The sequence below is a fragment of the Lacerta agilis genome, chromosome Z, assembly GCF_009819535.1.
Source record: "Lacerta agilis isolate rLacAgi1 chromosome Z, rLacAgi1.pri, whole genome shotgun sequence".
NCBI lineage: Eukaryota > Metazoa > Chordata > Lepidosauria > Squamata > Lacertidae > Lacerta > Lacerta agilis.
In genome coordinates, this window is record NC_046331.1 from 30535677 (window position 1) to 30607114 (window position 71438).

General features: G+C 45.2%; 2 protein-coding genes across 2 annotated transcripts; both read left to right on the forward strand.

Moving 5' to 3' along the window:
* The first annotated feature begins 21056 nt into the window (after positions 1-21056).
* XKRX (XK related X-linked) lies at positions 21057-42220 on the forward strand. Its single transcript, XM_033137800.1, has 3 exons — positions 21057-22098; positions 30490-30749; positions 40638-42220. Exons 1-3 carry the CDS (start codon positions 21737-21739, stop codon positions 41381-41383), a joined length of 1368 nt encoding a protein of 455 aa, XP_032993691.1. The 5' UTR covers positions 21057-21736; the 3' UTR covers positions 41384-42220.
* Positions 42221-56349: 14129 nt separating this feature from the next.
* On the forward strand, positions 56350-71140 carry NOX1 (NADPH oxidase 1). Its single transcript, XM_033138146.1, has 12 exons — positions 56350-56440; positions 57729-57839; positions 58512-58596; positions 60448-60590; positions 61378-61559; positions 62071-62209; positions 62327-62419; positions 66734-66969; positions 67542-67704; positions 68451-68597; positions 70360-70484; positions 70733-71140. Exons 2-12 carry the CDS (start codon positions 57780-57782, stop codon positions 70857-70859), a joined length of 1500 nt encoding a protein of 499 aa, XP_032994037.1. The 5' UTR covers positions 56350-56440; positions 57729-57779; the 3' UTR covers positions 70860-71140.
* Positions 71141-71438: the final 298 nt, after the last annotated feature.

Sequence of the window (71438 nt, forward strand, 5' to 3'; positions counted from 1 at the left end):
GTAGTCTGTGGCTCTTATGCCAAAAGCTCTTTGAAAGGAATCATGTCAGACTTTTGCAAAAACAATCTTTCTTTCTCCCAGCAGAACGTTGGGCAAGGAGGGACTGAGAGAGGAAGAGAAAGGGTTGTCAGAAAGAGACAGGTGTCAGGAAGAGTGAGAAAAGACAGGTGCCCCCCCTCCTGGATCTCGCCCTGCCCAGTACTGTCTTCGGCCCCACAGAATGCCAGCATGCAGCTGATATATCACCCCACAAGGTAACGCGGGCTCTGAAAGATTAAAAGGTTGTCCACCCCTTGTTTACAGCATTTGGCTATAAATATTCCAAGGAAAGTAGTTTGAAAAGCAAAATGGAGTCCCTACACAGGTGGGTGACCTTGGTGGGGTAGTCACTTTCTCTCTCATACAGAACTGGTGTATATTTAAACAGTGTGTGTGTGTGTGTATGCGCCAAGTTGAACACAGTGCACTTTATGGGAAACAATTTAGATACATTAAAATCTGCTGGGAAATGAGTTCTGCATTAGACAGGAAGAAGACTCACACTTTGGCTAAACTCCAAACTAAAATCAGAAGCCAATAATGGTGTCACATTAAACCATGGTTTATTTTAAACTGGGCTTGAAATGTGAATGAGCAGCATGCTGGTAAACACAGCTCAAAAGGCAATGCTTTGGTCCTCCCCGGCTTCTGTATTTAATGAGACAGACTTTACATGCAAACCAGCTCTTGAAGTTAATTTGGGGAAAAGAGCTACAGCTATAGCTGCAAGTTATAACATAGATACTTGGTGGGGAGGGGGTCCCCCCCACACTTTTCCTTTCCCCTCTCCCAATTAACCTCTGTCTCCAGTGACCACCTCCATGACATCACTGGGGCCTGCCTCTGTGACATCGCCAGTAGGTACCCCTAGGCCTCAGATTTGGAACATGAAATCTCAGTGTCTGGGATCCTCCTTACCTAACACCCCTAACAATAACTGGTTGTGAGAGTTAGCATGCAAATGAACATCCAATATCTTGTTTTATTGTTACAGTATTAATATGCTTGCTTAACTGTTTATGTTCTTATTAACTGTTATTTTTAATGTTTGTATTGCTAAATACTTGTGAAAGAAAGAAAAGCAAGAGGCATCTAAAGAAACCAGTGCGGCTGCATAAGGAGCTTACAAACGAGCTGAAATTTAAGAAGGATGTATATAATAAATGGAAGAAAGGGGAAATCAGAAAGGAGAAGTATACACAAGTAGCCAGCAGTTGCAGGGAGAAGGTCAGGCAGGCAAAAATTCAGAATGAGCTCAGGCTTGCAAGAGAGGTTAATAATAATAATACAGTAATAAAAGGTGTTTGAAGCAAGAGGAAGAACAAGCAAGTAGGTCGTCTGTGTCTAGAAGATGTTTAAATGCTATTGGGTGGAACTACTCAACACCTACTTTGCCTCTGTCTTCACCCAAAAGGAAAGCAGTGCCAAATGTGGTGATAACAAAATAAATGACGGACCAGATGACCCTTGGGATCCTTTCCAACTCTGCAATTCTACAGCTCTGTGATTCTGTGTGGGTGCAAGCGTGTAGAAAGATCTGGTTTTTGCATGGCTGGAATTTAGCCTACTGTACAAAGGAAAGAGTCACATCCATTAGACTCTGTATTTCTGCTTCTGGCTATGTCCATCATTGGTATCTGGCTCCGAGATGGCTGCCCACAAGGGCAGCTGTCCCTTGGGCTGGAAAAGGTTCCCTACCCCAGTGTTTTTCAACCTTTTTTGGGCAAAGGCACACTTGTTTCATGAAAAAAATCACGAGGCACACCACCATTAGAAAATGTTAAAAAAATTAACTCTGTGCCTATATTGACTATATATAAAGTAATTTTTCAATTTTTCCCACGGCACACCAGGCAACATCTCGCGGCACACTAGTGTGCCGCGGAACAGTGGTTGAAAAACACTGCCCTACCCTACATGCCCTACATGTTACCTACCTTACTTCATTTGGCAGGGGCCACTTGCAACAGCACTTCTGAAGAGCATCCTTAGGTTTGGGCAAGGTGTTTGCATCCGCCTGTCTCAAGAGGCAATGGAAGAGTGGGCCATCTGAGGTAAAGTCAAACGGTTGGAAAATGACAGCACCTGCTGTGGCTGTAGAGACCAGTATGGGAGAGACACATTTTATTGCAGCTGGGACAGATGAAAACATCCAGTTTTGCTGCTACAGATGCACCATGGTGTTTCTTCTCTCTGTGCTCCACCTAGCGGTCATTTCTCCTCTGATCACTACTGTGGATACAGGAACTGACTGTCTGTCTCCTGGCACAGCAGTCCTCTGCAAGTGACTCCTACACAGTGGTGAGGGGGGGATGTTTAATGTTACCAGGCTTCATGTCACATTGCATACAACTTTATAATGTAGAGTTGGTCTGCCAATGGGCCTGGTGTCTGATATCAGCTCTCCATAAAGCACGCCCTTGGGGATTCTGCCACCTTCCATTCTGTGTACATGATCAAGCCAGCATAGACCTTGCTGAGACAGAAGTGGGAACATGCTGGGAATGTGGACTTGGAAGAGCGCATATTTGTTTGAGACTCTGTCCTGCCATGTGATAAGAACCTGCCACACTTTTATCCTAGCATGGAGACATCCCAGGTTGAACAGAACAGACCCAAGTCGCTCCTTGAATGGAAATTCACACTGTCTTCAGTTGAGGTGAAGCCACAGGAGACCAACAGGGACAAGAATATGCCAAAGAGAATTGGGACGAGAACACAGCCCTGTTTCACACTGCTCTTTATAGGGAAGGCATCTGAGGATGAACCATCATACTGGTTGGTGCCATGCATCCAAACTGTCCCTATTTTCCAGGGACATTTCCTGATTCAGAGAAGCTGTCCCGGTTTCTGATTTGATCCTGGAATGTCCCGCTTTTCCTTAGGATGTCCCTATTTTCACTGGGAAAATGTTGGAGGGTATGGAGTTATCTGACCCCTAAGCTGTCTGAAGGCAATCCTGTATAGGCAAGGGTTTGTTTGTTTGTTTTAATGTTTTATTGTGTTTTATGTATGTTGGAAGCTGCCTAGAGTGGCTGGGGCAAGCCAGTAAGATGTATGGGTTATAAATAGTAAAATTATCATTATGGAATGGGATCCGCCTATTTTCATCCAAGAAAAGTTGACGGCTGACCTCTGAGCTCTAAAACCACATTGTGACTCGGGATAGGCTCTGCCAGTGAGAAGGTGTTCTTTTAGGTACCCTGGTTCCAAGCCATCACTTTAAATTTGGCCTAGGATCAGACTGGGAGTCTGGCAGCTGGCAAAGTACAGATGTAATGTGGTAAAAATGCTCAGTCCTCCCAGTTTAAAGTCTGGAACAACCACAGTTTCTGAGTCATTTACAATACATACATACATGTTCCAGGTGGTGTTCATGGCACTTTCAATGTGTTTGTTAAAAAACTAAAACAAGCAACGATTCCAGACCTCATGAGCACAGTGACAATACTTTTAAAGAAGTTTTGTCGCTAGCAATTTTTGAAGACTGCTTCATGCTGTAGCTTGGAAATTTTGATTTTGAGTTCTCTCCATTCCTTGATTCCCCCCACCCCAGTTCAGTTCTTCACATTTCCGCATAAAAAAGTTTGCAAGTTTTCAACAATGAGTCCTCTCCAAAAATTCGTCCTCATCTTAATGCTAATTCATCCTAATTAAAACATTTTTGGGTATTTTCAGTAATGCATGAAGTTTTAATGCACACTTCCCCTAATGCAAGCATTTTTGTACACATTTTTGTGGTGTCACAAAATTGAAATTTGTAATGGTTTAGTTGCTGGGGTCTTTTAAAAAATAATAATAATGGCACGCTACCAGACGTATGTCATCATTATTCAGCTTCTGTTCCAGAATAATGTACTAAAAAAAACCACCCCTGCTTTATTTTCTACTGACCTTTGTTGGAATAGATCCTCATTATTTTTCATTTGTGTGACATGTATACAAACATTGTCCTGCTTTTTGTGTGTAGGGGCTGAGGACTGGTGGGTGTGTTTTGGGAGCATCTGTTTCTTGCAAGCTCCCTCTCACTCACATGGGCTGTCATTTTGCAAGCTCATTCCAGAGGAGAGACATAGCAGACAGAGATGATGGTATTAGGTCAAAGTACTGCTCATAATAGCGATGGTTAGCTGCAGGAAAAAATTACATTACAAATAACCAGGTTTGCCATAGGTCAGTCAGGCACATACAGTATTTTCCCTTCTGATATCCTAAACTCCCGCAAGATTAGAATTCTTTGAACAGCAGGCATTAAATGAAAAAAGAAAAAGGGAAAAAAAGCTCTGAAAATGCTAACCCAAATGTGTGTATTCATAACACAAACCTTTGCTGGCTGGAGAAACAAGAAAGGTACCTAAGGGATGTGACAACAGCCGCACAACTTTTTTCAATTCAGGAACAATCCACCATTAGTGTGGGAAAGAAACACAAACACACACACCCCCACCCCATCTCCAATATCAGCAACATATGCCCAAAGGTGCATATAAACAGCTAAAAATTCTTTTTGAAAAACATTACACCATATAGCTGTTTACTTACTGCATGCAGAAAAGCCCAGAAATGTGATTTTGGAAGGATAGTGTATTTTTTGGTTTAAATGTTGATTGGCATCCAACCTTCGGGGCTGAAGTCGAACTGTTTGAGAGTGGCTGTAGAGACCGAAATGGGAGAGACATGCTTTGTTGCAGCAGGGGCAGTGAAGGTGTCTGGTTGTGCTGATACAGGTGTACCCTGGATTTGGATGTGGCTCACATTAAATTGTAAGCCAAACTAATTTCTTCCCCAACCCTAGCTGTAGTGCACTAAAGTAGTATGCCACATTATGTTTATTAGTATCTTAGATGCAACTTGACTCTTGGTTGGTTTGCCTGCAACCAAGACTGCTCAATATATGATTAGAACAGGAGAAGCGGTGTTGGTTTCTCTGGTGACCTTTATCTGGCTGGCTGGCTGAGCAGGCATCAAGTTACACAGCCGGACCTCTTAGCTGGGAGCAACGAGATAAGCATCTCAAGTTCAACAGTGTCTCGTTTACACAAGTGTACAGCTATAATAATCCACTCTCAGGCTGATCCAGAGGAGCCTCATGAAAGCAAGCACAGTTTTTGTCGATATACACTTGAGTAGTCAGCAGCAGATCCCAACCACAGCTTCCTCGTGAGACGTATTGTCTGGACATTTGAACTGGCTTGGTGATGTGAGACCAGTTCCAGGTTTCCATGGGAACAGTTGCCCAGGGATACGTTCCGTGGTTGAATTTACACCATTAAGTTAAGTGATAACAGAAACAAGAGAGCAGTTTGTGTGTTATACTGGGCATTCATTCCTCAGAGGCCACCTGCTGTGGACTGGATTCAGAGATGAGACAGTCGCATGTGAGTGCTTCTGGGGTATAGCTGGCTGTCTTCATGCAGGCATCCTTTTAAGACGTTGCATACATTGTAAAGCATTTCCCCAGCACCCTCAAACATCTCTTGGTGTTTCTTGAAGATCACCAAGAAAGAAGACAGAGGACTGCTGATGACAGGCAAGGCCTGCCCTTTTGTTCTTGTGCCAGGTGAGACATCAAAAATGAATGGGAAGAGCTCAGGTTTGTCAAAATTAACATGACAAAAAGGGAACAGGCTATGTCTGGAGTTGCCAGTGTTTTCACAGGCCCTGCAGCTGGTGCCTCTAAGACTAGCCCAAGATGAAGCAATTAAACCTGTGGGCCATTTTCCATCACATCATCTCAATGGCAGGGAAATGGCTCGCCTGTTACATTTCTGCATCTCAGGCTGTCATTAAAGGGCAGGGCCCTTACAAAAGAACGAAAAAGGAAGGAAGTTAGCCATCTTTCTTAGCAGCATTTTATTTACCAGGAAGTAAACTCCCTCTGAATGGTAGGACTTACTTCTGAGGAAGCATATTAACACAGAGCCTAGAGCTTGCTGATCAGAAGGTCGGCGGTTCGAATCCCCGTGACGGGGTGAGCTGGTGAGCTCCCGTTGCTCGGTCCCAGCTCCTGCCCACCTAGCAGTTTGAAAGCACGTCAGAGTGCAAGTAGATAAATAGGTACCGCTCCGGCGGGAAGGTAAACGGTGTTTCCATGCGCTGCTCTGGTTCGCCAGAAGCGGCTTAGTCATGCTGGCCACATGACCCGGAAGCTGTACGCTGGCTCCCTCGGCCAGTAAAGCGAGATGAGCGCCGCAACCCCGAGTCGGACACGACTGGACCTAATGGTCAGGGGCGCCTTTACTCCCTCTGAATGGTAGGACTTACTTCTGAGGAAGCATATTAACACAGATCTTGAAACTTTTGTGAACATCATTAATGCAGTATAAAAAGTGAAAGAGAAACAGTTGCTTTATACTCAGAACACACATTTTCACCAGTGTACATTTTTCATTCAATTTACAAATGCAGGACAGAGGTGACGGTGTGTGTGTGATTTAAGTCACATTTCGGAATGAATGTCTCTACATCTTCACCCATGTGATATTTATACTGTATTTATAAGTATGTATCAGTGGTGTGTGGTGACATTTTTCATAGGAGAACAGTTAGGGCCAGAGGCACCAGCTTGCAAAGGAGGTTTTTTGGGGGGGCGGGGATGACGTTGTGCCCTTGAGCATCGCATTGCGCCTCCTTCCCTAAGCCAGGCAGAAGCTTTGGGAAGGAGGCACCAGGGAAACATTTAGTCCCCATTGCCCAATGACTGCACACCACTGTTTAGTAGGGCTTCCCTTTAGCCTATGCCACCATATCATAGAATTGTAGAGTTGGAAGGGACCACTGGGGTCCTCTAGTTCAACCCCTGTGCAATGCAGGAATCTTTTGTCCATTGTGGCACTAGAACCCACAGCTCTGAGATTAAGAGCCTCTTGGTCTTACTGACGGAGCTATTTTGGCCAAGCCACGCCCACTTGCCCCATCCTTGCCATCAAGCATGACTTGCTTCTGATGATCTGCTCTTGTTATAAACTCATGCTAGTTAGGGTACTAGCATGGACTGCAAGAAGATCAAACCTATCCATTCTCAAAGAAATCAGCCCTGAGTGCTCACTAGAAGGACAGATCCTGAAGTTGAGGCTCCAGTACTTTGGCCACCTCATGAGAAGACTCCCTAGAAAAGACCCTGATGTTGGGAAAGATGGAGGGCACAAGGAGAAGGGGACGACAGAGGATGAGATGGTTGGACAGTGTTCTCGAAGCTACTAACATGAGTTTGGCCAAACTGCAAGAAGCAGTGAAAGATAGGTGTGCCTGGCGTGCTCTGGTCCATGGGGTCACGAAGAGTCAGACACGACTGAACGACTGAACAACAACAAAAGTTAGGGTACAGAATCAAGAAGTTTCAAAGCTACCAGCAGGAATTAAGGAGAATATACAGCTTTTGAAGAATAACATTTAACAACTTCCTGAAAACCCTTTTATTTAATTAAAATGCACTCAAGCTAGGATTGCACTTAGAAACTCAACCCGTCACCGTTACATAAAATAGCACCTGTTAGGATTTCAGGTTGTTGTATACTGTAGTTGCAAAAGCTGAAAGTGCAAGGCACAATCTCTTTAACACTTGTGCCTTCTCCTCAGGGTTTCCTCCCTGCCCCCTTGGAAACTCTGGTTGGTCACGATAATAAAGCCAGAGGAATTAATTGCATACAAACAAGAACAGACTGGTATCCAAAGGTAACTGTGGCCTGGCTAGTCACTGGAGAAGGAAATGAGAAGGAAGCTTTTGATAAGGGCTTGGGTGCTGAAAACAGCTAGTCCGCTGAAGGCAGGAGAGAGAGAGAACAAGGGGCTTGGTTAAAGTTTAGCTCAGCCTTTTAGATGTGTTACAAGTAAGCATCAGATCTTGGTTTCTGTTGGCACAGGACCATTTGGCACTAAGCAACACTACAAACTAGAGTTCACACTGTCCCCCTTTATAAGTTTGAGTGCTGTAGCTCAGTGGTACAGCACCTGCTTTGCATGCAGGTGGTCCCAGGTTCAATCCTTGACGTCTCCAGCTAGGACTGATTGAGACTCCTGCCTGAAACCATACAGAGCCACTGTCAGTCAGTGTTGAGAATTCTGGGCTAGATGAAGCAATGGGCTGATTGGCAGCCTCCTATAGAGATTCATTTAATGCAGGGATATGGAATGTGTGACCCTTCTGTTGTGGGGGGCTGGTAGGAGTTGGTTCACACTTGGAGGGCAAAGAATGACCCACCCCTGGTTGAAATCGTATCTTGAGCCAGAGAGGAAAGTTTTCATTTTCTTGTGTCACTTATTTTAATATTACATTTCTACCTCACTTTTCCTCCAAGGAGCTTAAGGTTGGCATACATGGTTCTCTTCCTCCCCATTTTATCTTCACAACAACCCTACGATTAGGCTGAGAGACTGTGACTGGTGTAAGATCATTCAGTGAGCTTCGTGGCTGAGTGGGAATTCAAACCCTGGTCTCCCAGAACAAGCCCAGCACTCTGTTGTTCTTATTTTTTCTAATTGAAGTTGCTCACTTTTTTATTTTACAAAAAGTAAACTGAACACATCTTGCAAATACTGGCTTCTCACTGTGTACCCATCTGTTGTGGGGCTGCCAGCTGGCCAGAAAATAAAGTCTGGCCTGTTCTTGTCTCTTGCTGTTGAAAACCAACCTTAGCTTGCAAGGAAGAACAGATGTTTGATCTGCAGAAATCATCCGCAGTGGGATTCAACATGACTACCTGCAGCTCAAAGGCTTCAGGAGTGGCCCAAGCCATTTTGCTGCCTGAGGTAGTGGGCAAGATGGTGCATTTCCCATGCCATGCACAAAATCTGATTAGACTGGTAGTTGAATCTTGCTCCACAATTGGTGATTGAACAAAGTCCTCCACCACACCCTTGGGCAGCAAGCAAGCTTAGGGGCTGCAGAGCAGAACACAGGACACACATTTCTAACCATTTCCCACCCCTTGAAATTTGCCACCTGAGGCAGCTGCAGCTTGTTGCCTCATGGAAGGGCCAGCCCGGTAAATAAAGGGACACCAGCAGAAGCCAATGCAAAGGTTGTAAGTCCTATGCAAGCAGGCTGCTAGATGACCCTTCTTCTAACAGGCAGAAAGTAGTTAGGTATTCTGTACCTATAAAACAATATTAAGAGACAGCATGTAAAGGGGGAAATGCTTACCTATCAAGATATTACCTTCCTAAGAAAAACAATTGCTGAATATTTTCCTGTTGCACAGCTGTAAGATGCCTGTGAGCGCTTACCTGGGGCAGGGAGGAAACCCCAACTTTCCTCACAAGTGGGCCGCAGTGGTGGGTGGTGCCCATTGGGACTAATGAGTGGAAGGCAGGAAGCCCAAACAGTAAGTAGAGCCACAGCCAATGAGAAGCAGAGTCCACCAGTTCCAGTTTTCTCCCCATCTTCTATTCTGAATTCCACCAGGGCAATGCTGAGACTAAGGAAGAGGAAGCTGATAGGTTGTGTCAGCCCTTGGACTGCTTGTTAAGTAAGAAGGCAGACAGACAGGGTCTGGCTGAGGATAGACGGAGGTTGGTAGGGCAGTGCCACATTTGTCCTAGGGGGCCAGCCTCCACTGGTATAGATCCTAAATCTATACATACACATTAAGTTTACTGGAAGAAGCAAAGATCACCAGTGTTGAAGCAATGATTCTTCAACATCAACTTCATTGGACTGGTCATGTTGTTCAGATGTCTGATTATCATCTTCCAAAGCAACTACTGGTACTCTATTCCAAACTTTAAAATGGAAAAAATAATGCTGGTGGTCAACAAAGGAGGTTTAAAGACTTTCTCAAGTCAAATCTAAAATAATGTAGTATAAACACTGACAACTGGGAAACACTGGCCTGTGAGCGCTCCAATTGGAGAACAGCCTTTACCAAAGGTGTAATGGACTTTGAAGATGTCCTCGAACTCAGGATGAAAGGGATAAATGAGCTAAGAGGAAGGCATGTTTGGCAAATCCTCACCATGATCAACTCCCACCTGGAAACCTATCCCCATTGTGGAAGGACGTGTGGATCCAGAACTGGCTTCTACAGTCACTTACGGACTCACTGTTAAGACCATGTTCATGGAAGACAATCTTACTTGGCTATGAGTGATCACCAAAGAAGAAGAAGACTGAACACAAAGAGAAGGCTGGCCTAGGCTCTTGTAGTGCTTCCAGCAAGCACCCCTGTGCTAGCATTCCTTACAAACCGAGGAGGCTACAGAGGCTGCTGGAATGCCTTCTGATCACAGTCATCCTTTGATCACAAAGGGTGCTGGTCAGGCCAGAAGCAAAAGTACACAGTGTGCATTAGCATGAATCGAAGACTCAAAACAATTAGCCAAATATGGTTGCCAGTGCTGCTTTCTCCCTACACGGCAGGTAAGCCAGCTCTGGCAGTGATGCTTCAAGATACATTCTCTTGGCTGGAAATCATAAGTACACCAGGCCTGACTCACTGTACCCATTTGCTGGCAGGTCTTGGTTTCCATTTCAGAATGGGGGTGGAGAGAAGGAGAGTAGGTGGGAGAGTTGCCAGTTCTTTTACTGCCCTCTGCATCATCTTTGTTTGCAAGGGATAAACAGGAAGTGATCATGCTTTTCTCCATGGGGGTGGGAAACCTTCACTGGTTAATTCCTGAATACCTATGTTTAAGGCACAAGCTCACTTTTTCTTTGACCTAAGTATGTGGCTGGCCTCAGGGTATTTTCTGGAACTTTATTGAAGAGTAGCATGCCTACGTTGTAAAATGTTTTCTTTTGTTTTCTTTTTTTAATTTTAAGGCAGATGTTGCAGCAATTGCTGCTACAGAATAATTTGGGACTCTCTGCAGTTGGGGATTCCCATTCCTGCCCCTTGTAATCTGACCCAAATAGTGTCTCTGGTTAACACTCCTGCTTTCTGATGTCAGCACAAGACAAGCCTACTGAAATTGCACCAAAGATTTGTGCAAAGTTCAGTTGGCAGGAAAGTCCTCACTGCCTCATCCTATCCAGGTTTACTCAGAACAGGAGGAGGTCCTGTTGAATTCAGTGGGGCTTACTCCTTATAGTAAGTGTACATAGGATTGCAGCCTTAGGCAATACCTAAAAAGATATGAACTGGAGGGTAGGCGAGAGATTTGCACATATGTATTTGATAAGGAGAGCCTGTAGATTCAGGCAAATGCCCCCACTCTTCATTGTGTGTTGTGAACCCAGTGTCATTCCTTTTTTCAGAAGCAGATCTGTGAGCTGGGGGTGGGGTGGGGAACAGCTGCTTCTAATGAGTTATGTTTCATGTCTGATGCACAGTAACTGCAAATGTCACTGTATACTGAGGCAAGTGTTTGCTTCACTCTATCTGTAAGTGTACATCTCACCACCAATGCACAGTGCCTGTCTTTAGTGTAATCCACTGACCCTTCTGAGTAATACCCCTCCCCACCCTCTCACTATATATAAGGGTCTGGTGATTTCTGCTTCAGTGTATCTGACGAGGTGTGCATGCACACGAAAGCTCATACCAATAACAAACTTAGTTAGTCTCTAAGGTGCTACTGGAAGGAATTTTGTTGTTGTTGTTCCATTTAAAATTGGCATTGTCAACCCTTGATAGATAAACGAGGCTACCTCTTCCTGTTCTGTCATGAAGAGGAGAGTTAAAGGTACAGGTAAAGGGCCATTAGGACCATTAGGTGCAGTTGCAGACGACCCTGGGGTTGTGGCGCTCACCTCGCTTTACTGGCCGAGGGAGCCGGCGTACAGCTTCCGGGTCATGTAGCCAGCATGACTAAGCTACTTCTGGCGAACCAGAGCAGCGCATGGAAACTCCGTTTACCTTCCTGCCAGAGAGGTACCTATTTATCTACTTGCACTTTGACGTGCTTTCAAACTGCTAGGTTGGCAGGAGCAGGGACTGAGCACCGGGAGCCCACCTTGTCGTGGGGATTTGAACCGCCGACCTTCTGATTAGGGAGCCCTAGGCTCTGTGGTTTAACCTACATTGCCACCCGTGTTATGCCATGAAGAGGAGAGTTAAATTGCCACAATTGTTTAAATTGCCTTGGGCTGCAAACCTGGGAGTAAGTACAATTGAACCCAGTGACATTTGAGAAGAAATATACTGGATTGCACTGCTAATTTCGTAGTGCCAGGTTTTATTCTTCTTTCTTTGCAACTGTTCTGGGATTTGCAAAAGAATGGCCTTGCTCTGGAATCAATTACTCCAAAGGCCACCTTGTTTAGCATATCTTTTTCTAAAGGTTGCTAGCCGGATGCCCCAATGTCCGGCCTTTAGAGGTTGACTGCCTCTATAGCTGGAGATTCTGGTGGCAGTTTAGCTATCTGAAACATTCCATCAGTTCATTGTCTCTAGAGAGTAATCAATGAAAATTTAATTGTCTGAAAGGGCTCCTAGTAAATGAAGCAGCAGGTACATATGCACAATTTTAAACAAATGTGCTTACAGGAAACTGCAGGTGACGAAAACCACCACAATAGAGGCATCCCCTCTTCTGTCATACATAGGAATAAAGTCTCTTCTAAGATGATGCCTGTTACCGTTATATATGTCCACATCTTTTAAAATAGGGATAGCGAACCTTTTCCCAATCCCACAGGTTGTTGAGAAAAAGTGCTTGGAGTGGCGTATGCCTTTAACTGAGTAGCAGCCCTAATTCATAATCATGGATAGACCTGGATCCCATTTGTCTAAGCCTTTTCAGAACGGCAACCCAAGTTGGTGGCCACCACTATACCTTGTGGCAGTAAGTTCCATAGGTTAATGGCCTGGCATGTGAAGAAATGCTTCCTTTTGTTAATCCCGAGCCTACAGTCAGTCAGTCAGCATCAGTGTGTGACTTCAAGTTAGAAATATGAGAGGGGAGGAAAATACATCTCCAGCTACACCATTCATAATGTCATAAGACTTATACTATGCTGCAAATGTATAACGAATGTAGTCCCCCCCCCCATAGTTTTAAAAACCCTTTCTTAACTAATAGGGGGCTGCTTCCTGTTGCCTTCAGAAATCTCTTTTCCAGGCATTTGGCCTTGTCGAATCAAGCATTATCCGCTGCTTAGCACAAATGTTTTTTTTTGCCGGCAGATTTAACACTGGTTTCTCTGTCTTCCCTTAGTTACCCATCTGCCTCCAGACCCAGAACTTTACTATATTTGGGAAAGGGACCGTGTAAGTCTCTTGGCATGGTTTATTGGTTTCCTCTTAGAGCCATGCTCTCTCCTGGGTCCTAACACAAACCAATTCAACGTTAGCGGAGCAAAGACAGCCGTGCACTAAAGTCAGGTTGCTTGGGCCTTTAAGGGGATTTAAGTTACCTCCAGTTCTCTTCCAGTTATAGTATCTTAGATGCTTTTCAGGGCAGGCAGGAGGGAGGCAAAAGAAAGATGAATGGCAGGCAAGGGGGATATTTAAGCAAAAGACTAACTGCATATTTTGCAATCACAGGATTTTTTTTTTAAAAGTCCCACACCCATGAATAGACCAAATCATTCTGCACGAAAAGGAATTCTTTTTCTTATGCTCCAGTCTAACAGCAGCATAGGGAATAAGATAGTTAAATAATAATAATAATAATAATAATAATAATAATAATAATAATAATAATAATACATGGAGCAAACAATAGGGTTAACAAATTAAAATTGCTCTGGATTGTAAACAGAGGGCAGGTTGTATTTTTAAATAAATGAGCACATGCATAGCCAAATCAATTTAAAATCAAATCAATTCAGAGAAACATTCTCTGCCCTCATCTTGAAGTTTTCATAGATGCAATGGGACTTATTTACGAAAGTTGTTTGTTTGTTTGTTCATATGTTTGTTTATTTAAATGATCTCTGGTTTATATGAAATCATGTGGGGTGGGTAATAATGTACCCAAAATCCATTGCTGGCATGTTGTTGATTTACTTTTCTACCAGCCACAAGGAGAAGAGTATTGGGATAATGTTGTTGCCCTCTGTCCCATCCTGGGGCAGTCAGTTCCAAAGGTTCATGATGTGGATAGAGAGAAAACTTGAGCTTGAAAGATAAATACCAAGTAGCTTGAAGCTTTGTAATAGTGAAGAGAAGGATCCCTTCTATCTTCTTGCTTTGCTTTCACTATTTGCCTTTTATTCAGGGCAGGCCTGAAAGAACATGTCAACCAAAAAGAGTTCTCCCAGCTGTGAATTTATTCATTACATGTGAATAAATGCCCACAGCCCTCCTGGTTTTGGTGCCTGTCTAGGACCACATATAGAGCTTGTTAGGCACACAGCAGGGCCCCATTACAAGGCTCATGGGCTGTGTTTGGTCTGAAAAAACATGCCTTATGCAGGCCCATACTGGGTGCTAGGAACAGTTCCAGCTGCCTTGTGTCCCAAAGTTGATTTATTTGTTGTGGTGTGGTGACTGACCTTGCTATCAGCTCCCTGCCCCCATGGAATTTACTACCTTTGTTCCTTAGCAAAGGTTTGTTTTCTGCCAGATTCTTCTCTTCTTGTTACACATTGTCTTGAACAGAGGGTTCAAGGACTTCTCAACAAACCCCACAAGCCAGTTTCGGCAATTGGTCAGAAGTGTGTCCTGCCAAGCCTGCTGCATCATACTCCACTTGAGCGTAAGAACATAGGAGTTCTGCTGGATCAGGTCCAAACTCTGTTCTCACAGTGGCCAGCCAGATACCCATAGGTAGCCTGAAGACAGAAGCTGAACACAACACTTTTTCCATTTGTGCTCCCCAGTATATTGCCTCCAACAGTGCAGGTGAAATATAGTCACCATGGTTAGCAGCCACTGGCACCCTTATCCTCCAAGAATAATAGAATCATAGAGTTGGAAGGGACCTGAAGGGTCATTTAGTCCAGCCCCCTGAAATGCAGGAATCTCAGCTAAAGCATCCATGGCAGATGGCCATCCAAACTCTGCTTAAAGACATCCAAGGAAGCAGAGTCCACAACCTCCCAAAGGGGGGTCCGTTCCACTGTTGAACAGCTCTTGCTGTCAGATAGTTTGTCCTGGTGTTTGGCTGGAATCTCCTTTCTTGTAACTTGAAGCCAATGGAGCAATTTGTTGGACGCTACATTCTTGGCAGAGTTTGAGTTCCAACAGATATTGGGGAAGTTGAAGTCACTCGTGACTGCTATGTCTCTCCTTTTTGAATGTTTGGTAATCTGCTCTAGGAGGAAGGCATCATCCAGGTCATCAGACTGACTTGGAAGTCTTTAGCAGACAGCCACAGTATAAGGTCACTGTTGTTTCCCTCTCCTAGTCTCAATCTGCTTTCTATGCTCCAGGTCATTGATTTCTTCACAAGTGTACACATCCTTTACATATAATGCTGCTGCTCTTCCCTTTCTGTTGGGTCTGTTCCTTTTGAACAGGTTATACCCCCTCAATTCCTACATTCCAGTCATGAGTTTCACCCCATCAGCTTTCAGTAATGCCTACCAGGTCATACTTGCCACCTTGTATTAAAAGTTCCAATTCATCTTGCTTGTTTCCTATACCCTGTAGAGCAGGGGTGGCCAACTGCCAAGAGACTGCGATCTACTCATAGAGTTAAAAACTGGCAGTGATCTACCCCCTTTTTGTGGGTTCAGGTCAACGTTGTTGAGCTTTTTTTTTTTAGGAAGGAAAGCCCTGTTTTTTTGGGTTCACGTACAAGTTGTTGAGCTTCTTTGGGGAGGAGGAAAGCGACATTGAGCTTGTGTCAGGAAGGAAAGCCCTGTTTTTGGTGGGTCGGGTCATTTTAGGGGTGGAGGGCAAAGATGTTGAGTTTTTTTAGGGGAGCCAAAGCTTTTTAGCTTCTTTGGGGGGAGCCACTGATCTACCAGTGATCTATCACAGACATCCAGTGATCTACCAGTAGATCACGATCTACCTGTTGGACATGCCTGCTGTAGAGTGTACTCATTTGTGTAGAGACAACTGAAATCATGAGTAGTTCCCTCCAGCTGCTTCCTTCTTGTAGTTTCTTGCTCTTTAGCAGGTTTCTGGAGCATTACCTCAGTTTCCTGTGCATCTATGAAGCAATTATCCCCAGTACCAGGTATTCTTCTGTCCTCTGTAGTCTCCCTCTCCCTCAAGATCCAGTTTAAAGCTCTCCTTATCAGGTTTGCGAGACTCTTAGCAAGCACATTATTTGTCTAATCCACTGTTTAACTATGCACTATTCGAAGAAGTAATTTCTTTTGTCTGTCTTGAAATGTTTAAGCGTGCAGCTTCAATACAAGTCCCAAGGTCTAATGGGCGGGGGAGGGGGGACGGGACTTTTCTCCATCCACTTGCTCCATGACATGTTTAATTTTATACATCTCAATCATGTCTCCTCTTACTTGCCCCCCTTTTTTCTAAATTGAAAAGCTGCCGACTTTATGCATTATGCAACTTGAGCACTATGTTACTTTGGCATCAAACCTTGACTCAGCTACCTCCTCCAGGTTGGTAGCTTTGAATTCTCAGTCAGGAGTCACAGGTTGTGCTCATGTGAGTGTGTTCAATTAGTGTGATGCAAGAATTTCTGCCGCAAACTATGACAACTGCTCAGAAATTGTCAGACCTTGGAGGGGAGGGGGGAAGTATTGCAGTGATTAAAATCAGTGATTAAAAATTAGTGCAGTTTTGAAAGGTTTCCAATTGTATCCAAGCACAGACAAAACCTGCTCCTTCTTCTCAGGGACTATCATGCAAAAGTTGCTTACAATACAGTATCTTAAATTTGGTTAAAATCAATACAGCTTTGAAAGGTTTAGTTCACCGTCTTGATTCAGAATAGTTTCCAAATGTATCCAAGCATAGACAAAAAATTGTTTCCTTGATCTGAGTAACCAACATGAAAAATCTAGCTATGAGACAACTTTTCTGAATAAGGATTCAAATTATAAGAAAGGAAATTCCAACTAAACACCAAGAGTAACTTTTGGGCAGTAACAGCTGTTCAACAGTGGAACAGACTCCCTTGGAAGCTGGTGGAGTCTCCTTTTATGGAGGTTTTAATGCAGAGACTGGATGGTAATCTGTCAGGGATTCTTTAGTTGTGATTCCTGCATTGCAGGGGGCTGGACTAGATGACTCTTGGGGGTCCTTTCCAACTCTACAATTTTATTTATTTATTTATTTAGGTGTATTTTATTAATGTTTACCTAAATCTGTTCAGATGTATAGAGGTTCTGGCTGTTCTATATTGACTTGCACATGTCCCCTATCTATACCACCACACAGGAAGGCCTCCTTAGTAAAAAATGACTGGCTATGGGCCTGCACTCAGCTCTTTGCTCAATATGATACTCAGTTCCCTCAAATGTTCCTCTTAAGTCCTGGTTTCCAGACCCTTTGTCACCTTCCTCTGAACAGATTCCATAACTGGACACAGTATTTCAGGTATGGTCTGACCAAGGAAGACTAGAGCATTAATATTACTTCCCTTGATCTGGACACTATACTTCTGTTGATGCAGCTTTTTTTGCTGCTGTGTCACACTGTTGATTCATGTTGTTGTCTACTAAGACCCCCTAAAATCTTTTCACACGTACTGTTGGCAATCCAGGTATCCTGCATCCTGTATTTGTGAAGCTGGTTTTTCCTGCCTAAGTGTAGAGCCTATTGAAATCCATTTTGTTGGTTTTGGCCCAGTTCTCCTAAGATCTCTTAAGATCTCACCAACTTGGGGAACAACCAGCAATGCTTCTTCAGGTGGTCTCATTGATTGAGCTGGGATATAAGAGTTCAGGCAATCCCTGAGATACCCTTGGCCTAAGTTGTTGTTCAGGGCTCTGCAAATTAATACAAGAAACCTGAATCTGGCTCAGTAGTAGATGGGCAGCCAATGCAGCTGTTGGAACAATGGTGTTACATGATCTCAGCCAGAAGCTGTCATCTGTCTGGCCACCACATTCTGCACCACCTGGAGCTTCCAAGGCAGATCCAAGAGCAGCCCCACATAGAAAAACATTACAGTAACCCAGACTTGACCAGTGCATGGAATATCAGGGTATCCTGGACCAGGAGTAGTCATAGTTGCAACCTATATGAAGATGGTAAGAGGTACTTTGGCCTCTAGTGACAGAGACATACTTGGGCCTGGAGCATCAGCCCAACCACATAATGATTAAGATGTGCAAGTGTTATGCAGTTGGGTCATCATGAGAGCACTGGGTGGGTGGATTTCTGCAGCATGCCCTTTCACACACAGCTCTTTCTCAGCCTCAGTTCAGCAAATGGGAATAACACTGAGACAAATGATTTCCTGTTTCACAATATCATGGCCAGGTTTACACAACCTCTTTGCAGACTTCTTTTCTTCTTCTTGAAAAACTTGTGAAAACACCCCTCTCCCCAAGATTCCAACAGAAAGCATGTTTCTTTAGATGTTAAGTAAGTTCCATTAACATTCTACATTTAAAAGACTACCATATGCAGTCATGGCTGCCCCCCCCCCCCGCCGAATCCTGGGAAGTGTAGATTGTTAAGGGTACTGAAAATTGTTAGAAGATTCCCTATTAACTACAGGTGAAACTCGATAAATTAGAATATCGTGGAAAGGTTCATTTCTTTCAGTAATTCAACTTAAAAGGTTAAACTAATATATGAGATAGACTCATGACATGCAAAGTGAGATATGTCAAGCCTTTATTTGTTATAATTGTGATGATTATGGTGTGCAGATGATGAGAACCCCAAATTAACAATTTCAACTTTGGGGTTTTCATCAGCTGTACGCCATAATTATCACAATTATAACAAACAAAGGCTTGACATATCTCGCTTTGCATGTCATGATTCTATCTCATATATTAAACTCCAGTAGCTAATGAAAACAATTGCTTACATAAATGGACTTTTCCATGATATTCTAATTTTTCAAGTTTCACCTGTACAATTCCTTGAGTTCACTGGGAAGAGAGACTGATTCTTAAACCACTCTGGGAAATGTAGCTCTGCGGCAGACACCAACTTTGATGGAGGACAAGGCAGTCAACAACTTCTAGTCATGATGGCTGGTTACTGCTTCCAGTCCTGGTGGTGATATGCTTCTTAATTAGGCCGTGTCCACATTCCTGTTTACTTTGTGTTTCTGAGGGCTGAGAAACATCAGGGTTCACCTGATATTATCCAAAAGCATATGTATCTTGTACAGAGGTACCTCGGGTTAAGAACTTAATTCGTTCCGGAGGTCCGTTCTTAACCTGAAACTGTTCTTAACCTGAAGCACCACTTTAGCTAATGGGACCTCCCGCTGCCACTGCGCCGCCAGAGCACGATTTCTGTTCTTATCCTGAAGCAAAGTTCTTAACCTAAAATGTTATTTCTGGGTTAGCGGAGTATGTAACCTGAAGCGTATGTAACCTGAGGTACCACTGTATTTTGTTAGAAAATACAACTGTTTGATGTGTTGTTTCTCAAACCAGCTTCACACCCATTGGAGTCCCTAAGCCATCTCTAGTCAAGGTGTGAACAGCTTTGCATAGGGCAAATATGTCCTCGCCCCATTAACACCTCCTGGAGTGCACAGAAATGAAGCTGATACTAATGAAGCTGTGCTGATGTGAACAGTTGTTGTGCATGTGGGTGGGGAAGAGCTGTGAAACACACTGGAAAAAACTAACTTAACTGAGCTCTAAGTGTGGTATAGAGGTTAGAGGGGTCAATTGGGGTGGGGACCTGGATCCCAGTGGGCACACCAGGTCCTTACTTCCTCCATGAGTCCTGTTTCTGACAAGTGAGCCCTGCCCACTTGTCGCTCACATGATGTCGCAGACGCAGTGATGCCAGGTGACCCATGATGCAGTTTGGAAGCAAAGAAACAGCATTTTGCAAGTGTTGATGGTCAGTTGGCCAGTTGCCAGGCATCCTCATTTGGCCTGCGAGATTGTTCTGGCTAAGCTACATGCACCTGCCCCTACACCTGATATTCCGTGTGACATCAGATGCAGGGCAGGTAAAAATGTGGTTGGAAAGAAAGTGGGCTTTGCAGGCCACTGAAAAACCTGCACGTGGGTTGAACTCAACACTCAGCAATGATGCCCACTGGTTGATTGTAGGGTCTGAGGGGAAGAGTAAAATGGAGGAAAGACACATGTACACCACCTTGAACTTTTTGGAGGAAAGGTGGGATGTAAATGTAATTAAAATGATGGTGACAACGACAACAACCAGTTGCTAAGGAACAACACTGGGAGAGGTTTTATTATCCTCATTTCTTGCTCATGGACTTCCCAGAGGCACCTGGTTGGCCACTGTGGCAAAACAGGAAAAAAAGATGCTGTGACTCTCAGGCTGTGCACCCAATTACTGTACTGCTTACTCCAGCTCCAGTGTGCTGTGGCATTTGAAGCCACACACATTTAGCCACAATCCATCTGTGTCCCCCAGTTTCTTGAGATGCCTTTTCTTTCAACCATTCCACCCAGTTTGAACGTGTAAGCCATGGCTAAGCTGAGGTGTGTACATTTCAGACATCCATTGCACACACAGTTTACAGAGGATGGCTCCATTGAAAAGGAGCTTGTGGGAAATGCAGGCATAGGAAAACAAATCAGGACATTTGCATCAGGTTAAGAAATTCATTTCCCCTCCCTGCAGTCTACAGCAATATTAAATTGTGACTTGAAGAGCCTCAGCCTAGCCTTGATATGATGCAGCAGACCTCCTGGCTCTCTTCTGCTTTTCTCTCCCATTTCAGTATTGATAATGTTCATAAGTGCACAAGCTAGATGCTGAAAGGCACTCCCCCCCCCCCAATCTCCTTTAGCAGCAGTGTAGCAGTTAGAAATTCAACAGGTGAAACTTCTCCATCTCATGCCTATGCTGGGATAGCCACATCTGTTGAATTTCTGCCTGCAACAATTAAAGGCACGGGTCAGGACCTCCAACATAAAGTAAGGGCGGCCGCTGGTTAAGTTACAACCCTACCGCTGATCAAGCGAGGAGTTGCAGATGGCGGTGTCTTAAGAAATAGAACTCTGCCCTGTAGAAGGCGTGCACTAGGACCCAGCGTTGCCGACAACAACGAGTGCAGACACACCTGTTTTCCAAGATAAGACCAAACAGACAGGGCGAGCGAGCGCGCAGGGTGCGAAACAGAGAAGGGGAGAAATCTCACGTCTGGCCCCCGATCGGGCTGCGCAAAGGGACTCTTTCTGGCCAGCCTCTCCCTCTGCCTGTCTGCTTGCCCTGCCAATTCGCGCGCTTCGCGGAGCGCACGGATCGGTAGCTAGCTAGGCAGCTGGAAGGAAGCGATCGCCGACGCCTCCAGCCCGACGTCCTTCGTCGTGGCATCTGGGTTGCTTCTCGCCCCCGCCCTCCGCTGCTGACTTCTTGTCGTTTTCTCTTTTTCCCCTTCAGCGGAGCTGATCTGGCCCGAAGAACCCCGACGGCGATAGCAAGCTCTGGCAGAGTGACTGCGGACGCCGCCGTCTTGTTCTCAGCGGAGAAGGGAGACACGCCTCCCTCAGTTAAAAAGCGAGGGACTTCGGGTTTCGCTGCTCTTTAGAGCCAGAGGGTGCTGGAACTCCCACGTGGATTTTGGAGCGAAGGAAATAAAAGGCGGCTGTTTCTGGGAAGCCCCTCTTCGCCTTGGATCGGTGGTGAGGGACTTCTTCGCAGGTTGGAAACACAAAGTCCCTATGCAGGATCGATGCCGGAGAAGCCACCGGGATCAAGCCTGGGTTTCTCTGTGTGAATGCTCTTGACCTCATCGAGGCCTCCTTTCCTCTGCGTCATCTGTGGGCCCCAGGATGGACTCTGTGTGTAACATTTCCAGTGGGGAATGGTCAGACCTGGCCCTTCCCAGGGGGGCGAGGTACCATCCCCGCCGCATAGTGCGCAGAGTCGCATCCCAGACTGTGACCAAGGTGAACCCGCCCATAGGGATCGCCTTTATGACCATCCTCTACTGTGCAGAGATTACTTCTGCCTGTGTTGTGAGCTATGCCTACAGCTGCTCCAATGATGTCTTCTGGCTCTCCCTGACTCTCCTCTTGATGCTGATACCTGCCGTCATGGACCAGCTTGCCCTCATCTTTGTGAACCGGGACCTGACTAGTGACCAGCCCTTTATCCTATTCATGCACCTTGTGTTGCTGGGTCCTCTCATCAGGTGAGCCGTGCTACCAACTTCGTTTGGAGAAGGTGCCATATAGCTCAGTGGTGGAGCATCTGCCTCACAAACAGGAAGGTCCCAGGTTCGATCCCCAGCATCTCCAGGTAGCATTGAGAATCCCCCCTGCCTGAACTCCTGGAGAAACCCCCTGCTGTAGATAGTACTAAGCTAGATGAAGGACTGTAGTAGCTTAGTGGTAGAGCATCTGATTTGCATGCAGAAGGTTCCAGGTTCAGTCCCTGGCATCTCCAGGGAGGGCGGGGAAACCCTGGAGAGACACTGCCTGTCAGTGCAGTCATTACTGAACTAGAAGGGTCAATTGCCTGCCTCCATATAAGGCAGCTTCCTAACTCCCCCTGCCCACCCCCCTCAACTTTACTTAGCAGGGAGCTTCACCCAGCAGGGAGTTGGAGGGTTCTTTGTGTAGAACTGCAATCATAAACTCTGAGTTTAGAAAGAAGAAAGCAAAAGGCACTGGGAAGCTACTGTGTGTGTGTGTGTGTGTCCTGAAAACAGGTGATACCATATTTAATGGAATGGAATGCCCACAAATTCTGATGCACATTAGGGTGCACATTAGATTTGATGGCACCAGCAAATACTTTTTTGGTTTCAAAGTTTTGAAAATTGAGTTGTGTGTTAGATTCGACGGTGCATAACTGATACAGCATCCTATTATGCTTCTTAAGGTTGTTGGTCCTGCTCATTCTGCTGAGTGGGGCCCTGGACCTTTGCCACCCAGTAGTGGGGCAGGAGAGCTGGAAGAAAATTCACATCTGGCAGCCAATGTGCCCCTTTGGTTTCTAATAGTACATGGGTAGACGAGTCTAAAAAGCCTGGAACACAAATCTTTACAGTCCTCTAGCGACTAGGTTGGCTCATTTACCCAGAAGTAATGTATTTAGCATTAACTATGGGAATGTTTACTCGATTCTGACTAAACTAAGCGTCCCAGAGCAAAATATACATCAGGAGGCTGAGTTTGGTCAGAATCAAGTATATGCTTCCAGAGTTAACACTAAATACATTGGTTCTGGCAAATGAGCCACCATAGCTGCTAGAGGACCATGAAAATTTGTGTCCTGGACATTTGAGACTTTTACCCATGTACTATCAGAAGCCAAAGGAGCAAATTGGTAGCCAGGTGTGAAATATATTGACATTATTTTCATCTCTCCTACCCCACCACACAGTTCTAGCCTCAGAGGCAGTTTTAGGGTAGTGCAACCTGTTAGGCCACATTGGCCATTGTGCTGCATGGGCCATCACAACAATACTGTAGAACGGAATGCAGAGGGCACCCCAATTTTAGCATCACACAGGGTGGTGCTGAAATTTGAGAGCCCAGAGTCCACCACTGCTAGCGTGATGGTAGCTCTGGCCAAGTGCCATTCAGAATACTAAAAACTCATCTGTCCATTTGGAAGCGCCATTCAGCACTCCTAGCATCATTGCATAGGAATGGGGAATTCAGGTCTGGGCGGGGGGGGGGCAAATGCGGCCCTCTAGACATATCTAACTGGCCCTCGAGACTCTCACTAGGCCACGCCCCTTCTCCAGGCACATCTCCACGGTGCTGTGCTTTTGCTTGGCTGGAATGTGCCCTTGTTAACAATGCCTTTTACTTTCTTGGAGGGTGACATAAGTGGTGTGTGTGTGTGTGTAGGAACCTTTGAATTTTTTTGAGGCTATAATGTAGACCACTATATAAACTATATAAATGTAAGAATCACACCTGTTGTTCCATCCTCTGACCCTGCCCACCACTAGCAAGCAGCCTACCAGAAGACTGTCTGCAAGCGAATACAGCTCTTGCTCTGACAAAGGTTCCCCACCCCTGAACTAATAGGACCCCTGCCCCATGCACTTCCAATCATGTCTTTGCAAGGGCTAAAACACCAATTTCGCTATGAAACTGGAAAGCTGCGGGATTCATTGACTTGCAGAAGATGCTGCACTTTTGGGCTGTGATTTTTGAAGCATAAAGCATGCACAGCCCTTGGTTGTCCCACACCTCGGTGCAATTGACACATGGCGCACATGGGGCCAGTTTGCCCATCGCAAACAAGCAAAATCTAGCCTGCATGGGATAGGGGAGGACTGAATGGGGCAGCAGTGCTGGAAGGAGGCAATTTAATCCCCGCACTTCACATGCCATTTTCACAAGCAGAATCTACTCTGCAAAGAAATTTTTAGTTCTGCTGTGGGGAGAAAAGTTCCTGTTCCCACGGTGCCGCTGCCCCAATCCAATTAGACCTCCCTCCATGAATGTCTCCCAAGTTAAGAAACAAAACAGCAGGAGATCCAATCACATAGGAAGCTGCTTTATACAAAGTCAGACTATTGGACCATCTACCTTGGTATTGTGCACACTGGCCGGCAGTGGCTGTTAGGGTTTCAGATGAGGAGCTTTGCCCAGCCCTACCTGGAGATTCTGGGAATTGAACCTGGGACCATCCACGTGCAAAGCAGGTGCTCTGCCCCTGAACTATGGTGGTCCCCATTGAACTACCACCCTCACAGATGTATCATCATGTCTACTTTGACCTTCCATTGTTTACACTACTGTAGGACTTCAGACACAAGGTGTAGTGGAGGGGCCAGAGATTGAGATGCAAGTTGGACTGATGGGTACCAAATTGGCTGGCAGTGCAAGAGCAGGTAAAAGGTGAGCAGCCTGCTACTAGAATCACATCCAAAGGGTCTTCACCAAATGTGGGACCCCGGAGGTGAAGGGAGAAGAACTCCAGAGTTTTGAAAAGCTGCTTCACACTGTAGTTTGTTGGGGTGCTATGAGTTGTTAGGAGACCCCTATTCCCCTCCCAGAGCAACAATTCATGGAGAAGAAGGATTGACTGTTAAACTGGGAATGGAAGCTCTTTGAGGGGAACAAACTACAGTACCCAGGATTCTTTGCAGAAAGCCTGACCATTTAAAGCAGGGTTCGCCAAACTTGGGTCTCCAGCTGTTTCTGGACTACAGTTCCCATCACCCCTGACCACTGTTCCTGCTAGCTGGGGATGATGGGAGTTGTAGTCCAACAACAGCTGGAGAGCCAATTTTGGGAAACCCTGGTTTAAAGTATGATACTGCTTGGGGGGGTGGGGTGGGGGTATTCCCATCTTTTTTTTGGAGATCCCTCCTTTTGCCTTGTGAGCACATCCCAGCTGCCTTCAGAGAATCATATGCTCTCTGTAATGATGGGAACTTGCTGTTTTCAATCTGCTTGCTTTCCAAGGTGAAAGGTCGTTGGCTTCCTCCCAAGGAAACTGGTTTGATCCCATGAGTCAAACGGGGGGGGGGGGGTCGGCAAAGGCTGTAATTCTTTACCCTGCCTCTGCTTGTCCAGATGTTTCATTCTCCACTCCTCACTCCCAGTCTCTGCTTTGCTCTTCCTTCACCTCTTTTGAGTGCAGAAAGGGAAGGGGTGGGGAGCTCTTTTTGGAATGCTCTTCACATTGAAACCCCACCTCCCACAAACTTTGGAGGCTGCAGTTCTGTCACTTGTGAATGTGGTTTGTTGCGGAACATAGTGCAGAAGAGAAATAATGTGCATAAATTTTACATTCATTGTTATAGACAGATGTGGTTTTCCTTGCTCAAGTCACAAGGCTTTATGTTATTAATTAAAAATATATCTGCTTTTGTCAAGCTGATGCCCTCTTGATATTTTGGGCTGCAACTGCAATCATGCTGCTGCCAGCATGGGTTGGAGGTTGATGGGAGTTGTAGTACAAAACATTTGGAGGGCACCAGGTTGGGGAAGGCTGCTTTGTAGCCTGACATCTACCAGCTTTACAATCCTCTACTTTTGTTACTGGCTGCATTAATATCCCACTTCTCCAAGGCACTCAAGGCAGCATACATAATTATCCTGAACTCCATTTTATCCTCTCAACAACCTTGTGAGGTTGATAAGGCAGAGAGACAGTGACTGGCCCAACTTCACCCAGTGAATTTCATGGCTGAGTGGGTGATTTGAACCCTGGTCCTAGTCTGTACACTCCTAATCACTACAATCAATTGGCTCCAATTAAATGATGCAGACTATCACATCATCATCTATTATTATTATTAGCTCACCAAAGCAGCAAAAGCCTCCACACATGGCACTCCTTACAAATTAAAATGGCCAGGACACTCCGAAAGCTCCTTGGAAGAGAACTGCCTTGGGTGGCCACCTAAAAGCCAGCAGGGAAGGAGTGAGGCAAATGTCCCTGCAAAGGAAGTCCCACAGTTGCAGTGGACCTGACGTGGTGTCCTGTGAACCCATCTACTGTACTTTAGGTGGTGAGAGCCCATGGACCAGAGCCTCCACACAAAAAACCCACACCTTAAGTTATCAAACAATCCTATGCACGTCTATTCTGAAGAAAGCCTCATTGAGTTCAATGGGACTTGATCCCAGGTAAAAGTGTGTAATATTGCAGCCTTAATATACGTAAGAGAATATACGTAATGTATGCTCAGATCATTTGGTATTTTAGAATTCAAACTTTGAATTGGGCTGGGGAACTAACTTGAAGCCAGTGGTGTATGTTGTTTATGGTTTAGTGGAACATGCACAGGTTGGAACAAGACCAGGCAAGCCCCAGTATTGTGTGTTTCCCTTCTTCCACGTGGCCAGGTGTACGACTTTAGCAGTGTTTACTTGCTGTTTCCCATAAAGTTAGCACGTTCCTGTGTCTGACCCAGGATTGTGGTTTGCTGTAACTAATGGTTCATTTAAGCAAAGCCAGCTTCTTCGTGCCAAATGCTTCTTCTTTCTCCAGCTTAAGCCTGAAGTACAAATCATTAGGGTTCTCCCACTCCGTCCTGCTAGCCCTGTTGGCCAGCATTCCTCTGACTGGCCAAGCCGGGAAGGTCCTCTTCTCTGCCTGCTTTTACCCTGTGCTTTATTTAGCCCTCATTTGCCCTGTGCTCTACCCTTCAATTTCAGTCTTCCCACTCCCTCTCTCACTGGTGAGGGAATGGAGCGAAGCTGCCCTCAGTACTATTCTTAGCATATGGAACTCGTCAAAGAGCCATTCTTTAAGTTTTCTGTTTGCTCCCTTTCATTCCAGGTTGAACGAAGCTTTGAAAGCATAATGTACAAGGCAGTTTATGGGGCGTTGGGAGGAGTGGGCAAAGATGGAGGGATGCAAATTTAGCATGGGTTGGGGCCGGATCATTCATGCGAGATGACGAGAGGCTCCCGGACCCCCCCAAATAACAAAAAGTCTCGTGGCACCTTAAAGACTTTAACACTTATTTTGTGACATAAAAGGCAAATGTAGCCAGGTTGGTCCATAAGGAAAATAAAATGAAATCCAAAAGCTGGGTCATAAACTTTTATTAGAACCAACCAAAATGCCACAAAAACGTGGCAACTTTTTTCTATTCTCCCATCAGGTGAGGTATTATACAAAGCAGGGAGGGTGGCAGTGGGACGTGGGTATGAAGGAAAACCAAAACCAAAACAGTGCAGAAATTAGCCTGGATGTGGTAGCCATGAGGCCAAATTATAGACTTGGTTCCAAGATGGTGATTGCAGGCTGAGTCCCTCCCAGGTGTTACAGGTATGAAGTCACACACCTATGGTTCTGAGGTGAAGAAGCTATGGCTGCTCCTCCCCACTTCTGAGAAATTAATACCTGGTTTGTCATTTCCGGCTTCTACCGGTAACTTGAAGGACTGCCACATTTCCCTGACAATTTGGTTGGTCCCAAAAAAGGTTTTGCCCAAACTTAGGCTGTGTTCAGACATGAGGGTTTATTGTATCCATTTCTAATGCTCCCATTTATACCGCATTACCTTTGATTTTTATTAACAAGCTGCCATGTTGCACTAAATCTTAGATGGTGGGGAAGAGTTGCATGCCCGTCCCACATGAGCAGCAGTGGCATGATCATGAGAAACACAGGGAAGTTAACAGGGCTGTGACATAGACTTCCATGAACAAGAGTTCACTTCATCAGATGTGTGAAGTGGATAACAGAGAGACACACATAAAGAAATAAAATGGTAAACAGTGAAGTCAGAAAGTCAGTGAAAGGCAAGGGGTACAGTCTCAAATGTTTCTATGCAAAGCTGAGATGTGTGCAAAATAAACATATTGACGAATATCTTCCAGCTAAGGACACACCTCATCTATCTGATGCAGGCTCTAGCCTACAAAAACAGTGACAGACACATGTCGAAATCCAGTGCATACTTGCATCTGAGTAATAATTCCCAGGATCTATTCACCTGGAATGTCCTATGAGGTTATGTTCTGCAATTGCTGAACACAGGTTCTGTCTGTATTTTCCTGGTCACATCCCAAGTCCCTGTAACCTTTGAGTTATGCAGAAGTTTCCAGGTTCTGTCCCCTGCATCTCCAGCTTGAAGCCGGGAAAGACTTGAGTTTCCTGTTTGAAACCCAGAAAAGCTGCTGCCAGATGGCGTAAACAGCGCTTGAGGTAGACAGATCAGAGGTTTAACTCTGTATATAAGGCTGCTTGCTACATCTGAGAATCCTGTGTATGGTAGTAGTACAGGGATGGGGAAGGCTTTACCAGTTGATATTCTGGCCGCTGTGTAGCCATGAAAAGCACAGGATCTGTGTCTGGGGCTGTGTGGACACCATACATTTAAAGCGCATGGCTTTCCCCTCAAAGAATCCTGGGAAATGTAGTTTGCTAAGGGTGCTGGGAATTGTAGTTCTGTGGGAGGGACTACAGTTCCCAGGATTATTTTGGGGAAGCAAGCCATGTACTATAAATGTACTTTACGGTGTATATGCAGCCTTGGTCAGAGGTACAGCACCTGCTTTGCATACAAACCGTTCCAGGTTCAATAGGATCAAAACAGACCCTGTTTTGATACCCCTAGAGAGCCACTTCCTGTCCACACAGCTAATACTGGGCTAGACGGCCAAAGGCTAGAAGGCTTATTCTGACTCAGAATCAGGCAGCTTCCTATGTTCATATGAGTCTTGAGTTGGAGAAAGAGGGGGTCTTTGCCTCATTCTAAAGGAATGGCCGCATGGCTCCCTCAAGACGCACGGCACCACCGTCCCCGGAGCCACCTGAAAAACCTAGCCTCTTTTTCTCTTCTTTTAATTGGCACTGCTGGACCTCAGTGCATTAGAAGTTGTTTGCTTTAAAAAAAAAAAAAAGTGGTCCAAAAGCCAAAAAAACAAAACACTGTCAGGTTGGTGGAGCTGAAAGCATCTCGCTCTAGTCGTGGTGAGTCATTCTGGAGGAGAAGCGCTGCTTTGTCCCCAACGAAATGTCTTGCTGGATCATTTGAAAAGGGTGTGTGCTCTCAGTCTCGTACTTTGCCTTGGGAGACAGTTGTGGGCGTGCTGCTTTTAAAACTGTGGGAAATTCCTGAGTGGCGGACGCATTCGGAAGCTGGGTGTTTATCACCTGCTGGTAGCTAACGTTTGAGATTGGCAGTTTCTTGTTATAGTTACTACTTCTGCAGCAACAGATAATGAACCGGAAGGAAATATGCAACCCCAGTGGAGGGCGGAAAGGAGACAAAGCTCTGTTTGCAGACCTTTGGGTGATTTGCTGTAGATCTGACTCCGAATAGTTGTCAGCAGCAGCAGCAGCAGCAACAGCAGCGGCAACAACAACAACAGAAATAATTTTTTAACTATTCTAAATCAGGCTGAAAAAATAGCGGACCTTTGTATGCAAAAAGACGCTGAGTTCAGATCTGGTACGATAACCTATTTCTTGGGCTAAAATGTATCCAGAGGTGTCATTCTTAGTACGAAATATTATTTCATTATATTGTATTTACATTTCACATTTCCTCCAGGGAGCTCAGAGCAGTGTAGATGGTTCATTCCCTCTCTGTTTTATCCTCACAGCAACCCTGCGAGGTAGGTTAGATTGAGAAATGGCGACCGTCTAAGGTCCTCCATTGAGCTTTAATGCCTGAGTGGGAATTTGAAACCTGGGCTTCCGGGCACTAGTACAACACTCTAGCGGCCACTACACCAAGTGTTGCTTTTCTCCCTTCCCCTCCACGTCACTATTTTATACCTGGCTTTGGTTGAGATTGATGGTTTTGGACTATATCAGAGTTCTTCAGCTTTGGGTCTCCAGGTGTTTTGGGACTACAACATCCCCAACCACCTTAGCCAATGGTTTGGGATGGTGGTGGGAATTGGAGTCTATCTACACCTGGGGACTCAAGGCTGAAGAAGGCTGGACTAAGGGTATTCCTAATATCCTTTGCAACCCTAAAGTCCTATGGCTGAAACCCTAGCTCAAAATACTTGCTCACCCTGCCCCCTGCCCCCAAAACAATGCATGAATATTCATGAGTATACCTGTTTGCTTGTCCCTTGTGAAGACCTTAAGAGAAGGGCTGGTGGCTTCTGTACTGATCCTGACTCTTTCTCTCATGCAGGTGCTTAGACGCCGTAGTGATGTTCCACAGGTTGGGGAGGGAGGAAGAGCCCTACGTCACCATCACTCGCAAGAAGCTGATCCACAAGGACTCTGAGATTGAGCTGGAGCAGGAAGTGGGTCATCTGGTGCGCAGGCTGATCACCCACCGCAACGCTTTCAAGCGCATGGCTGTCATCCAGGCCTTCCTGGGCTCTACTCCGCAGCTCACATTGCAGCTCTATGTCAGCATTGTGGAGCAGAATGTCCCCACCAGCAGAGGTAATAGGCAGAGCAGAGCGTCACAGTTCTTTACTGTGCAGAATGGGAGGGGGACTTGAAGAGCATGGGTGGGCTTTGTTTGCTCATCTGGTGCAAGGTATAAAGGGTTTGGGAGGAGGGTCGCGGGAAGTCCTCTGTTTCTCAGATCCCATCCACTCGAGGCATTTAAAGCCCTGTTATACCACTTTAATAGCCCTGGAGAGTCCTGGCAGCCACAGTTTGTTTACAGTGCTGACCTCATGGAGTGGCAGTTCCCAGAACCCTGAACAAACTATGATTCTGATGATTATCCAGGATTGCTGGATAGTGGCACGATAGTGCTTCAAATGTATGGTGTGATTGTAGCCTTTCCCTCTATCACTGCTCTCTCCAGACTCAAACAGGGTCTAGATTTGCAACAGAATAAGGCAATACAAATGCTAGGGTGGTAAGGGTGGGCAGAATGCATGGGATGCATATTCCTCACCCAAACAAACAAAACAAAAACACAGTGCCAATAGAAAATTATGGCATAAGGCACAGAAGGCTTCTAGCCCAACTTTGTACCTGCAGTGCTAGGTTTCTGTTTGCAGGAAGGTTGTTTTTTTTAAAAACATTTTAACAAGATTTGTATAACAATCTAAAAATGAATCACTACGCAGTTTACAAAAATATATAAAATCTTCATTAAATAATATTCATTTAGACTAGCAATAAAAGTAGATGTAATAAAATTTCTAAATATAGATAAAATCAGATTTTTAAATTAAAAAACCCCATATATGATAAAATTACATGTCCAGGTAGATTTGTTTAAACCAAAATGTTTTAAGCGGGTGACAAAGACACGTAAGGGAACGTTAAAAAATGCAGCCATGTTGCCCAACTTTCTACAGGCTCTGCTCTTCCACCTTTAATAACAGCGCACCCTGCAGAAAGTAAGCAGGTGAAGTTTATTTTAGACCGGAGTTAAAGTAACAGAAAAAAAGAGATCTGACATGAAAAAGCTTCAGATGCTTAAGTTAGCATCTGGTTGCTGCTAAAGGCATGGGAGCACGATTGGTAAGGGAAGCTGGCAACTCTCACTGAAGTTATTTGTATACTCTGGGCTTCCATCACAGTGCTAACCTCCCTGGTGAAGTTCATCTATGGTTACAGAAACAGGCTTTCTCTTTCAAAGTGAACTGGAGCATTACAAAATGAAAGCTTTGCAAATAGGCCTGAAGCAGACCTTAAGAACCCCACCCCAGACAGAACAAAAGGACATTAAATCAATGATGTTAACAATTGACATGGTCTGCCCAGCAGAGGTCTGTAAGAACATAAGAAACACCCTACTGGTTGAGGCCAGAGGCCTGTCTAATCCAGCATCCTCTTTCCCACAGCTGCCAAACAGAAGCATCTGGGAAGGCAAAAAGCAGGACACAGGAGGTGGGAGGGAGGAAGAGCCCTCTCTCACTGTTGCTCCGCAGCAGCTGCAATTCAGAGTCATCGCTGCCTCTCATACTGTTGGTAATAGGCAGCAGCCATTGTAACTAGTAGCCACTGATGGCCTTTTACATCGATGGCCGTTGCTGGTACCTCTTGTGAAAACAATGGCTGGATACACACCATAAGCATGCTCTCCCACAAAAGGAACCTGGCAACTGTAGTTTCCCCCCTGACAGCGCTACAAATCCCAGCACCCTTAACTAACTACAGTTCCCTGGGTCCTTTATTTGGGCAGGAGTTGCTTTTAATGTATGGTGTGTAAAATGTATGGTTCTATTTATTGTATGAAGAAGTACTTCCTTTTGTCTGCTCTGAACCTGTCACTGTTCCAGCATCATTGCGTGATCCTGGATTCTAGTATGAGAGAGAGAGAGAGAGAGAGAGAGAGAGAGAGAGAGAGAGAGAGAGAGAGAGGGGGGGGTCTCTCCCCACCTTTTTCCTCCACACTATGCATGGTTTTCTACATATCTATCATGTCGCCCCCTTTCCCCCCCAAAAATTTTACAATGCCCGAAACATTGCAATCTTTACTCACAGGGAAGTTGCTCCAGCCATTTTATTATTTTTCAACCGCCCTCCCCCCCTGTATTTATAGCTTGCCTTTCCTATAGTGAGAACCAGGGGTGCATGCCTGGTTCTCCCCATCAGTTTTATCCTTCCAACAGCCCTATGAGGTGGGTTAGGCTAAGAGACTGTGACCGGCCCAAACTCACCAGTGAGTGAGGATTTGAACTATGGTCTCCTGAGTCCTTGCCCAGCTGCTACACCGCACCTGGAAAAGCACATAGAGCTGGAGGAGGAATGTGAGGAGTGATGCTCTTTCCTCTTTTAGCTCTATGTGCTTTTGGAAGCTTAGTTTGATTCTATTGGGTCTGCGTGCCCAAAGTATTCACTCAAGAATCCAAATGTATGTACCCATGGGACTAAAAAGGTCAGCAACCACCAATCTAACTGATTAGTGGACTTCCACAGTGCAACCCCAAATAAAAACAATAATGCCAATCCTATAGGACTTTTTTTTGCACCCCCCCCCAGCCTGATTTTGCAGAATCAGGGTGTAGTACTAGCCTACCTTGGAAACAAAATGAAAATTTTAAAATGGGACCTCGACTTTGAACTTTTTTTTTTAAAAAAAGTTTGTATTGGGTGGGTTTTGTGTTACAAAGCAAACAGATAAATGGTACAGCTATTGTCTCCACTTCAACTTGTTTTTTTAAAAAAAAACAGTACAGGGCTGGCTATAGGTCCCCATTGAAACATTGCTGTGGGAGTTGCATCATTGGGGCCACTTCCAATTTCATCATAAGCAGAGTGAGGCTTATTGCTTATTTCCAGACTGCAGCTCGTAGAGTTATATAATAACTATGTGGGAATCCCAAGTTCTCTTTTGTAGTTCTGGAAAAAACTTGTTGATGCTGCCTCAGAATATTGTTTAAAAACTAGAAAAATCAAAACAGAACGATAAACTCATCCTGTATTTTCCCCACTCTCAAATTTTATCATCCATTTCATTATTTATAGCAATATACTGTACGTCATTCTGAATGACCATGGTGCTTTACAGGGGGGGGCATGGGGGATGGGGATGGGGGACGACAGGTCCCTATCCTGAGGCTCATACAATGTAAGGGCCAAGATATACTTAATCATGACTTTGTTTGTTTGTTAGAATTTAAAAACAGCTACAAGAGTATTTTTTTAAAATGCAAATGTAAGAAAGAAAGAAAGAAAGAAAGAAAGAACAGAGAGAAAAAGTAGAATGAGAGAAAGAAAAAACAAACCCAGAGAACCTCTACTGCCTTGCCAGCTCACATTAACAATACAATACCCTATCCATACATCCATCAGAGGGCAGCACATTATTCTTCCTGACCTGTTAATATTTGCATTTTATGTGCTCTTTCGCATGACATAAAAGCCACTTTGGAAATGCAGTTGAATCCCGCAGAAGTTTAGCACTCATTTCTGTGATACTTGTTTCCAGAAAACAACAACAACAACAGTTTGCCACCCTGTTAAATATTTATGTATGTATGTTCAAATGTAGCAAGAGTGTTAAGGTCACCAGACTGTTGCATAATATATGGCACTGTTTGTCCTTCCAGGCTCAGAGCAGAAGTCTCTTGGTGACCGTAAAGTCTTGCAAAATTTCTTTTCTCTTGCCATTAATCTCCATGCTACAGGAACATAATTGTAAAGTGCACGAACATTTGCAAATATCAAGGATATTGCCAAACAAATTTCACATGGACACAACATGGGAATTTTGACAGGAGCATCCCTAACCTAATTCATGCCTCCAAACTCTTAAACGTCCTGCATTGGCGGAAGATAATACATGTACTGTACAGCATCAGGGTCACCTGAGCTCCATTCCTAGATAAACCAAACCGTTGAGCACTCTGGCACATGTAATTTGGTTTTAAAATTCAAAACAGGGAAAATGGAGATGGGTTAACATGGGGGAATATGCATTTATTTCAGCTACGCATTCTTAGGCTCACTTACAGTAGGGTCATCTTCCGCAACCTGGTGCTCTCCGGGTGTTTTTGAACTACAACTCCCATCACCCCCAGCCAGCAGCTGATGGGAATTGTAGTCCCAAATGTCTGGAGGGCACCAGGTTGCAGGGTGGGGTGCAGAAGGATATTGGGCGGGGGGGGGAGGCAGGTAAGGAGATGGTGACGAAAGATTCATGGAAAAGGTGGTCTTTGAAGAGGGAACTGGAGGAAGTAGGAGAGATGGCATCCTAGGAGTGTTCTGAGAGGCAGTTCCAGGCATAAGGAGCAACTCATTTGTGCGAGTCTGATACCCAAGGCCGATGGAGCTAGAGGAGTGAAGGTCCTAGGCAGAGTTGTAATGTGATACAAGAATGAACAGGGAGAGTGCAAGATTGTGAAAGGCTTGGAAGGTAATGGATAAGGGGTTAGGGTTTGGACAGGATGTCCCCATAGCAATTTAAGGATGTGCATCCTTCGGACAGAATGATGAGAGACTTTGGCAGTGATGCAGCTTGGTAATTTTAGACTCTGGTCTCAGTGGTCTCAGGGGAGCCTCTCTTTGAACTAGGGGTGAGGAATCTTTTGCAGCCTGGAGGTCACATTGCCACTGGTGTGTGTTGCCAGTAGTAAAAGTAGGTGGAGCCATGGATCCAGTGCTTAAGCTTTGTAGAGTTACAACGCAGCCACACAACCGTCAGCACTTTCTGCACACTCGCCCATACTTCACTGTCAATGGCGTAGGAAGGCAGGTGCGGTGGCTGCGGACTTCCCCAGGCGTCATCACTGAGGGGGGTGACCACGTGGCCTGGCCTGCAGCGCAGCCAAGGCACATGTCTTTCCTGGGGAGTGACGCAGTGGCTCAGGCACCTGCAGGCTCTGCGCTGCCTGAAATGGCAATGTAGGGCTTGTGGACCCCGTGGAGGTTCCGCACAGCGTGCTCCGGCCTGGCTTGCCTTGCCCCTGGGTGCACCAAGCAGCTAGCTACACTGCTGTTCACTGTCCTCCATCCAGTAAAGCGAGAGGGCATGGTCACAGTTCAAGATCATGAAGCGGAGCTGGTGAGGAGGTGTGGCCTGGGGAGACTTCTGAGAGCCAGTTAGAGGTGCTTGGAGGGTCACATTCAGCCCCACACTGAGGTTCCCCCACTCCTGCTTTAGATGGTAATGTGGAGTTGTGCTTGGAGGCCTTCCAACTCATTCTGCTTATTGGGGCCCTGGACTGCTGCCCTCAGAGACCTGCCCTGTGCACAGACTGGATATTGGCAACAGACTTTTGGTCAAAGATGAAGAGGGCTGAGATGTGACAACTGCAGACTGCAGGGAGGAGAAGGCACCAAGGCAGGAGACGAGACTTATCCATGTTTGGCATTTTCAGGGCGGGAGATGAGAGTTAGCCATATTTTTTTTTGCCCTGCTTCCAGGCGGTTGCTGCTTTCAGGTGGGATTCCAGTTGCATACCAGCAAGTTCAGGTTGTGCTACTATAATTGAATGGGAGGTCTTGCACAGCAAACCCTCTTCCCAAAAAGGTGGGGCTTTTTTTGCAGTAAGGGAAGAGATGGGAAAATGCACTGACACAATGTCAGCTAAGCTTCCCTGCAAACAAATCAGAACAACTACTCGTTAAATAGCTAGGGTTGCAGAATTTCCCTGCCAACAAATCAGGATAAACAATAAACTAGAAGGGTTGGATCCAATGTAGCGCTAGGTTACAGCCACTAGCAACCTACCTGTTCCGAGGGTGAGATGTTTTGTGCCAGTATGTGTGTGGCAGAGAATACACAATCAGGTAACTTCTTTGCAGAATGGATAGTGCAATCCTTTGCAATATGCACAGTGAGTTTCCACTGGTGCAGCTGTTGCATTGGATCCCTCTGTTGTGTGGCCACAACTTTATTGGTTACAGAATGTGAGTGGTATTGGCTTAGGCACTGGAAACCACACGACTATATCTGACTCCTGCCCATCTGCAGGAAGTCTTGGAAGGGTTCACCACCAGTAGGGGGAGCCCTGCTGATGCACATCAACTAGGGACTCCCTCAGGGTCACCGCTAGGGGTCGTGCTATGGCCCTAGCCCCTCGTCTGGGGCATCAGACAGAGATCACACCCCTCAGATTCCTTTAACGGAATACCCTTGAATTAGGAGGGGGTAGGTGATGGCCACTACCTCCCCTCACCTTCAACCTAATACTCCAATGCCTAACCGCCAAACCTTACAAAGTTGTGCCAATTTGCTACAAGGTAGGCGAAAAAACCAAATGGCCGGTGCCAATTTGCGAAGTGGAAAAAATTCCTACCAGGCCCCTTTGACAGGCGACCAACCGAGGTCCATAGCAAGGTCAAGAGATAAAGAGCCTAAACTTAGGGAGCGAGGGCAGGAGAACTGAGCGAGCAGGAAGAAAAGGGGTAAGTCCTCGGCTGTGGCCAGTTTAAATAGGCCAGACCACGCCCCTGGATCGTCTGGATTGAACGGCCAAGGAATGATGCTGCCAAGGACTCCCCAATGGCGCTGGGGCTATACTGCCCTGTGCACGTGGGGAGGGCTTGCTCCCAACCTGCAACGTCATCTCTCCAGGAATGGGGAATGGCTTAGTCTAACATTAAAATTAACTGCTCAACTTACATTACACACACACACATAAATATATGTATTGGCAAAGCATTCAGTCATCTGACCTGCCATGGAACAATCATGAGATACCGGTAGTTATCGCTAAATCTGAAGACCCACATGTGGGTCTGTCAGCCGCTCAGAGAGCTACGTTATAAATGCAGCAAACGCACCTGCCCTTTCTGTGAATGCACCTTGAAACATAGGCCTGGATCAGCTGCAAGTGTTGGAAAGGGTTTTTTTCTGCAAAGGATCTGCATGCAGTCAGTAATGGTGATCCATCTGGTTAGCTGTTGCATATGTTGCAGCTGCCACGGAGGACTGAAAAGTATCTGCCAAATCACTAGTTGAACCCTTCCCCTGATGTGTGATGCTTTGTGTTAGGGATGGAGAACCTGTGGCTCTCCAGATGCTGTGGGACTCCAACGTCCACCATCTCCAGCCAGCATAGCCCAATGGTCAAGAACGATGGGAGCTGCCATCATGTTACATCTGGAGAGCCACAGGTTCCCCCATCCTTGCTTTATGCATTAAATTGTAACCCATACTACATATCAATCCCTCTACAAATCTGCGTGTTTCTTTCAATGAAGAAGAAGAAGAAGAGTTTGGATTTGATATCCCGTTTTATCACTACCCGAAGGAGTCTCAAAGCGGCTAACATTCTCCTTTCCCTTCCTCCCCCACAACAAACACTCTGAGGTGAGTGGGGCTGAGAGACTTCAAAGAAGTGTGACTAGCCCAAGGTCACCCAGCAGCTGCATGTGGAGGAGCGGAGACGCGAACTCAGTTCCCCAGATTACGAGTCTACCACTCTTAACCACTACACCACTGCTGGCTCTCCATGTGAAGTGAGCTAAAGGCTATCACATACTTCTGGCTGATGCTGAAAATGCACCTTGAAACATAGGCCTGGATCAGCTGCAAGTGGCGTAGTTGGTAAATTCCACAGAAGCAGTTCTCTGGCTTGTGAGTCAAGAGTGTCTGCTCTCTTTGCAACACTCTTTGGGTGTGACTCAGTTCTGGCACCTGTTTAATATAGGATTCTGCCCAGAGGTGTGGTTGCAGTAATGAATACCTGTCAAGAGACAGCAGGTGTTCCCATTGCTTAGATTTAAGCAGTGCTGCTCTCTGCTTTCGGTGCTGGAGATCAGCCTTGGAGCATACAAACAAGAATGCTGCTGCAACACTGGCCTGGGTCACACTGCATGTTGAGCCATACCGTAGCTTGATGGGATTGTGTGAATCTGCAAGCTCCCGGAGAGTTCATAGGCTCTTTGCTCCTCCCTGGCCTTTAGCATACCATGCCTTCTGAACTGGGCCACAGTGGTTAATCTCTCTCCTCATTAACCAAGGTTTGTTCTTGGCTGTAGCTCATGGTGAGTGAGGAGAGGGTTTAGCACACTAAAAAAAGACACATTGAATCATGGCTTAGCATAGCACAGTACTGAGAGCGAAAAGGATGAGGGAGCAGCAAAGCAGCTGTGAGCTCCTCATTGGGAGCCTGCCCATATGCAGAGTCCTGGTAAGCGTAATTCAGAGCTTTCCAAACTGTGTGTCAAGAGGCTGCATTGCGTGAATGCTCCCCGTGCTCCTCCTGGGGGTGGAAAAGGGTTAGTTCAACCTCCGGTTTCCTAGTAAAAATGAATTACTGTGTCGCGAAATGATGCATGTCTAAAAAAGAAATGTGTCACCAACATGAAAAGTTTGAAAGCTCTGGCCTAATTACTACGCGATGTGAACCATGCAATTAAATCAATACGGAATAAACAGCTTCAGATCCCTGCTCAGCTATGAAGTGCACTGGGTGAGCGTCAGAGCCTCTGCCCATGTGTAAAATGCTTTCCCCTTACCACTGCTTATGTTTAACTGAACAACCTGAATTTGTCAATACATGTGATTGAATCCCATATGAAAATAGTGACAATCTGAATGTGCCCTGTGTGGGTTAAGGTGATGGAATAATAATGGGTTTACCAGCTCTTAGCTTCTTTAGGTATTGAATGATGAACAGTAACTCAGCAGCCACTTCTGTGGAGTTAATACTGCTTGCATAGTTTCCATGTGGGGTGACAGCACATCAGAGAAAGGGAAGATGCTTCTCCAAACACAGTCCTACCCACCCCCACATCACTGCTGCTGATCTTCCTGTAAATCAGTTCCCAGTGTTACAGAAGTCTTGTCACTCTGCGGGTATCTTGTGCCCGTCCCTGGGGTTTCTGCCTCACAATTCATGTTTGCTTATTGATGATTTGCATAATCTATTTTGAAAGCCAAATGGTATTTCCTGGGAGCAGTATTTGGAACTGGGTGTGACCAAAGCCCTAAGCAGAGCCTCTTTCTATTTGAATGAGGCTACCTAGCCAGTTCTGAATGAGGAAATTCAGAACTCATTTCTCCCTATCTAGAGTCCCCTTTGAAAAGAAAATAATAAAAAGGAAAGTGGCCATGCTACTGGTGAGCTGATTTCAAAATTTACACGTTTTCATCTGTATGTGCAGGAAGACCTGTTGGGTTTCCAGCAGGAAACAGCTTGATTCTTTTAAAAAAAACAAAAACAAAAGCTTGTGCTACACAAAAGATACAGATCAGCCATTGCTTTAGCCATACCTTTACATGAACCTCTAGCTTTGTTTGTATGGTTGTTGCATAAATATTTATCACAGCAACAGCCACCAGTGACCTTGGAATGGTAAGGCAAATTAAATGAAGGGTAGTTTGCTGGACCAACAGCCCGTAATTGTCTGCTGGCCTGATTTGTTCCAAAGGGCTGCCATTGTACATGACTGGTCTGTACAATGTGGTTGATTGCACATTTTCCAGCTATGTTCAGCAGATGTAGGAATCAGATGATGAGAGAGACATACTTGCCATTGCAGAACAAGCCAAAAACCTCCACATCAGGACATTCTTTCCCCATTTCAACAGAGCTACTACTTAGGCTATTTTAGGCCTGAATATCTAGCGCTCATTACCTCTTTGGCAGCAGCTGACCCAACACCTGCCCTGAGCAATCTCTGTCAAACCATCTCATCTCTGCCATCTCCCAGTGTGTGCCTCTTGCCCCAGCTGACACTCTGTAAACTATCTGAGCAGCCCCTGTTTCAACACATTGCAGAGAAGAATGAGCAACCAGTTAGCACCAAGTTACTACTATTGCTCCTAAGTGAGCTCCAATGGGCTAGTAACTTTTGTGGGCTTAATTGCAAGGCAGAAGTGCACCGAGGCGTGACAATAATTGTGCAATGAACACTCACTGGGCTGATTCTGTGTGCTCACTCTTTGGCCTTCCTCCCCACCTCTTTTAGCAGTCCTGATGTGCATCTGCTTGGTGTCGGTCACCTACGGAGCTTTGGTCTGCAACGTCCTGGCCATCCAGATCAAGTATGATGACTACAAGATCCGCCTGCACCCGCTGGCCTTCATCTGCATCATCCTGTGGCGTAGCCTGGAGATCTCAACCCGCATCACCATCTTGGTCCTCTTTGGGAGCGTCTTCAAGCACTATGCTATGGCCATTGGTGGGGCCAACTTCCTGCTCTTCTTCTTCTTGCCCTGGGTGCAGTTTTGGATGAGTGGTGCCCAGCTACCTGACAATGTGGAGAAGAACTTCAGCCGGGTGGGCACCCTCTCGGTCCTGTTCTCCATCACTTTGCTTTACGCTGGCATCAATATCTTCTGCTGGTCAGCTGTGCAGCTCAGGCTGGCTGACCGGGAATTGATTGCCAAGTCACAAAGCTGGGGATGCATGGTTCTCTACTATGTGTTCCGAGGGCTGGAGAACAGTGTGCTGCTTGTCGTCTGGTACTTCTTCATGACGGACGTCTACGAGTACTTCTGTGCCCCGTTTCTGGTGCTGCAGCTGATTGTAGCCTACTGCTTGTCTATCACCTTCATGCTCTTCTTCATGCAGTATCTCCACCCCTGCCGCCGCCTCTTTACGCACAACGTCTCTGACTTCTTGCAATGCGTCTGCTGTAAGCGGGACGAAGCACCCGAACCCCTGCAGCTTGAGCCCCCCTGGGAGCCTGGCGTGAAGCACACCATAGTTTGATGGGACATAAGTTGAAATCAAATAATAAACCATTCTGCTAAAGGGAGGGGCATGCCCCATACCTGGCCTCAGCACCTGTTTGCCCTGAGGAATCGGGTATAATTTTTCAACAAGGGGGCATTGAAGGGAGTCATAGTTGCCGGACTGGGCCTTCCAGAGCATCATCTGAACTGACAGATCAAATTGGGATGGGCAATAAGGGGGGCAATTTCAATTTCCTTATCTGCCTGCAGAGCCTGGAGTAGTCTGCCTAGCACACTAATGCAGCAGGGTCAGTTATTACGGTCAGAAGGACTGTGTTGTCATTTCTACATGATAACTGTTGACTGATGTTATGTCTGATGTTCGAAGAAGAAAAAAAGCCTAGCTGAAGGATACTCAGTTGGGTTGAACTCATGATTAGCTTAAGTAAGGGGAGATCCTTTAGAAGGGTGGTTAATGGGTCTTGCTGCGGCAGCCATCTGTTTACACCACTGCATCCACATGGGCACCACATGGGTCTGTCTTAGGATGGATAGAATTGTGGCCCTGCATTTTCAAGGATAGTCCTGACAGTCGTGACAGCTGAGGCTCTAAGACTTGGTTGTCCTTTAGCACCCTTGGTGCTCCTCCACCGTTTGTAGTTCTGTGTTAATTTATATGTTGAGTTGAGAATAGACATTTTAAAGTGTTTTTTTTCATTTTTAAGGAATTTGGCCTCTTTTTATACTCTAGTTTCTTCTATGCCATTCAGAGCAGCATGACCACATGATTGGTCAGCGAGTCCTGGGTAAGGAGTAGAGTCCAGGGGAGAAGGCAGCGATGTGCCTTCAAACCCATAGGAGTGCTGTAACCGAATGCATACCTTTCACAGGATGAGTATAAGGAGCAGCCCTTTAGCAGCACACTTCTGTGTGGAAGGTGGCCAGCTTGGTGTGGCAGAGTTTGGAGCTGAGATCAGCCCCCCATTGATGCTGTGCCTTCTGAACTGGGTCAAGCGTTTTACCCCCATGTGCAAATTACGCTGAAGAAATTTTAAGCCACAGGTCTGGGCCGAAGGGGAGCTGTCCAAGTTTGTTACTACTTGCAAATAGAAGTTGGGCTTGCTCGCTCACCGTCTGGCCAAGGCTCACCCTCAACAGTCCCCATTGTGCAATACCCTGTGGGAAAGGAAGCTCCTAACAGATGTGAGACATGCAAGTGTGAGAGCCCTTTGGCACATTCAGCTAACTGTATTGGGGGATCAGGCACACTGTTTTAAAACACCCAGTCCCTACAGTGTTTATTTAGAAGGAGCTTCAGTTTTGTGTAGCTAATAGATAGGGTTGTGACTCTCTAGTTGTTGCTGGACTGCAACTGCTATGGTCCATGATAATTGGCCACACAGGTTGGGAATGATGGAAATTGAAGTTTTAATGTTGTCCGGTAGGCCACAAGTTTCCCTGTCAAAGACAGTTCCATAAACACAATTTAGGTTCCTTCAAAACTTCTGGATTCCTGTTGTTTAGTATCTTGACTGCAGCTGTTTTCCAGTCAGCTATGTTTTGGTGACATGAAACATTTATTTTCTTATTTTCTTTTTTAACTTATTTTCTTGCTCAAGACCTGGTGGGCCTTCAGGTTACCTTGTTCAAATATATGTTATTTAAATTCTCTTAATGACCTGTGAATTTTCTTTTCCACAAATAAAGTACCTTAATTTATTAGCTATATGTGTTAAGGCAGGGATTTCTAACACAGTGCCCATGGGCACTGGTGTGCTCGCCAATGCTTTCTGTGGCACTTGTGAAAGGTCTAGGTAAATAACCACTCAAAAAATTCACAACGCACAAGAGACCGTTTGCTCTTTCTGCTTGGTTCCTGCTTGCATGCACTGACCCAGCCTTTCCTACCTTGAACACGACTCCTTCATTGGATGCAAGGTTTGGACACCCACCTTCCCTTCCATTCTGAATAGAGTAGAGGTGCAAAATGCTTCACTGTGCGTAAACACTGCAGTGGGCAGTGGACAACCCGAAGAAGGATAATGGGTGCATAGACCACAGTTTGGGAACCCCTAATCCAGGGGTTTTAGGAGACATAGACAGGGGTGGGGACAAGCTGGTCAAGTGTTGCAGCAAGAAATGTTACAAGATGCATTCTATACAATCACTTTCCATGGGGATGTCAGGGGTGGGGAACCTCTGGCCCTCTATATATTACTTGGATTGCAATTCCAACCATCCCTGCCCATTGCCCATGCTGGCCGGGGCTGATGAGTGTCGGAATCTAGCAATATCTGGAGGGCCACAGGTTCCCCATCCCTGGTCAACAATAACTGGCAGTGGCTCTCCAGGGTTTCAGGCAGAAAACTTTACCAACTGTCCCTAGAGATCCCAAGGATTGAACCTATGGCATTCTGCGTGCAGAGCATGGGCCTAGCAGCCCCTAGCCCTTTCCCCCAGATAGCAGAGTTGGAAAATACAGCTTTTTCAGACTGGAAGAGGAAGATGACATGTTGGAGATGTACACGTTGTACATAGAAAGTCAAGGAAAAGGTTAGACTATTGATCTATCAATCTGGTCCAAGGGAGCATAACCTGCAGCTTTCAGGATGATACTGGACTACAACTCTCAAATCTTCTTGGCCGTTGGCCATGCTGTCTGAGGCTGATGGCAGTTGGGAGTCCGACAACGTTTGAAGGCCCCTCTGTTCCCTGTCCCTGCGTCATTAAGAGTTGTCCTTCGGAGGACGTAGCAAAATAAACACCCCTGATTTAACAAGTACAATAATATATTGCTCATGTTTTACTGTAAGCCTTATGCTTATCAGGTGCCTAAAACAGAGCAGCAGCAGCCAAGGTTGTTTTGGAACGTTAGTGTCTTTAGTTTTCTCTGGATTTGAAACAGATGAAGAGGAGCTCTCTTCTCAAAAGATTGGTCCTTGGTCCTTTAATGCAGTAAGGCTAGCATAATAGAACTGGGGCCCACATGTTTTCCGGAATGGTGTTTTATGGACTCTCAGATCGACATGGGCTTAGAGAAGATGCAGAAATCAACCACTAGATGGCAGGTGTGAACACATGATCTGGTTTAGGCTAGAAGCAGAGAAAGATGCAAGGCCTCAGAGCGGTGCTAAAAATAAGAATAACTGAACTTTGTCAATCGGGTCCTCCCTTAAAGAGGGCACGTATTGCGGTGAGACCTGGCAACCAAACCCTGTGTTGTGGGTGGGTGTGATTGACAGCCACAACACCCAATCGGTAGGCCCCTCGATACAGGGTTCAATCAGGCCAATGGGACGCAAGCTAAAAGGATTGAGGGACCTGTAAATACCCATGCGTGTGACCCAGAGTTTCTTCTTTTGGTGCGTGCATCGGAACACCCGCCCACCCCTCCCTATATTTAGGGCTTGCACTTGACCTTGCTATGCCGTGTGTCGTCTGTCGTTGGGACAGGGGCACGGCAGGAATTTCCCCCACTTGGCTGACTGGCTGTTGCCATTTGGGTTTCGCCTTCCACGTAGCAAATCATCACAACTTGTAAGGTTGCGGATAGGCTCTGGTTCAGGTGATAGGGATGGGGGAACACTCTCGCCATCCCTATGTGAAGGGTATTCCGTTAAAGGAATCCAGGGACTTGATGGTTTGGTCAACCCCTGAGAGGGGGTTGTGCCCATGTCAGAGTCAAGGGGGACATATGGGTGGCGGATAGAGCAGGTCCCCGGCTTTCTGCTTATCCAGGTGTTCACCCTTGGCTGACCTTTGCTGGAACCCTGGGTCAGCGGTACCTGCCAAGCTGGGAGCTAGTCGGACCAGAGCATATGCAACCACTCACTTGCTGTAATCAATAAATGTGTGGCCTAAATCCTGCCAAAAAACCAAACCAAAATTTGGGTCTTTTCTGAATTTATTTGGGGGTGAGGTTAAAAGGTCTGAACACGCAAAACAATATAGTTATATCATTACTGGAAAGCCCAATGTGTTTGTATTAAAGGTTGCAGGAAGGACACAGTTCAATGGTAGAGTATCTGATTTGCACATAGAAGTTACCAGGTTCATTCCCTGCATTCTCAGGTAGGTCTGAAAAGATTCTATGTCCAGACATCCTGGAGAGCTGCTGCCAGTCAGTGCAGACACTACTGACCTAGATGGACCAATTCTCTGACTCAGTAGAAGGCAGTTTCCTCCGTTAACATTCTGCTCTCAAGTGTATTTGGGCTTTTTGCTATTATATAGAATTACATTATTTGATAGCTTGATTTTTTTTTAAAAAGCAAACTTTTACAAACTTAGCCCTTCCTCAACTTCTTTTGGTTTTGGGTGCTGCCCCACTTTCCCCACTGTGACCTACAGTAATACTGCAAAAATGTAGAGCTGAAAAGGAAATTTGAAATTGTCCAGAATTTCAAGTTTTGCCATTCCTATTTGGAATGTGAAATATTGAACTCCCAACACTGAAATCTGCATTTTGAATTTGAAATTTTACCTCAATATTGAAGTGCTTTACAGTATTCATATTGTGTCTCAGCGGATATCAAATATGGAATCTCGGAAGCTGTCAAATCCTAAATGTATGTTGTCTGTCAAATGCTATCAAGTGCCGGATATTATTTCATGTTAACAATAGTATGCAGTCAAACACTAAATATTATTGCATGCCAACCATAAAATATTGTTGAATCATTACACGACAGGTACCTATTAAATATTGTGAAAGGTCAACTACAGGAACAAAATGTTGTAGGATGTCAAATAATTGGCAAATATCCCACTTAAGAAAATGATCTGGAGACTATTTCACAAAAGTGGCAGAGGAAAAATTCTGAGTTTTTTTTGGGGGGGGGGGGACGGGACAAGTTGGAAGCAACTTTCAGTTCAGCTCTACTGAAGGCTAGCTGCAGAAGTTGCACTGCAATAGCAGCACAATGCGGCTACAAGCACTATCTTGCCCAACAGGTTCTTCCAGGCAAGAAAAACCATGAAACTTCCAAACAAACCACAGAAAACGAAACAGCAACGGCTTTGCTTAGAAGTACTTGCAGGTTTGCTGTCTGAGATGTTGGAAAATTCCATCAGCAATAGAAATGGGAGTAGGAATTACTGCACTTCTATGTTTGCTGGAGGTCAGGAACAGAAATCACACCAGAGAGTATTAGTAGTATTCACTATCAGGGGAGGAAGGCACCTGCAAATTATGTTTCTTTCTGCATTGTTTGTGGGGAGGTTATACAACAATGAGCATTCATCCTCCCCCCCCCATTAATATTTTTTTAAGCTTAAATATTACATTTTGTCACTCAACAATTGTGTCCAATTCTAGTTGTATCATTTTATAGCCATACAACACCCATTTTGAGGTGAGGTGACCAGAACTGTGGTCTCATTATGCTAGCAAAAGTTTTTTTAAAAAATTCCTTACCTAGCATGAAATTTGCCTGCTTCACAGCTGCTGCACATTGCGTCAACATCTTCATCAACCAACTACTATGACTCCAAGGTCTCATTCCTGGTGAGCATATATGTGAAATTAATATATTTTTGCTCCAACACGTATCACCTTACACTTCTAGATATTTAATCACATTTGCCATTTTCTGCCTGTTCACTTAGGTTGGGAGAGGTCCTTTTGGAGCGCTTCACAGTTTATTTTTGTTTTAATGACCTGGACAATTTACGGTAGTATCATCAGCAAAATTGGCCACCTCATTCCTCACTCCTAACTTTCATATATGAAATGTTAGAATGTAAAGGCCCTAATACTGAACCTTGAAGGAATTCACTTTTAACATCTCTCCATTTGGATAACTGCCCATTAATTCCTATTCTTTGCTTCCTGAGACTTAACCAATAGATGCAAGAGGACCTTTGTTGGAAGTCCAAGTAAACCTGTCTAGGTCCATTAGGGACAGGAAGAAAAGAATCTAGCCTCTGGATCCAGTCCTCCAAAGAGAATCAGTAGTAAATTCCCTTCCTTCTCCTTCTCTCTCTCTCTCTCTCTCTCGTTAGTTAATGACACTTTTGACCCTTGAAAACACACACATAAAATGCCGAGTTCCCCCCTGCTCCCATTAAAAGCTTGAAGATAGTATTTATGCACTAATTTGAATAGATTGATCACAGAGATTTATCTCTGAACTTCCTGGTAACGGCAAACTTTTAAAAATAACAAAAACTGCGGTTTGTTCCTATGCATGCCACAGAAGTAACTCATCATAATTAAGTATAAGCCAGGTTCACCCAGTCAGGCCTAGATTGGTGTAATATGCTCAAATCATCTTGCCCCAGTGAGCATCCTGGCTGCTGAATTCTGCACCAGCTGAAGCTTCCGAACTGTTCTCAGAGGCAGCCCCATGTATAATACATTGCAGTAATCCAACCTAGAGGTTAAAGAAAATAGAGTATAAAGAAAGAGTACAGTTGTACCTTGGAAGTCGAACGGAATCCGTTCCGGAAGTCCGTTCAACTTGCAAAACGTTCAGAAACCAAAGTGTGGCTTCTGATTGGCTGCAGTAAGCTCCTGTAGCCAATCAGAAGCTGCGGAAGCCCCGTCGGATGTTTGACTTCCCAAAATAGTTAGCAAACCGGAGCATTCACTTCCGGGTTTGCAGCGTTTGGGAGCCAAAACATTCAAGAACTAAGCTGTTTGAAAACCAAGGTACGGCTGTATTAGATAAATTCACAGAGCAGAAGGCTATCAATGGCTATTAGCCATGATGTCTACAGTATGGTCTGCCTCCATGGTCGTGGGCAGTAATGGTTCTGGATTCCAATTTCTGGGAATCACAGGTGGGGAGAGTGCTGTTGTACTCAGGTTCTGTTTGTGGGCTTCCCATGGGCATCTTGGTGGCCACTGTGGGAACAGGAGGCTGAACTACATAGCCCATGCGCCTGACCCAGCAGGTTCTTTTGACGTTCTTACATTTTTGGGGGTTACAAAACTATCACAAAATTAGAAGTATTGAGTTCCAAAGGATAACTGTGTTGCATTTTGCTTATTAGTCCAGGATGTATAAACTAGGTTGGTTTGCAGAACCAAAGAAATATGTCCTCCACCCCTAGTACCTATATTTTAGGGATGTATGGATGGATGCTGATCAGCATCTTTTTGCTTTCCCCAGTAGGGGAAGGGAGACTGAAAGCTACTCAGCTGAAAATCCCTAACTACATTTCTCCCCACTTCCGTCATAATTCTTCAGTTCAAACAGACCCTTCTCTGAAAGCAAGAAGTGGTTCTGCTGTGAAGGAGATTGATATAGTCTATACTTACCCTTCTATAGCTCTAGTTTTGTTTTGCTTTTGATTGGGTCTTTATAGGCAGTATTTAAGGGACGCGAGTGGTGCTGTGGTCTAAACCACAGAGTCTAGGGTTTGCCGATCAGAAGGTCGGTGGTTCGAATCCCTGCGACCGGGTGAGCTCCCGTTGCTCGGTCCCTGCTCCTGCCAGCCTAGCAGTTTGAAAGCATGTAAAAGTGCAAGTAGATAAATAGGTACCGCTCCGGCGGGAAGGTAAATGGTGTTTCCGTGTGCTGCTCTGGTTCACCAGAAGCGGCTTTGCCATGCTGGCCACATGACCCAGAGGCTGTCTGCAGACAAATGCCGGCTCCCTCGGCCTATAGAGCGAGATGAGCACCACAACCCCAGAGTTGTTTGTGACTGGACCTAATGGTCAGGGTTACATTTACCTTTACCTTTACCTAGGCAGTATTTATAGGCAGCAGTGGCCATGCCATTGCTGGGCATAGCAATATAATTTTTAATATCCTTGTTCTATTTTTATTTTTTTAAACAAGTCATTCCCAAAGAACATTCTAGAAACACAGTTTACCTGCTACATTAAACTTGTCACATTAAAAGGCTGGTCATCACTCATTAAAAGGCCAGATACACATTGTAAAATTAAAATAAAGCATGCCTGAATTTTTTATCACTGCAAGAAATCTATACACACCCAAAGTACACAGTAAATTATTCTAACATCAGTGAGAGGCCCCATTAGCTAAAGTGGTACCTCAGATTAAGAACAGTTTCAGGTTAAGAACGCACCTCCAGAACGAATTAAGTTCTTAACCCGAGGTACCACTGTAATACGCTTTTTCTTTACCAATCTATCTGAGTCCTCTGTTTGAAATAACCTCTCAACCCCATTTAAAGGAGGATGCTTCAAAGGGCACTGTGTAAATCCTCAGAGAGGATACCAGATGTTGGGCAGCTGGTTACACTCAACCATGTCAAATTTGGCCTGTGAAGTGGATCCTGATAATGATATGGTTTGTGGAACCAAACAGCTTCCCCAACCCTATGTTGCATTACAAACTGAAAGATCCCTGGTGTTGCTATGCCAGCATCCTGCCCATGATATCAAAGGGTCAAAATAACACAAGGTTCAGACCGACATTATTTTGTAGAAGGGACTCAAGAACATACTGGAACTTCAAGTTTGTTCATTTGATATGGATTAAAGCGCTGCTGTCTTTGTCCATGGAGTTTTTTTGGCAGGGATACTCGAGTGACTTGCCAGTTCCTGCTCCAGGTATTGAGGGCACAAGTTGAAGGGGACGACAGAGGACGAGGTGGTTGGACAGTGTTCTCGAAGCTACCAACATGAGTCTGACCAAACTGCGGGAGGCAGTGGAAGACAGGAGTGCCTGGCGTGCTCTGGTCCATGGGGTCACGAAGAGTCGGACACGACTAAACCACAACGACAACAACAACAAAAGTGCTGCTGCTCTAACATAATAAAATCCATTATGAACTACCTTCACCCCATAGTTTTTGCTATTAGAAAAATGATGAGCAAATGCATTAAAAGGTGTGGGAACAACAAACGATGAAAAGGAAGATGTTTAAACACATCGCAACCAAGATCAGGATGAAAGTTCATTGCCATAACCAAATCTGAATGAATGCTCAATAAAGGCTGCTGACTACCAAGCAAATCAGGATGAATGCGAATAAACAGTGTCACATCCACACCACACATTTAGAAAGCATACTACAATGTTTACATGAAAGAAACACTTATAAGTACTCAAAGTATTTCATCGAAAGTATTTATCTATAATGAATTTGGAATTCATCTTGATTATTCTGAACAAGTACTTACTAGAACTGAAGTGGGTGAGAAATACTGTAATTTTTGTAGCTTCTGGAGTTAATACACACACAGAGAGAGAGAGAGAGAGAGCGCACAACCATTTCCTTTTAAAATGTTGAGCAGGGGAAAACCCAACAATACTTATGGGCTTGGCTTAGGACACCGCATCCCTGCCCACTTCATAAAAATCAATGAAGCAATTGAAAAGAAGCAAATTTTCTGTTTCCCAGAAGGAGACTCTTACAGGTAGAAGGACTCCTGAGAGCAGTTCCAAAAAAAGGAAGCTCTCCCAGGGTCACAGGCGTGCCAGATAAGAGACATCGCAGGCTGTATGATGGGGAACTGGGCCGTCAACCATTGGTTTTCAGCTCTTGTGATTGTAAGTAACTCTTGTTAAGTTGTAAAGGGATAGATTTGAGAAGCAAGGAAGATGCCACACTCCACGAATTGTAACTGTGAGGGGAAGAGAGGTCTCCATATAACTCTAAGCACCCATAACAAACTACAGTCCCCATGATGGTTTAAAGTGGCATGATGCTGTTTTACATCTTATAGTGCAGATGGGGCCTAAGATTCAGGTATGTGCTTGAATCACTCCTACAAAATAAAGAAAGTCTTGAGGTACCTTAATAAGATTTCTGTCTGATCTTGCAGGGCTCTCCTTAGGTATTTTAAGAAAATTTTACAGTTGTGGTGTCACTATTGAGAAGGCACCTGCTATTGAGAAGGTACCTGCTCCCAGTTAAGCATGCCGGGTATCTTTTGACATTTATTAACATAATATGTATGCAGTGTTTTTTCTGGGGGGACATAGGGGTATGCATACCCCTAAACATTTTGTGAATCTAAATTTGGCCTCATTGAGGGGCAGTATTTCAATATGAAAGGGAAAAAAGCACTATTTAAAGGGGGGAAAGCACTGTATGTATGTAGAAGGGATCTGTTTTTTGTTTCTGTACAATTATGAGGATGCCCTAGGATAGTGATCTTCTATGTTCCGGGATGGATCATTTTTTCTGAAAGATAACTGGCATTTATGTACTCCCTCTCCATGTATGCCCATAAATACATGCCCAAATGCAAGCTGAAGCTAACACTTCATGCATCTGATGAAGTGGAATCTAGACTGGGGATGGATTTCATTTCTCACAAATTCTGTTCCCCCCCCCCCAATCTTATATTCAGTTCCCCATATTTCTGCAGCAATTTGTGACTTAATTAAAAAAAACCCCAAAAACTTCATTTTTGCTCCATAAGACGCACCTGAACATAAGACGCATCTAGTTTTTAGAGGAGGAAAGGGGGAAAGCCCTGTTTGTTTGTTTTTGAGGATCAGCTGAAAGTGCTGCAGCTTTTTTGCAAAGGGAAAAGCCCTGCTTCTTTGAGGATCAGCTGAAAGTGGTGCAGCTTTTTTTGCAAAAAGGAACAGCCCCCTTTTATGGGTCCAACTCACAGTTCTGCAGCTTCTAGTCCTACAGCCATTTCCACTGTTTCTAGACAGATAATCTAATCAGCCAGTCACATGTCCTGGGGAAACAAACAGCCTCCCTCTGCATTCAACAATGGAGGCCTGGGCAAGGGGGCGGGGCTGGAAAGGGAGCCTTATCTCTCTCCTTATCACTTGCTGAACAGCTGTTGAGAGGCTTCCTTTCAACAACTGCTTCTCTCTTTGTAAAAAAAAAAAGAGCACGATCTGCTTTTGGCCCCTAGGCATTTCGGCTCCAGGGACCATGCATTCGCTCCATAAGACGCACAGACATTTCCCCTTACTTTTTAGGAGGAAAAAAGTATGTCTTATGGAGCAAAAAATATGGTACTACAATCCAAACCATTTCCTCCAGCCCCCTTTGCTGATCAGCCCCACATCATCATCATCATCATCATGTTACAATAGTAACAATAATCCGAATAATTTCTTCCATTCCCTTCTGCTGATCAGCTGCATACCACAGGGAGTCCTGTTTGCAAAGGAGCAATCTCCTGTTAAGCTCCCAATTCCTGCTTTGAAGTTGCTTTGTAGTCACATATCATGTCAGGTGTGGGGCAGATGAGCGTTGCTTGGGTGAAGTTGGGGCCAATTTGTGACTTAATTTTAAAAAAAATCTTCATTAAAATTCTTCATCATTTTTGAGTGAATTACTCCAAATAAATGCATTTTTAACACAGTCTTAACTGAAGTACACATTTATGCAAGTAATTTCTTCAAATATAATGCAATTTTGAGTGTTATTTTCACTTACATTTTCATTTTAATGCATGTTTTCCCCTCATACTTGCATTTTCTGTAAACATTGTTAGTTGCAAAACCGTATTGCAAATTTGGATATGTGCAAATTTTGAAGATGACTGTGTTTCAGTTCTTACAACTGTCTAGTCTATTTTTTTTAGTTTATTATTCATTAATTCATTAATTTTAATTATTACATTTGTATCTTGTCCTTCTTTCGGAAGGAGTCCAGGCAGGCAAACATTTCTGCAACGACAAGAAAAACAAATAAAGTTAATAAAAAAAAACTAAATTAGAACATCTTTAAACATTTAAAAACATCTAAAGCAAATTGAAGAACAGATGCAACTAAATCATGTGTCAGCAGGGGTGAGTGATGGAAGGCAGTGATGGTGCCTGCCCAATGTTAATACAGTCGTACCTCGTGTTACGAACACTGTGTGTTGCGTTCGACACGGGTTACGAACCTGCCGAACCTGGAAGTACTGGAACGGGTTACTTCCGGGTCCGGCGGTTCGCGCATGCACGTCAAAGGACGTCATGCGCAGAAGCGCTGAATCACGTGGCGAGCATGCGCAGACGCGGCGCTCAGGATGTGGACTGCTCAGGATGCGAACGGGGCTCCGGAATGGATCCCATTTGCATCCAGAGGTACCACTGTATTATTTATTTTATTTCATAGAACCATAGAATTGTAGAGTTGGGAGGGGCCTTGAGGGTAATCTAATTCAACCCCCAGCAATGCAGGAATCTGGACTAGCTCATACATGACAGATGGCCCAGCCAACCTCTGCTTAAAAACCTCCAAGGAAGGAGAGCCCACAACCTCTCTTGGGATTCTGTTCCACTGTCAAACAACTCTTACTGTCAGAAAGTCAAAACAAAATAAAAAATAAAGAAAAATTCCTTAGTTGGTCTCTAAGGTGCTACTGGAAGGAATTTTTTTTATTTTTTATTTTGTTTTGACTATGGCAGACCAACACGGCTACCTACCTGTAACTGTCAGAAAGTTCTTCTTGAAGTTCTTGCAACCTGAAGCCATTGGTTTGGATCCTACCCTCCAGAGCAGGAGAAAAAAAGCTTGTTCCCCCTTCCATGGGACAGCCCGTTTGATACTTGAAGATGGCTATTGTATCTCCTCTCAGCCTCCTCTTTTCCAGGTTAACCATACCCAGCTCCTTCAACCGCTCCACATAAGGCTTGGTTTCCAGCTCCTTGACCATCTTGGTCACCCTCCTCTGCACACAGGGCCGTCTCATCATAGGAGCTGGGTGGCGCGGTGCACCAGGGCGCCAGGCCCCCCAGGGGCACCCCCGCGAGCCCGCTGGCATACCAGGCGCCCCCTCCCCAACCCGTGCGCGCCCGCCCCATGGGCGGATGGGCGGGCAGGCACACTCGCGCCGGCAGGCAAGCTGCAAGCCAGCTGCCCTCCGGAGCCCCAGTTGCAGCGCTGGGAAGGGCGCGCAAAATCCCGCGCCGCTCCAGCGCCACGCCCCTCATCCCCTGCTCGCCCACCTCCCTCCAGCGCTGGCCACCCCTCGGGGGATGAGGGGCGTGGCGCTGGAGCGGCACGGGGCTTTGCGCGCCCTTCCCAGTGCTCCAGCTGGGGCTCCAGAGGGTGGCCGGCTTGCAGCGCCACGCCCCTCATCTCCTGCTCGCCCACCCCCCCTCCCGAGGGGCGGCCAGCGCGGGAGGGAGGTGGGCGGAGAGGCGGCCCACCGGGGGCGCCGAGGGATCGTCGCGCCAGGGCGGCCGATCCTGTTAAGACGGCCCTGTCTGCACACATTCCAGCTTGTCAATATCCTTCTTAAATCTTGTCTTTCCCCCAGAACCTGGACTTGAGGCAGTAAATTAAACATAAATTAACATACCGGTAAATTAACACAAATACAGATAAAGCACATGTTGCTTAAAGCACATACAGTGTTACTGTTGAAAAGTAACACTTTGTAACCATGGAATGCAACAGTGTAAATTACAGGCCTATTAAAATGCAGATAGTTATGACAAACAAACACAAACAGTGCAGCACATTATTAAAACCCTTTTCTTAAAAGCAGTTGGTTCCTCATAGTCTGCTGGAATAAAGGAGTCTACACTTGCCAGCGGAAGGACAACAAGGAAGGAGCCGGACTATCCTCTCTGGGAAGGGAGTTCCAAAACCTGGGAGCAGCCACCGAGAAGGCCATCTCCCACATCAATTGGCATGGAGTTCCAAAATACAAGTGTTGTCACATTCAAGCAATGAGTTCTTTACCTACAATGATAAAATAAAATCAATATTTACCAAAACAAACAGAGAAAGTATAAAACCTGTTCAAAACCTCCATAACCTCCTAACTTCCTCATACTTCATGGTGCGTGCAGGAATGTTCAGGAGCCAGTTGCAAAGTTGACTCAGAAGAACAAACTTGCTCTTCCTCCCTGCCAAGGCTGCTGATTCTGTGCATGCTGGGTGACATTTGCTGGCTGTGGGAAGGCAGCTAATGGCCTGAGAAGTAGCTCCAGAGCTTGCTGATGCCTGCGGCTGTTTCCAGCCATTGCTCTTAATGGAATTTGGATCAGTTCCTAAGTAGTTTGAACCGGAAAGGGGCTTCAAGTATGTGATATGATCAAACAAGCAGCTGCTGGTAGAGAGGTTGTAAGTAGTTTACATATTAAGTCTGCATTTGACTGATCAGAAATTGATAAGAGACACATAGCGTCATGAGCACAAAGAATGACGGATGAGCAATAAAAAGGAGATCAGTCTCAGTGGTAGAGCAGTGAGCTAATCTTAGACTCTGAACATAAATGGTTTTTATGGGACTCTCTCGTTTTAGATGGCAATTGCTTCAGTTGCTTTATAGCTGACCCTGCTATATTTGAGCTCCCTCTTGAGGATTCTGCTGCATGGGCCTCTGCCCCAGAGTCGTGTACCGGAGGCCGAACTGTTCCTGGATATTTCAGGAACTGAGCTCAGAACCTTCTGCTTCAAGGCACATAGGAGCCAACTCCTGGGGCCGTGGGGGCTTTGCCCTCCCCCCTAAAACTTTTTGTGGTGGCTAAGCCCCCACAAAATTGATGGGAGTTCCCATTCAAATAGTGTGTTCACTGTGCCATGTGATTTATGTATTTATAAGAAATGATCTTAACTGATATCCTAACAAGCATGACATTGATTTGATTATTTTCTAAACGCATTTCCATCTCTGCTTAAGTTTCCCCTTGCGATAATAATCTTTCAAATAATGTAACTGGTGTTTTTTGGCCACCTCATGAGAAGAGAAGACTCCCTAGAAAAGACCCTGATGTTGGGAAAGATGGAGGGCACAAGGAGAAGGGGACGACAGGATGAGATGGTTGGACAGTGTTCTCAAAGTGACTAGCATGAGTTTGGCCAAACTGCGAGAGGCAGTGAAAGATAGGCGTGCCTGGCATGCTCTGGTCCATGGGATCATGAAGAGTCAGACACAACTAAACGACTGAACAACAACAAAACTGGTGTTCTTGCCATACATTCGCACGATGTGATCTATTTTTATTTTGAAATAAAGGATGAATTTGTACTGGAATTATAGGTGACAGTCATGGGGCTAAAACCTTTGTCCATTCCCCCAACCCCCAAACATTCTAAACAATGTTAAGTGTATCGGGTTTAGTAAGCCAACTCAACTATGTTTTCTCCTTCTGTGTTCTAGGCTGCTTGGTTGGGAGTAAACATTTCCCTCTTTGTGGTTTACTTCTTGACATTTGACAGAGGTGAAAAGTACTTCTACACCCGCCAGATCCTTGGGGTGAGCACCATTTCATCAATTTCTGATTGCCTCTGCTCTTAGGAGATGAAAAATCTTGGCAAAGGATAGCAAGATACACTTGTTTGAAAATCCTAATTCATTGACAGGATTAATACCATGCATATTGTTAATTAATAGCATACGAATCATTGGGCTGTTGGGGCAGAAGGTAAGGAGCCTCAACAGTAGGTGGAACCTGAGCCAATGGGAGTCAGAGTCAACTAATCCTAGTTTTGACACACACACACACACACACACACACACACCCTCTTCCAGCTGAGGAGCAACACCTAAGACTGAGGGTCAGGAAGAGGAAGTTGTTGGTAGTACAACCCATTGGAAGCTGGAAGTCAGGCATGTGGGGGCTGGTTGGGGGTTGGCTTAGGTTGCTGGGGATAGCACCACATTTGCCCTAATTGGACCAGCTTCTACTGATGCAAAATAAGCCTTGCAATTGGCCGTTGGGGATAATAAACTACCTAAATTACAACTGATGGCAAGCATTACCAACTAGTTAGCTCTTGTGCACAGGCTGAGAGCATGGTGTGAGGAGTAAGCAGGTAGAGGAGGAAAAGACAACTGAAGGCATGCAGTGTCATATGTCACATATGCCCTTAAACAATTTTCTACTTTCCCCCAGGCCCCGCACAGCATATTCCACCTATAAATTTTAGTTTCTCATTTTCCAAATCTTAAAACTCAGCTCTTGTAGGATTGCCATATTGTTGAGCTTTTTTTAAACAACAACAACAACAACAACCAGAAACACAAATTTTTGATTGACGTATGGCAGCCCTCAGCTCTTCACAATTTTGCATTAGTTTGTAAATTTCAATTAATTTTTTTTAAAGTTCTCTTTAATTAGCATCTTTGTGCAAATTCCTCTGGATATAAACCTTTTTTTGAAAACAAATTTTCCAAATGCGATGCATTTTTCTATATATATTTTCACTAACGTGCAGTTTAAGGCACACTTTCCCATCATAGGCACACATTTTTATTACCGATTATTTTATTGGAGAACTGTAGCGCAAAATTCGGAAAAGTGAGAGAGTGGAAAGATGCCTGTGTGTTTGCATATTGTTTCAGGAAGTACGAACTGGGGAGTTTCACATTAAAAAGCAAACCGAACCAAATTTCTGGGGGCCCCCTCCATCCCTACACTAGAGGCAGCTGCCTCTCCTTACCTAATGGTAGAGCCTGTCTGGAGTATAAAAGAGTTACAAGTTTATAGTATTTTTTTAAAAAAACACCACCCTTCTGCAGCTTCTCCTCTTTTTATTTGTAGTCTGCCCTGCCTTGGGCACGTGCTTCGGCCAAATGCCTCAACTTCAACAGCATGCTGATCCTGCTGCCTGTTTGCCGGAATCTTCTCTCCTTTCTGAGGGGCAGCTGCTCGGTGAGCAAGAAATTAATCTCAACTGCACCTCCAGTTGTTACTTATAATTTATTTATTCAATTTCTATACTGCCCTTCATCTGAGGATCACAGGGCGGTTTTACAATATAAAAATATAGAGGCCGCATTCACACCTTACATTTACAACCAACAGCTCCCAGGATTATTTAGGGGGAGGTCATAACTGTTTAACAGTAGTGTTAATGTATGGTGTGAATGTGGTCAAGGAGGCTGCCTTTCCAGCCAGGTTTCCTTAGTCCAGTTTTCATCATCCGAGGAAATCATGGTGTTTGGGACCTCTGGGCTGTTTATTACCTCAATATCTGTTGTGTTAATGGACAGGTGAGTTTTAAGGCTGTGCAAAAAGAGGAACACAACACAATAGTTGTGGCTTGCAGAAACCCATTGTGCAGCAGATAGCTCAGCCCCACAACCGACTTATGGATTCTCTTGGGGGAAAACGTTCTGCAGCTGCAAAACATTTCACAGTTGCTTTGTAGTCACATATCATGTCAGGTGTGGGGCAGATGAGCGTTGCTTGGGTGATCCTTTGGGTGAAGTTGGGGCCAATGCTGGGGTCCCCACCGTGTGTTATACCCACATTGAATTTTACACCCCAGTCTGTTAGCTGGCCTGTTTGTTTGTTTTTTGTTTGTTTTTTGTTTCCATTCAGTGTTGCAGACGCACCATGAGGAAACAACTAGATCACAACTTGACCTTCCACAAGCTGGTGGCCTACATGATTGCCCTGCACACAGGTGAAATGACTTCTGTTCTAGAGAAATTGAAAGGGCCAACATTCATTTTCATGAGTACAGTAAGAACTGTAAGGCACCCCACAAATGTCCAGTGATAAACAATGATATCACCACTGGAACTTAAATGAATTGGGGGGGGGGAGGAAATACATTGCCAAACTAGAGTATTTATATTGTGCTTCAAATTGATTCCCAACTAAGGGTTCTGTTGAGCTCACAGTTTATGTTTGTAATGGATTGGGTTAGGTTAATACTCATAACATTTTGCTAAGAAGCCTTGACATTTTTTATACCAAAAAAGTGTCTTCAAAATAACAATTTCAAAAGTATTTTACTATTTTTTTATATTTAAAAATGGGTGCAGAATGTTGGGGGCAGAAGTCAGGGTGGTCAACAGTAGGTGGGGCCAGGGGCAATGACAGGCTGAGCTGACTAACTCTAAGTTTGGCCACATCCTCCCTCCTGTTGAGTTCTGAAGAGACAAGACTGAAGGTGGATCTAGAAACCGGGGGGGGGGGAGCTATAAATAAGTCAGGAATTAGATCGTTATAATAAAAGAAATCCCTCTGGATTTTTTAAAATTTCCTACTCTATGGCGCTATCTGGTGATGCATGTTTATAGCACATTCAAATCACCATCTTTACTAACGTAGCTGAGTCCTGAGACTGGAAAGGAGGAAGTGGAAAACCAGTGCCTAATACTGACATTTCTGCAAGACATACTTTAGTACATTGTTCTTGCCAATACGTGTATTGTTATGTATATCAATCACACGATGCAGGGAAGTATACATTTCAAAGTATAGTTGCATTCTTCTTCTTCTTCTTCTTCTTCTTCTTCTTCTTCTTCTTCTTCTTCTTCTTCTATTAAATATCATCCTTCATCAAAAGATCCTCAGGTGGCTCACAGAATAAAATGCAAGATAAAACACAAGTTATAAATTAAACCAAAGGCGCAAAATAATAACTCACCCTCCCTACTACATTTAAAGGGCTGTAGGATATTAATCAGCCCAAGGCCTGGCTGAAGAGGAATGTTTTCACCTTGCATCTAAAGATGTATAATGAAGGTGCCAGGAAAGCCTCTGTGGGAGAGCATTTCACAGATGGGGAGCCACTGCAGAGAAGGCCCTGTTCTCGTGTTGCCACCCTCCTGACCTCTCAAGGAGGGGGCACACAAAGGAGGGCCTCAGAGGATGAGTCCGGGACGGTTTATATGTGGAGAGGCGGTCCTTGAGGTCCATGATTTCAGTTTGCTCACTGGTTCAGGAAGTGCATATTAGGTAAAGGTAAAGGTAAAGGGACTCCTGAACATTAGGTCCAGTCGTGTCTGACTCTGGGATTGCGGCGCTCATCTTGCATTACTGGCTGAGGGTCATGTGGCCAGCATGACTAAGCCGCTTCTGGCGAACCAGAGCAGCACATGGAAACTCCGTTTACCTTCCCGCCGGAGTGGTACCTATTTATCTACTTGTACTTTGACATACTTTCAAACTGCTAGGTGGGCAGGAGCAGGGACTGAGCAATGGGAGCTCACCCCGTCGCAGGGATTCGAACCGCTGACCTTCCGGTCGGCAAGCCTTAGGCTCTGTGGTTTAACCCACAGCGCTACCGGCGCATATTAGGTAGGTTCGTATAAAAATGTGAACTGAATCACTTTCTCTCCCATACCTACATGGGAATGTGCACGCATGGACACATGCACACTGAGCCAGCAAGGGAAGACAGCTATGTGCATTTAGCCCCAATTAATATAGAAAGAGAACATCAGTATAGAAATAGCCCCTTTGCTGGTGTCAGCATATTGTATAATTTGGCTGTCTGCAAGGTTTTTCTTGCCCTCTCTTCCAGCGGTTCACATCATTGCTCACCTGCTCAACTTTGAGTGGTACAACTCTGCCAAGCAAGCAACAGACAGAGACCTGGCTTCCACCCTCTCTCACTTACATGAGGACGATGGGTTGTGGCTAAACCCCATCCATTCAAACACTACGGTTGGTGCCTCACAAGCTTTGCTCAATAAGCATCATTGAAGTTTTGAAAGGGAAGGTTGCTGGTGCTTCAGCCTTGCTGAAACCTTCCTTTCCTTTTGGATTATTAGAGTGTTGTGCATTTTGTTCTATTTAGAGCCTACTGGTGATTAGTTTTCATCTGGGTGTTATTAGTTTGTTGCTGTTATTTTTAAGGACAATTTCAGGGGCGCGCTTGTCTGTTCTGGGTTACCAGGATGTGTGATCGCAACCTAAGGGTCTATAGCCCTTATGAAGAAGGCACCCCACTCAGCCTTGCTTGGACCAATCAGCATCTCTCAACCTAACCTAACTCATTATTATTATTATTATTATTATTATTAAGCAGCTTCCAATAGAATATACAAAAACAAACGAAACATTAAAAACTTCCCCATACAGATCCACCTTCAGATGTCATCTAAAAGTCAAATATGTGTATGTCTGTTTGACATCTGATGGGAGAGTATTGCACAGAGTAAGGCACCATTACTGAGAAGGCCCTCTGCCTGGTTCCCTGTAACTTCACTTTTTGCAATGAGAGAACCTATCAGAAGGCCTCAGAGCTGGACCTCAGTGTCCATGCTGAACGATGGGGATGGAGACGCTCCTTCATGTATACAGCTATCTTTCAGTGTCAAGGGCCATGGACACCACCTTGAGCTCATGGGAGAAAAGGTGGTATATAAATGTCATAATTAAACCTTGTCTGTAAGCCAGAGCTTTTTATCAAGCACAGCTTTACATGTCATAATCTGGCTTTCATCTGCAGACACCCTTGTATGTGGCATTCACCACAATTCCTGGTCTAACAGGTGTGATCATCACCTTGTCCCTCATCCTTATGGTCACTTCTTCTATGGAGTTCATCCGCAGAAACTACTTTGAGGTCTTCTGGTACACCCATCATCTCTTTGTTATCTACTTTCTGGGCCTCGTCATCCATGGCATCGCGTAAGGCACTTCTGCAATTGTGGGATAGGCTAGCTAGGAGTGGGCAAATATAACCATTTCATGTTCCTCTTTTTCCCAGGCATAATGTTAAGCTGTCCACAAATCAAAAGCTGTGTGTGTGTGTGTGTGTGTGTGTTTTAAGTAGTCTTCCTGAAAATTCATTAGTTTTTTAGTGCGAGTTTCTCCTAACATGCACATCTTGTTGTGTTGTTTTGCCTAATATACACATTTTTTGTGAAAAATTTATCCACATATGATGCATTTTAATGTTATTTTCACTAATACATGTTTTTATGTGCACACTTCCCCACTGCTGATTTAAATCAAAGAGCAACCTTTTTGCAACCAGCACCTTACAACTGAAAACCAAAAACATTATGAGCTGAAAGGGTCCATTGGAAAGGTTTGCTTAGCTCACATGGCCTGTATGACCAAACCTCCTTTTCCACTGCTGGGCTTTTCTTCCTTCCTTTCAGATTTGCAGTTTTGATGGTTCTGCTCTTTTCCCCAGAGGTCTTGTTCGTGGGCAGACAGACAAAAGCTTGGAGGAGAGCAATCCTAAGCTCTGTGCCGGGCAGTATACAGAGTGGGCTCAAGGCAACAGCACTCATCGTTGCAAAGTGCCTGAGTTCGAGGGTCTTCCTGCTGAGGTAAGAATAACATGCAACATGAGGAAAGCACTGAAGGTGGAAGGTTTCACAAAAGTGGGAAAATGCTGGCCCTGCAATGAAACTGTCCATTCTAATGTGGATGTTGTTTCCTTAAAGTCCTGGAAGTGGGTGTTGGCCCCGATAATTCTCTATGCCTTTGAGAGAGCCTTGAGGATTTGGCGTTCCTGCCAGAAGGTGGTTGTTGTAAAGGTAAGCATCTCTGCCTTCTTCTTCTTCTTCTTCTTCTTCTTCTTCTTCTTCTTCTTCTTCTTCTTCTTCTTCTTCGCTTTGAGTTGGATAAATAGGATACATTAATTGCGCCTCAAGATAGAGGCACACCCATACAACTGAAAGCACATTGAAAGCAGACAGCTTCCCCCAAAGAATCCTGGGAACTGTTGTTTGTTGAGGTTGTTGGGAATTGTGAGAGGTAAACAACAGCTCCCAGGATTCTCTGGGGGACGTCATCTGCTTTAAACGTGCATCAAATGTGTTTTAAATACAGGTATGTGGTGCGGATCCGCCCTCAGCTAGAGCTCAAGGAAATCAAGACAAGTTCTTTGTGTCAGTGGCAAATTGAGGGCACTTTCAGGCTGCTGATGTTTTCTGGTGGGATTCAATCGTTTACCGGTAAATTCAGGTTGTGAGTCAAGGCCCCGCTCCCCACTTGGTGATGAAATAAGATACATGGACACAAGTATTTAGGTTAATGGGCTAAAAAAGGCCACAACTTTATTGGTTACAGAATGTGAGTGGTATTGGCTTAGGCATTGGATCCCAACAGACTATACTTGACTCCTGCCCGCTCTGCAGGGAGTCACACAAGTGTTAACAACCTGTAGGGGGAGCTTGTTGATGCAAATCAACTGGAAGCTTTCCCCTAGACTTACTCGAGGGTTGTGCCATGGCCCTAGCGACCACCTGGGCGTCGAACAGGAACCACGACCACCGGATTCCTTTAACGCAATACCCTTCAAGGGGAGGGGTAGGTGATGGCCACAACCTTCCCTCCAACACACAACGCATTTTCCAATGCCTAACCACCAAACCTTACAAAGTTGTGACAATTTGCTATGAGGTAGGTGAAAAACCAAGCGGCTAGTGCCAATCTGCCAAGTGGGAAAAATTCCTACCAGGCCCCTTGGACAACCAAGGCTACCAACCAAAGTGCAAAGCAAGGTCAGGAGCTGAAGCAAAACGTAGAGGGCGGGTGGGTGATCTGTGGAAGCCGGAAAAGCAAGGGAGAGCTCATGGTTCCGCAGGCGTTTAAATCCAGCTAAACCATGCCCCCCAGCGTGGCTGAGGGGCACAACGCGGGCCCAGGGCTCCAGTGACGCAAGGGGCCTAGCCACGGCCCCCCCCCCGCGACTGCAGGAAATGATTCCCACTCACAACCCCTCCCCTCTGGGAAGAGGAGAGACTTTCTGAAACTAAAGCCGATTTGGAACTGTTATACAGCGAACCTGCCCCCCCCCATCAGACTCTTCATGATAAATTGTGGGGAAATGCACTGGTAAGTATGGGGAAATATTTGCTTGACACAATGCCAACCTACCACTCTGCAATCTGTTTACTGAGCATCCATCCTGATTTATTTGCTGGGGTACTAGACAACATTAGCTATTTAACAAGCACACATTCTGATTTGTTTGCAGGGAAATTGTTATGTACTGAGCTGAATCCTAGAACAATAGGACCCAGAATGCAGCAATCTGATTGGTCCTAGAACAATAGGATCCAGAATGCAGCAGTCTGATTGGTCCGCAGGAGCCATCCAATCCAGCTCCAGGTGGAAGTGAATCAGCGACCTGATTGGCCTGCTAGAGCAGCCAATCAGGCTCCTGGAGGAAGTGAATCTGCAACCTGATTGGCCTGCAGGAGTAGCCCGGAATTAGCCAATCACGTGGGGCCCATTGTGTAAATAATGTATATATAGCAGGCGTTTTGGGGAAAGATCCATTCATTGCTACTATGAGCTGGATAAAGAGCATGAAATTCACACTTGACTCTGAGTATATTTCAGAAATTCTGTGATGTTGTGCCACAGCAAATCTTGTCCCCAAGTTTCCAGCACATTTCCCTCTCCCTTTCCTTATCATGGAATGTCTGGTCTTTTGGGGAATTGGGCTGGGTGTGCAAGACAGCTCACCACCATTGACTATAATCACATAATCTGAGTTTGCTAGAGTGTGATTGGAACTCCACCTGGAAACAGGGAGAATCATAAGTGCTACTGGCCTAATCAGATTGGGATGAATGCTGACTAAAGCATGGCACTGAGGAGACACTGGACTTAAGTGGTCTTACGAGGAGCTCCTTCCACCTCTTCAGATAATAGTACTGCCCCACTCTGTTTGGGTGGGGGGCTTCCTGCTCATTCTGCTGAGTGGGGTCCTGGGCATCTGTTCCAAAGTCCTGCATGGATGGGATACTTCTTTCTGCCCTCTGAGGAAGAAGAACAAAATTCTGAAGGGATCAAGAATGGGAAATGTAATCCTAAGTGTGTGCACATGTGCGTAGCCAACCCTCCTATGAAGTAGCTGCCTTGGGTGGTGGTAGTGGAAGAAGTGTACTCACCCACCCGACTATGTCTGCCGCTTTCAGAGAAGGAACCAAGGTAAGGGAGACTTCGGTGGTGGCAGGGTGGCACAGTGTCTCGCTGCACAGCATTGCTGATGGTCCCCCACCCCCAGGAACACTTTTGCTGAGTTTTGGTAAGAGATTTGTGTTCTAGGAAGCCCTTGCAGAGTTCCCTTGGGGCAGCGGTGGGGTATTTTGCCTCAGGCGACAAAACATTCCTGGCTTCCCCTATAGCCAATCTGTGAATAGATAACAACAGGAATCCTTGACAAAGAACACTGTAGGCTTCAACTCTTATCTCAAGGATTTATTATTTGCTAAGAAAGTCTGTTGAGGAATAAATGAATAGGGGAGAGGGCAGAGACCTTATGAGGAGAAGATCCTGTTCTGCAACCTTGGTGTCACATGACGTCTGCTTAGTAGAAATAGAGGTGCCTTTTTTGTTTTTTGGGGGGTGCCCCGCCTGCTTGGTGAGAGCAAGTTGGAATGCATTGCAATGCTTTTTCAATAAAGATGGCCTGTTTTGCTGACAATTTGTGTCCAGATTCAGTTGGCTGGTCCAGGCAGCCCTGTGTATCAGGCTTGAACCCTAAAATTTCCCTAACACATCAATAATAATAATAATAATAATAATAATAATAATAATAAATATTTATTTATACCCCACCCATCTGGTTGGGTTTCCTAAGCCACACTGGGTGGCTCTCAACCGAATATTCCTCATTCGTTGAATGCTCTCCGCAGGGAAGCTTGCCTGGCACCTTCATTACATGTTTTTAGGCACCAGACAAAAACATTCCTCTTCCCCTAGCCCTTTGGCTAATTAAAGAAACTATGGCCTTTTAAACTGCCTGTGTGTGGTGGTTGGATTATTGTTTCATTTGTTACAGTGGAACCTCAGTTGTTGAACGTCTCTGTTGACAAATGTTTCGGCTTTCAAACGCCAAAAACCCGGAAGTAACTGCTTCAGTTTTTGAATGATTTTCGGAAGCCGAACGTGCCATGCAGTTTCCATTTTGAGTTTCCCTATTGTACTGAGGCTTCTGCTTTCAGTTTTCAGACATTTTGGAAGTCAAATAGTCTTCCCGGAACGGATTGCATTTGAAAACAGGTTCCACTGTATTATGTTATGTGTTTTTATACTGTAAACTGCCATGTGATCCTCAAATGAAGGTTGGGATACAAATTTAATACATTAAATAATAAATAAATGAGTTTTGTTACTTCTCCATTTTGAGCATAATGTGGGAATGTAACAGCCTGTGGCTGTTCCTTGCTGCAAGAGCCTTGAGCCGCAGGTTATTTATTTATGACTTCCCATGAGGCACCCAATACAATTTACAGTACAACAACAAAAGACAAATGGCAGTGGCATGTTTTAAAAGCAGCTAAATTTTTTGCATATATATAAAAACCAATTTTAAACAAGTCATATAAATATTTAAAAAAATCTAAAAGGAGTAACCAACAACAACAAACCGTGTATCAAACCAATTAAAATCCAATAGAGATGCAAGCCAGGATAAAAGTCTCCACGTAAAAGTCTCGTTGAAAAGTGAACATCTTAAGCAGGTGCCAAAATGACAGTTACCGCTCACGTCCTCCAAGAGGTGGGCGGGGTTTGCAACACCATGCAGGGCTCCCTGGGACCAGGGTGCCACCCACCTTGCCCATCTCAGCATCTCGGGGGGGGGGGGAGACTCCCAGGACAGGGTTTAGCACGTGTGCTCGCAATGGCGAACTTTTGTAGTTGGGTGGCTTTTAGGTGCTTTTAGGCGCCAGGAAAAGACCTCAGGCATTGAAATTTCTGGCATGTTCTTGGTTTCCATCTGGACTCAGAAGAAGGACAGCTGCCTATGAAGTCAAGTCTAATTAATATTTCCTTTGGGGTGGTAGAGGGAGTTTTCCTCACCCTTTCAATGTCAGCATGACTTTTGTTTGCAGGCTATCATGCACCCTTCAAATGTCCTTGAGCTGCAGTTGTACAAGAAAGGATTCAGCATGGAAGTAGGGCAGTATGTTTTCCTCAACTGCCCTTCCATCTACTGTTTGGAGTGGCATCCATTCACCCTCACATCTGCTCCAGAGGAAAAGTTATTCTCTGTCCACATCAGGGCAGCAGGTGATTGGACAGAGGCTCTGATTGACAACTTTAAGCAGCCGAACCCGGTGATGCCCAGGTGAGTAGCTGCGTAAACCAGCAACCATTTGCCTTCGTTGAGGCCATTGTTGGGTGAAGCAGCAGCAACCTCCCTGTTATGCTAAGGCTCAGGTACATGAGCTGCTTAGTTACTGCCTGGCCTGCAGATGTGAAGGACTTTGGAGAAGAGAAATATCAAGACAGTCCAGCCAAACAGGAAAGAAACTGCTGCACAAATCCCAGAATATTTCCATCATTAGAACAAAGTTTGCACTGGGCCATTGAAGGAGGGATTTGGAGACAGGGTGAGGAGAAGGTAAAAGGACTGGGGGGAAAGTTGGTGGATAGGCACAGCAGAAGTGGTCATAGGTGAGGTCTATGGGTAAAAGGAAGATCATTTGGGGTCTGGCCTAGAAGTATTAAATGCAGAATGCACCAGAATAACATTCCTACTTATTAAGGTAAACTATCTTTTGCAGACTTTCTTGAGAAGGCTTTCCCTGAAAAGCTACATACTTTCAGTAATAAATTTATTATTGATTCAGTTTGTGGAACTAATTTTTTTTTTAGCACAAAGTTCTATGCAGCACATAGATTTTCTTAACTTTCCAGGATTGAAGTAGATGGGCCCTTTGGCACTGCCAGCGAAGATGTGTTCCAGTACGAGGTGGCCATGTTGGTGGGAGCCGGGATTGGAGTGACACCATTTGCCTCTGTGCTGAAATCCATCTGGTACAAGTTCCAGCACGGTGACCAGGCTCTCCAAACGAAAACGGTATGGTGGGATTTCCCCATTGCCCTGAGACCAATATGAAATAAATTCAGCTTGCTAGAGAATGCTAGTTTTCAAGTTGCAGGGAAAGACTCCCTCTAACATGTAGCATCTTGCAGTCTCAAACTAGGGACAGGTTATATCCCCCCGCCCCCACTCAGAATATTGAAAATGACTGGAAATGTAATTGCGTCACCACCCACCTCTTCTCCAAACAATTCTGCAGGTTTTGGATTGCTTCAAATATGTACAAGCCAGAAACACACATCAAGAAACCAGAAAGATGCAAAAAAGAAAAGAAAACGATAGTGAAATGAAAAAGAAATGGAACTTGTTCTCAAAAGTGCCAACCATTTGGATTTATTAGCGCACTTAAAAGCTTTGAGACTGTTACATGCCACCCCAGTCTCTGAGTAGTCTGAGATTCCAGGGGTCCAGGCAGTTACCCAGGGTTCATGTTTCCTTTGGAAATGAGGCACAGGCAGTGATGCCCTGACGTCACAACGCATGCACAGCCTCCTGGGTGGACTGCGCATGTGTGGACATGCGCAGTCCACCCAAGATGGTGGGCGCGATCGGTCGGCGCCCCTTCCGACTGGCGCCGTGCTGCGTTTTAAGGCTGCAGCGGGCGAACAGTAGCACAGACACAGTCAGTCAGCTAACCAACCTACTCGTTGCAAACCATTGTCTTAGAAGTTGTCTCCAGTTTCAATAGCTCTTCTCTTCCTCTGTGTTCCTGTCTTCTTAAGATTTACTTCTACTGGATCTGTCGAGAGACAGGAGCCTTTGCCTGGTTCAGGGATCTGCTGGCCTCTTTGGAACAAGAGATGGATGAGTCTGGTAGAGCAGGCATGCTCAGCTACCATCTCTACCTCACAGGCTGGAACAGCAGTATGGTGAGTCACCCAGCATCCCCCTTGTGAACTTCCATTGGCAGGCTATACACACCCTTCTCAGAAGAGGCAAGCTTCTGAAATTGCCCTGATCCTTCTGTCAAGGAAACACGCACAGTGGTGGAGCTTCCTGCTCCAGCACCAGGGGGTGGAGAGCAGGCGGGGTGTGGCTGGTGTGCGCCCTGGGGGCGCGGCACGCTGCCTGCAGGGGCATGGCGCCCAGCGTAGGCAGGGGGGCAGCCGCGATGGCTCCCCACCGGGATCTCGCTGCCAGGGGCGGTGCGCTCCTCCCACACTCCTCTTCCTCTGCCACTGAACACGCACAAAACTTGTAGCAGCTTTCGTTTGAGATGTCAGCAATGTACCACATTGTCCTTCTGCAAGGGCTGAAGTTCCAAGGCACTTGCAAGTACCAGTCTCTTTTAGAGCAGCTATGAGGCAGCAGCACTTTCTGAACGCTGCTGTGCCACCACAACTCTGATCATCCCTGTCCGCTTCTGGAGCTGATGGGAGTTGGAATCCAATAATAAGTGGACGGCCAGAGGTTAGGGTGGCCAGTTGTGCATTGCCCCCCCCAAAAGAGGATTAGCTTCACACACAAAAAAGCCGATAAAAGATGGGATCGACTTGCATGAAATGTATTGACGCAAATCTGGAAATAATTACTAGAATTCAAATAGAGCAGACTTTTGAGACCTTTGGAACTTGCAGGAGAAGCTGCAAGTACTCTTTGGTGAGAGAATCCCAGCAGAGATTTAAAGTCGCAAAACATGCTGCAAAGTAAAGTGTGGAAATGTAGGTTGTAAAACTTTAATATGTGCTCTCTAAAGCGAGTTCCAAAACGCTCTCTAAAAAGTTTCTTTCCAAAGTTTCCCTCTTCCTCAAGCATAGGAAAAGGACCACATGTGTGGTAAGTTAAGAGGTCTCCAAAGGTCTATGTACTTCAGAATAGTTGCACAGGCTGTAAAACTAAGCTTAGTTACAAAATGGTGAAAGTTCCTAAATTATTAGTATCAGAACACAGGAATGGCATGCAGAAACAGCCATGAATTTGAGCAGGACAAGCTCAAACCTCTTTACCTGCTGAACTTCTCAGATACACTAGGGGACAGCAAAAGCTTGATTACCTAGTTCCTCCCAAGGTAAGGGGAAGTGGACATATCTAAGCCTGGCCGAACAGCTTAGTCTATGCTATTAACCCCTTCCTGCATTAATTAGACTTAAGCATGTTGGTTATATGAAGCTCATTTCCCCATAATCTGCACAAACTTTCCTCCTTAAAAGTGATACCATAGCCCCTCTGGAGCGGAGCCTCAGAAAATGGCCTGGGTAGGTTCCTTTGGGAACAGCATGCTTCTTCAGATACCCAAGGGCCAAGGCATCTATACCTTGTGCAGCAGGCCTGTGGGGTGGGACTGTGCATGTGTGGCACCCGTACGGACACCGCATGCACGCCCTCGGCCGCTCTACAGCTGGAGGGGGCAGTGTGCCATCTTGTCACACCCCCCCCCCAGGGTGGCACCCGGGATGAGTCGCCCCTCCCCCCACCCCTGCCTTCGTATGCCCCTGGCAGCAGAAGGAAGGGCAGAATCCTGGAATATGTACAGCCAGACTTAATATTCCATGAAAACTACTGTTCTGAGATCCATAAATTAGCCCATTAGCATGAACATCAGAAAGCAGCTGAAGGGTCAATTTTAAGAAATTGTATGAAATATTTATTCAGCTGCTGTGAGGCCTGCCCAATTTTTTGCTGCTTTTATAGGTTGGTCACGCAGCGGTCAACTTTGACAGGTCCACTGACATGGTGACGGGCCTGCGGCAGAAAACTTTCTTTGGGAGGCCCATGTGGAGCAATGAATTCTCAGCGGTGGCAGCTGCCCATCCCAGGTGAGGTCTGCTGCTGTGTACCCAGGCTGTTGTAATGAAGACCATAGCTATACATACAGATCTCCTTTCTATTGCTCCCATTTGTAAGGAATTCCGCAGAAAAGACACCCAGATTCTGTCATCTAAATGGAATGGTTCAGCTTGCACAACATTGCTGCGCATTATTCTTCCCTTCTCGCTTTCCTCAAAGCAATCCATTAGTAAGATTTGTTTCCTGACATTAATTGCTTCTTCCTTGGGCTTTGCAGGTCTGTAGTGGGCGTGTTTCTGTGTGGACCAGAGAGCCTGGCTAAGACTCTGCAAAAGTACTGCCATCAACACTCCAGCCTAGATCCCAGAAACACCCAGTTTTACTTCAATAAAGAGAATTTTTAAGTCAAGCACTGGAATACCGCTCCTCCCCAGCACGTCTAGGAGCCAGAAACTGGCCAAATTTGTGGACCTGAATGCTACCAAATGCTGTTGTTGTAGCTTAACCCAGACTCCCACCTCTGCATGGCATTGTTTTGGCAGGACCACCCTTGCCCCAATATGCTTCTTTGGACAAAAGCTGCAGACTACAAACATTTTCAAGTAGGAGATGGGGGCGTTATTGGGTTGTTCTTGGTTTTTATTCTTACTATGTAATTTGTGTTTTTAAATTATCATTTCATGTTGTCATTCATTTTATGTTGAGAACTGTGGGTACAGGGCCGTATAGAAATTTAATAAATGAATAAATAAAATAAATAAATAATTTTCTGATTCAATGGTCCATCAATAAACCAGCAGTTTCTGCAATCATCTTGACTTCAAAGGAATTGCCAGTTGAAAAACCAAGTTGTTAACAAAGAGACTCTGAAATGCACTGCATTCTCTATGTTTGATCCTTCTTATTAATCTGCACAGGACATGAATCTCTAGTTTGAAATCCTATGACTGAAAAATGTATTCTGTGGCTAAATATTCAGAACT

What these genes read in the sequence shown, in the direction of transcription:
- XKRX (XM_033137800.1), top strand. Translation starts at nt 21,737, where the DNA reads ATGGACTCTGTGTGTAACATTTCCAGTGGGGAATGGTCAGACCTGGCC. An exon ending in TTGCTGGGTCCTCTCATCAG is followed by an intron (nt 22,099 to 30,489) that starts GTGAGCCGTGCT and finishes TCTCTCATGCAG; the next exon opens with GTGCTTAGACGCCGTAGTGA. An exon ending in GAATGTCCCCACCAGCAGAG is followed by an intron (nt 30,750 to 40,637) that starts GTAATAGGCAGA and finishes CACCTCTTTTAG; the next exon opens with CAGTCCTGATGTGCATCTGC.
- NOX1 (XM_033138146.1), top strand. Translation starts at nt 57,780, where the DNA reads ATGCTGATCCTGCTGCCTGTTTGCCGGAATCTTCTCTCCTTTCTGAGG. An exon ending in CATGATTGCCCTGCACACAG is followed by an intron (nt 58,597 to 60,447) that starts GTGAAATGACTT and finishes CCTCTCTTCCAG; the next exon opens with CGGTTCACATCATTGCTCAC. An exon ending in CTCGTCATCCATGGCATCGC is followed by an intron (nt 61,560 to 62,070) that starts GTAAGGCACTTC and finishes TCTTTTCCCCAG; the next exon opens with AGGTCTTGTTCGTGGGCAGA.